At 41.9% G+C, this 60,161-nt stretch overlaps 4 protein-coding genes across 5 annotated transcripts; 2 read left to right on the forward strand and 2 right to left on the reverse strand.

Moving 5' to 3' along the window:
* Nucleotides 1-19,587: 19,587 nt before the first annotated feature.
* On the forward strand, nucleotides 19,588-24,729 carry KRR1 (KRR1 small subunit processome component homolog). 2 transcript variants are annotated; one of them, XM_053944030.1, is made up of 10 exons: nucleotides 19,588-19,718; nucleotides 20,114-20,289; nucleotides 20,763-20,897; nucleotides 21,159-21,284; nucleotides 21,379-21,462; nucleotides 22,030-22,086; nucleotides 22,580-22,750; nucleotides 22,919-22,996; nucleotides 23,128-23,221; nucleotides 23,716-24,729. In XM_053944030.1, exons 1-10 carry the CDS (start codon nucleotides 19,628-19,630, stop codon nucleotides 23,856-23,858), a joined length of 1,155 nt encoding a protein of 384 aa, XP_053800005.1. In that variant the 5' UTR covers nucleotides 19,588-19,627; the 3' UTR covers nucleotides 23,859-24,729. The 2 variants fall into 2 exon arrangements, with proteins under 2 accessions (XP_053800005.1, XP_053800004.1); XM_053944029.1 differs by having other exon boundaries at nucleotides 19,589-19,718; nucleotides 20,111-20,289.
* Nucleotides 24,730-26,167: 1,438 nt separating this feature from the next.
* Nucleotides 26,168-37,259, reverse strand: LOC128788807 (glioma pathogenesis-related protein 1-like). Its single transcript, XM_053944084.1, has 6 exons — nucleotides 36,900-37,259; nucleotides 32,209-32,454; nucleotides 30,109-30,218; nucleotides 28,295-28,377; nucleotides 27,152-27,178; nucleotides 26,168-27,068 (listed from the first exon to the last, which is right to left on the reverse strand). The coding sequence occupies exons 1-6, from the start codon at nucleotides 37,077-37,079 to the stop codon at nucleotides 26,917-26,919; spliced, it is 798 nt and encodes a 265-aa protein (XP_053800059.1). The 5' UTR covers nucleotides 37,080-37,259; the 3' UTR covers nucleotides 26,168-26,916.
* Nucleotides 37,260-39,182: 1,923 nt separating this feature from the next.
* On the reverse strand, nucleotides 39,183-44,207 carry LOC128788481 (glioma pathogenesis-related protein 1-like). The gene is made up of 6 exons (XM_053943547.1): nucleotides 44,034-44,207; nucleotides 42,592-42,837; nucleotides 42,080-42,192; nucleotides 41,277-41,359; nucleotides 39,494-39,520; nucleotides 39,183-39,409 (listed from the first exon to the last, which is right to left on the reverse strand). The coding sequence occupies exons 1-6, from the start codon at nucleotides 44,205-44,207 to the stop codon at nucleotides 39,183-39,185; spliced, it is 870 nt and encodes a 289-aa protein (XP_053799522.1).
* A 6,312-nt stretch (nucleotides 44,208-50,519) lies between these two features.
* Nucleotides 50,520-58,405, forward strand: CCDC107 (coiled-coil domain containing 107). Its single transcript, XM_053943006.1, has 6 exons — nucleotides 50,520-50,718; nucleotides 53,206-53,411; nucleotides 54,554-54,620; nucleotides 55,784-55,874; nucleotides 57,013-57,122; nucleotides 57,734-58,405. The coding sequence occupies exons 1-6, from the start codon at nucleotides 50,550-50,552 to the stop codon at nucleotides 58,015-58,017; spliced, it is 927 nt and encodes a 308-aa protein (XP_053798981.1). The 5' UTR covers nucleotides 50,520-50,549; the 3' UTR covers nucleotides 58,018-58,405.
* Nucleotides 58,406-60,161: the final 1,756 nt, after the last annotated feature.

Here is a 60,161-nt window from a genome sequence, read left to right on the forward strand (position 1 = left end):
TTTTGCTTCATTCCTTTGTTCAGAGAAACAAAGACATTTTCAATGTGTATACCTGAAATCCTGCTGCTCAGCATTACTAGCCTGGCTGGCAGAGAGATGCAGCAGCCCACAGACATGGGCATTTGCTTTGTCCCAGGCACTTCTGGTAACAGAGAATGTTTATTTTCATATGAAAAAAAAAGGGGAAAAAATGTGTTATCTTTTATATTCTGTATTAGGTTTGCCTCCTTCCCTCTGGAGGGCTTGCACCTTTATTTGGGGTGATGCTGGGACTGGTGAGCTATTTTGGTCATTCTCCATATTTCAAATGTATAGCTTTTTGATGTGATTTTTTTTTTCTAAAGCTGGGGGGAAGGGGAGAAAGACAATCACAGCCTTTCAAGGAAGGAGGGGAGACCAATGGGGATTTTTGGTGTGCTCCCAAGTCATTAATTAGTATCAGCTGATGAGTCAGAAAAATGTGGCTGTCTGCTGACTTGTAACACGTCCTAGTAACAAAAAAGGTTCCTGTAGTGGCAGTTCACCGTTACTAATCCAGAGACAAGCCCTCTGTCAGCCCCACATCCAAATAAAGGCTGCTTTTTGCTTCATGTTTCCTTGTCTGATCTCTTGGTCCCCCCTACCGACCTCTGCAGTCAGCCTGATGGAAATAGGGTTTCTACAAGAGCACCCTGTGTGTATATATACACACACACACACACACACACACACACACACACACATATATATATATATTCAAATTGAATCAATAAGGATACTAGATTGTGCAATATTTAATAAAACAGTGATCTCCATTGTTAAGACTGTTGAAAACTGCAAAGCAGTTTCAGGTCATTCACTGCCTGAGGCAGTGGCTGAAGGCCATCCTTCCCCCCATATATCATGTGCCCCAGCAGCCCAGCGCTGCTCCTCACTGCCCAGGAAAGGAAGCAGCAGCCCCAGCTGGGATCCCTGCAGAGACCTGGCTGCATCTGCTGCAAGACAATCCTCAGGGTCAGCTGTGATGGAGTAGGACTAGGGAAAGGCAAAGGCAGATGGCAAATGGGCTGCTCCTGCTCTGAGCGGGAGGCTGGGCTGCACCCACAACCTGCTGAGGTCCCTTCCTACCTGAGTCACCCTGTGATCCTCTAATCCACACCAGAGCTACTCAGGACCAGAAGCCCTTGCACTCACTTGCCTGAGTCAAATATTTTGCTCTCTGGCCTGCTCCCAGCCTTTTGGCCACACATTTGTACCTACATCATTATTTTGTGAGCTGAAAGTCTGGCCCCTGCTCTACAACTTCAGGATGTGCACAAAAAGAAAAGGACATAGAATTTTATGTTAGGGAAATTACCCAAACCTGTGTTTTCTGGTAGATTTTTATGGTTTGAGATGCAGACTTGCTATCTGCTACCAAAGCTGAGAGACAGGATTGTCGTACAAAACCTTAAGGGCCATGACAAAAGGCATTCAGGGAGGCTGAGCTGGCACCACTGGGGTTATTTGTCCTCTATGATGCTGTGTGACACACTTTGCCCACGACACAGACTGTTGTCCTTTCCTGACCAGAATAATGCTGTGGCAATGTCACAATGAGAGGTCAGACACATTGGGATCACAGCAGAGCTCCCACCTAGCCTGGGGTGCCACAGCATTGCACCCTTCCCTCTGCAGTGGCTGGGAAGCTGTGCTGCTTGTTTGTCAGGATACACCATCTGTTTGATCCAAGCTCTTCCTGCCTGCCCTGCACAGTTGTGTCACATGTCTTCATTCCTCTATAGATGCTGAAAGAAACACATGTAATCAGGCAGGCAAAACTAAGAGAGACCACATGTGCAAGTTTTTGAAGAATCACAGAACCAGAAAAGGGAAAGGGGATGATGGCCTCTTCCCTTGAAGGGCTGGGACCAGGGGAGCACCCAGCAGGAGTCAAATCCACCACTCATTCTCCTATGTTTAGTAAAAAAAGCCAATGATGTCTGCATTGGGACTACTCTCAGTGGTCAGATTTCAAAATCCCACTAGTGTCTGGTAGCAAAGAGGGACTGAGAGGGCCTTGGGAAGGTGCATACAGCCACATGGATTCCTTGAAGCTGCTGGTTCACCTTCTCTGTGCTTCCCCCATCAGAACCAGGATAGACCTTGTTGTGCAGGTCAGCTCATGCATCTTGTGAGCCATTCCCCAGCCCCAAAATTCACTAGTGTTTGAGCAGCTTGGAGGCTGAGCCCTGACTGCCCATCTTTGGACAGATGTAGTTGTTTCTGGCTCAGACATGTCCCCACCAGGGCACAGGCTGCAGGCATTTCACTTCCCATTGCCCCACATGCCCTCATGGTGCCCTCTTCCAGCTACCAGCCCACAGCAAACACGGGTTTGGGTTGGATGGGGAAGGCTTCAGCCAGCAGCTCATCTCTCTTAATCCCATGAACCCATCTTCTCATGGAACCACCTCGACCACAGTGTGACTGGGGGGGGGGAAAGAGCATTTCTGAATGTCTGCCCATGTGGTGTGACCAGCAGTCTACAACACCTGTATTTCACACTGGGATTTGAACTGGCGTGTCCCCAGTCAAACCAAGGTGCTGTGGATCCCTTCACTCTTATACAGAGTAGTGAATTATCTAAATGTGAATGTGTATTATCTAAATTAGTTAATAGCTCTGATCAAATGCAGTTATCTGCTAATATAGTAAATGATAGCTGGGCCATAGCACCATATAAGTGATTGCTTAGGAAGGGTAGCATGGTTCCAGGCACCTGCCAGTCATTGCTCATAGTGTTTTGAGACCTATGAATTAGGGTTTTAATGTGAACTTTTTTTTTCTTGTCTGACTAGTCTTACTTTCCTCCTGGTGAAGTTCTCGCTAGATGAAAACCAGGTAAGCTAAAAATCAGCTTATGAGGCTGTTCTGTATAGCTGCATGGGTTTCTATGTTGGTTTTTTCCAGGTAACTGCATATTTCTACTCACTCTTGTTTGACAAGCTCAGAGGTAAGGAGCTAACTGCCATTTATTCGTGTTCAAAATAAACTCTGGCACATCTCAGTTTAATCATGATCACTGAATCTGATTTTGAGGACAAGTGCTGCTCAGAACATGTGCAATGTTACAGTCCATGCAATGTTTACTGGAAATATAAAGCAAACTAGGAAGCAGGGTGGGAGGGACACAAATATTTTGACACAAATAGACAGAAAAAGCATTTTTTCTGAGTTGTTAATTTTCAAAATAGAAATCCTGCAGGATTTCAAAATAGAAATCACTTTTACATAATTAAGTCTTTTGAGAAGTTCGTCTTCATGCTTGTCCCTGCTGTGGGATGGCTGCTTTGCTGTCCATAATCAGGCACAGATGGTCCCCCCTGTAGCATCCAAGTGACTTTGTGGTATGGTCAGCAGGCCCCAAGGTGTTTGTGGGGCATGTGGCCTCTCCTCCAAGCAACCATGTGCCAGGAAGGGGAAGGGCTTTAGAGAGACCCAGATAAAATAATGAGAGAAATTAACACAGCCCCCAGGGGCCAGATTTTCAAAGATAAGCATACATGCACTGTTTCCAGTAGTGTTCCTCGGGTACCCAGTATTGTCCACACAGTTTCTACATTTGGAAATATGTCATCTGAATGTAAAGCAAATGAAAATGATGAGCTATTATAGACTTTTATCTCCTGTTCTGCATGAACACCGGGTGTGGAAAAAAATGTGTCTGCAAACGTTAGTAGTACTCTGCACAAAAATAACTGGGTAGTTTTTGAGCAGGCTGCTTTTGCACGTGGGTGTCTCTCTTTCTGTTTCTGTTATTAGGCTTCACAGATTTCTCTGCAGAGCAGAGAACAACAGGCTGTTATTTTTTGAGGTGCCTCTGTGTTTAAGACCTTAGCTGCAGGTATCTTGGATATAAATAATCCCAACCACATCATGACTGAGTGTGCAGAAACAATGCACTGCTGCTCAGCCAAGCAGTCAGCATCGGGCTGATGTGGGAAGGCATTTGCTCCCATGGCAAATGCTGGCAGGCAGCCCTCATTCCCCACAGTGGGGAGATGCTTGTGGAGGGGTGACAGAACCTGACAAACATGTCCTGTGGACTTGGAGATAGACTGGTGCTTGCAGGGGGCTGGGGAGGAGGGAAGCAGCCCCCCCTGCCCAGCATGCTCTCCTGAATTGCCCTCACCCCTCGGAGGAGGTGCTGTAGTGGGAATGGTTGCTTTATGCACACAAAAATACACAAAGCTCTTCCTAGTGTGCTGCACATGGGACCTTCCTGGGCAGAGAAGGAGGGCCCCGGTGCCACGGAGGCACTGATCTATGCCAGTGCTGTGGGGGAGACAAGCATCTGACAACCATGATGCTGGAAAGCTCCTGGAGGCTTTCCACCATGGGATGTCCCCAACAATCCCGATACCCCTAGGTGCCTTCCCCTGTGGTGACAAAGCGTCACCAATGCCACCACACACCGGCTTTACCTGCTGCCCTCATGGGTGGGAAAGAACTGCCCGAGCATCTCGTGTCAGGGCAGGCCTGATTTTCACTGGTGCCTTTTACATGCTCCAGGAACTCAGAGGTAACAGATGGCAGTGTTTATTGCGTTGCAGTGGTGTCCCCTGCCAGCTTTGCATTGATCCAAGTCTGGCAGCACAGGACAATCCCTCCCATTCATAAAATCCTGGGATTTTCATTGTTTCCTTTAACACTGGTTTTTTTGAATGATACTGATTTATACTCATGAATGGCCTAGCAATCTTGTAACAAATAACATGGTGGCATGGGGTCAGAGGCAGGGAGGCCAAACCATTTTTCTTTTTGCTCCAGTTCTCTCCCAGGCTGGGTGTGAATTATAGTCTGCAGTTAATGATGAAGTGCTGAGGCTGCTGGAACATTCTGCTTACCCAACAAAAGGAACAAAGCACATCTTTTAGCAAAAAGCAATATTTTTTTTTTTGTATTTGAAAGCCCAGTGGCGCTCAGAAAGCACTGAGGTTTTGAAGCTGGTGTTTAGGGGGAGGCTGAGTGAATGCAGCTGACAGTTTTAGAAGCAGGGACACCTAAAAAGCCTCCTCTAATAGAACAGTGATGCATATAAAATGACCCGGATGGGGTATAGGTCTAACTCCTGCTCATAGCTCTGGCTACAGCTGAGGGTAAATGACTGTCAGAATAATATGCTGTTATGGCACAGTGCTTTCACAATCCCATATGCTGCTACAGCACAGTTATAACCTAAAGAGCTGGTGAAAGGGAACTGTAAATGTTAGGAACAAATGGGTAATATGACAATATAATAAAATTTCTCAGTACTAAAGCTGTGAGTCTGCCCTGGATTTGATAAATATATGAACTGGTATCTTCTGGCATAGAGATTCAGAGAAACCCTGGGCCATAAGGCCTCTCAGTGGGTAGCAGTAGCCTTGGATGGAACTAGTATTCCCTGAAGTGCCCTAACCCTTGGCAGGAAGGGAGAATTGTTGCCCTGAAGCACCTCACTCCCTCTCCAGAAGTGGGACAACTGGGAAAGCTGCTGCCCCCACAATGTGATAAATACACACACCCTACTCATTCAGCACCCTTCACATGGTCCCTATCTTTACTATAACTGTGGATCCAGCTCTCTGCTAGCCAAGCCTGGTCCTCCTCCATTCCCTGAGCATGCTGGGTCACAAATTTCATTACATGGCTTCTGTCTGGTACAGTGGAGATACACAACGCTGTAATCCATACTGTAGAGGGATAAAAAATAAAATTAAATATTATTTATACAGCATATTTCTTACCAAATATTATTAAATATAAATTTAAATTCATATGGACCCACTCACATATTATTTTAAATTTAGCTTTTTTTTTTCCTTGAAGTAATTATATATTTGATATTTAATTCACAATCATGAGTGTCCATTTTAAGGTTATCATGGGTATTAAAATAGCTTGAACTGAAGAAACACTGGTAGATAATATTCAAACACTACTTGTTTGTTCTCAAAGTCCTTGAGAGCTCTAGGACAGGAGCTGATCATGTTGAACCAGAGTTTCACCAAGGAGATGCACCAGCTCTCAGAAGCAGCAGTAGCCACTTCTCCAGGTACAGAAGGAACACCCACTTTGTTTTGCTTTAGTTGTTTAAAATCCATGACTATGAATAAGCCTTTCAGTAACCAAGCATATAATTTCCAGTGCAAAATGTAGTTTGAAAAGTTACTGAAACATATGAAACCAATTTACCATAGTTTTAAATTTCAGTACTTTTACTAAATCCCACTTTCCATCCAGAAACAGCAGGATGCAAAAAAGAGATAGCTTTTTCAATTTTCATTTGCTGTTTTTTGTTACACAGAATGAAGAACCTAAACAGGATATGTTAAGTTATGTAATGGCTTAAACTTGTTCACCATGTGTCACTCTGGATAGCAGAAAAAAAATGTCAAATTCTGTGCAAAGACTGTATAAAACTCCAAATCAACACGTCTTTGTGGCTAGTAATCAGCAAGGTCTACCTCTCCCTTGCAAAAGAATCAAGGAGAAGAAATGTAACAAGATTAAAAATAATTATTTAAAGGACGGTTTCTTGCTGCTAATTTATATTGTAATTAAAGATACTGATTATAATCCCTTTGGTTGAGTTGAGTCTATTCACAGGCACTGTTCTCTGAAAATGCCTTCACTAGAAATCATTGATTTTGGTGGAGAGAGACTTTGAGGAAAAAAATAGTTACCCTTGAGCCTTCTGATGCAAGTGGAATAATATGAAGACCAAATCTGAAGCAGGACCTGGTGGCTAGGCAAGGCAGTCAAACTGAGTGCCATGAGAGGAAATGTTCTTGCTGTAAAAGTGGGCAAGAATAGTCATGCTCTCTTCTCCCAGCTTAAGGATCTGGTATGAAACGGTTCCTGAACTTGTCCTGTTGCATTGTATGCCCTGACTTTACTTCTCCAAGGGAAAGGTAACTGTTATGGTTCCTCTGGAAGGTGTGATTGAAGGGATATGTGGAATGTTCTTGCTGGTCTTTCTTGTATGCTACAGGAATTATTCATGAGGTGGTATCTGTTCTAAGGTTCCTCATTCCCCAGAGAGATGTCACAGACTGGCTGTTACCAAACACAGTATCATGAGTTACAAGAAGAGAAGTTTCCTCCTGTATGAAGAGGAATAAATGATGCACTGTGGTATTCAAGACATCAGAGGAGTCATTCTAACTATGAAGAGCATTGTCAAATGGGCAGGTGTTGCCTCGCTGTGATTTCAAAAAATCCCTTTAGCAACTTGGTGTCCCATTTCCAAATGGTGTTGCTGTATGCAAAAACCAGCCCCATCCTGCTTTTCTCACCAAAGGCCAAGAGATGCTAACGTACTCTGGAGGCTTTCAAGTGATTGCAGAATACTGCTGGCTCTCAAGAGCACAATTTCATCTGAGCTTCCAGTATTTCCCATGGTGTTTATCCCTCTTGATTTTGCAGTCTAAATGACTCCTGACTCTCTGTGCATTACCCAGGGTCTGCTCTGAAACATGATGCACAAACATGAACATAAACAGCTCAAACTCTTTCACATCTTTGTCTCATTCCCATTTATTCTTTGGTACAAGACATTTAACATGTTTTAAGTAGTTTTTATCAGTTACTGTTTAGTCTATTATCTTTTGACTATCATTCAATTATAGCGATTTTTAGATTCCTGCAGGGTAGATTTAACTAAATATGTTTGACTATTATCTTCATTGCAGTATTATCTTTCTTATTTCTTTTTTTTTTTTTTTTTTTTTTTTTTTTTGGTAATGAAGCAGTCCGTGGTGTCAATGCAAATGCTGTGACATTTACAGCAGTTCAGCTGGGAACATACCACCTGCATGTTCCTTTTATTTCTAATTTGCTGATGATTTCCAGCAGTGTGAGAACACAAGCAAGCACTCTGTTTGATAGCAGTGTCTGCTGGTGCCCTTTTTTTTTGTAACCCTTATCTAATTTTGGCAGGACCACAGTTCCTGCTCTTAGACCTGATAACAGGATCAGCACACAGCCCAAGCTTACAGTAAAACGCTTTGAGAATGATTAGGCAGGATTCTCAGTCCATGCTGAAGTGGGGCCACCTGACCCATGAGACAGGGTATCCTTTGGTTCTAGTGAGCTTGTTGGGTAACCACAACACTAATAATCCTAGCACTTATACTGCAATTGGCATGTCCTGTCTATCTTGCTGACCCCCTTTGTTCCCTCTCTCCTGATTTGTAAGTGGTCTCAAGTACTAAGGAAGAGCTGCTGCTTAACTACGGTGTTTTAGAAGTTTTTACATTTTTCTAATTTATTTGTGGTTTCCATGGTGCAAACCTTAATGTGCAGAACAATGTGGGGAGAGAACTGGGAGGGTCACCAATCTTAAGGCAAGAAAGAATAATGAAATTAAGTACAATCATATACAAGGAACAGATAATTTAATTTTGAGTGTTCATATATTGAGATCAATACCTTGTGTTAGACTAAAGCATATCACCCAGAAGGGCAAAAAATCATCAGCTGATGCCATCAAGAAGCTGAGAAACAATTTACATCTCAGCCCCCTTTTAACCGCATTGTACTTGTGTACAAATGTACTTGTGCAAAAAAATTCATTTCTTATTTCTGCTACCTAAACCTGATAATTATTATCTGTTGATAATTTAAATATTACCACTGAATCATTTATCTGAAATATTAATACCTTCTTAATACTAGGCATTTTAAGACACTATAGAAGCATTGTCTACAGATTTTGACAAACAAATGAAATTTTTTTCACAGAGCTCTTGGCAATTTTCCTGTGCTCCAATTCTTTGGAAGATTTCTTCTGCAAGTTAATTTAATTTTGTAAGAAATGTAGTCACTAACTTGACATAGGTGCTCAGGATCACCTCACCAATGCTGTATTTAAGAATTTACATCACTGTGTTCCTCACTGTTTTCTTGTCCATATATCTTTTTTATTTATTTTTTCACAGCATTGTTCTGAGCACTTCAGTTGCATTTCTTGACTTCTTTTAATTCACAAACACTACAGAGTAATTTCTTTCCAGCATCCTATTTCCCACCACACAGATCCAGCAATCCTCATCCCTAGATGTGTTGTTCTGCATTGCCTGGTGTTAAAATCCTTCTTGTTTGGGTGACTTGAGCTGAGCAAGTGCTCCAGCTCACTCTGCATAACTGCCATGTCATAAACAGATTTCCCTTGCTGCCTATGCATCTTCCACACACTGGCTTTGCAGGGTTCTTGAATTACTCTCAGGTGCTGAACAAAACCAGTGCCTTGGTCCTAGGCTGCCTGACTCAGAAACACAGCAGTCCATTTCATGACTGTTCCTCACTGTGAATCACTGAGGCTTAATCCACTGGGTCTGTCCTGTATTATGTAGTGGGGAGTTTTTGTTGATTCTGGTGGGGTTTTTCTGAGATAACACCCAACTAGCTTGTTACAACAAGTATGGATTAGCAGTCTGTCATGTCCACAATTGCCTTTTGCAGACAAACTTATAAACCAGAAAAGTAAGAGATATATTAAACAAAGTCAGCTTGTTCTTATGAAACAATGGCTTCAGTGATTAAATGTACATCTTCTTGATCCCTGAATTGCACATCAAGCTTCTCCATAATTTTATTCAGAATTAAAATCTTTCAACCAGTGACTTCCTACTTGTCATTTTTAATTAGCACATCACAATCTTGTTTAAAATGTTCTATAATGCCTCCAGTACTTAAGAAGTTACTGAAAAAATCATTCCTTTATCTTTTGGGACATTTGGGATGTGCATGACATGTTCTGGTCCTGTTACAGGAGTCAGCATCCTACATCTTCCAAAAGTTGAGAAAAAGCACTTTACTGAATGTTTCTGTCCTTTTATTGTCTCATTTGAAATGTATTTTAATCTTCTGCTATTGGAGGCCTTCAGTAATTTTATGTTCTTGTTTTGAGTAGACCTACCTTGAATAATTTTCCTCAAACAAATAGTAGATTGCCACAGTAAGAAGATGTATCTATCCAGCCTTGCTCATGAGACACATGTACTAGGGGCTACCATGATAGACTTTCTCTGAGCTTGGGAACATTCTAGCACATAACTCATGCAGCTCTGGAATGATGGGGTGAACATTGGGATGGGTGCAGCTGTGATGCTCTGTATGGGAAGCTGTGTAAGGTTCCCTCTCCCCTATAACCTTGTGGTTGTGCTAAAGGAAGGCTGGAGCCTAGCACCCGCTGCCTGCCCCACGACTGTCTGCCCATTCTACTTCCACTTTTCTTTGGAGGCTGCAGCAGCAACTTTGTGCTTTACAAGTCTGAGTTCACTTGAGAGAATTCCAAAGCACCCTGCAGCTTTCCCAACCTGCTCAGACTTGGAGTCTCCTTGTATGACAGCCTTCTGAATTGACCACAAATATGTTTTCTCGTTAGCCATTCATGTATTAAATACTCATCTCAGTGATTAAATGCTTGCCTGGGTCTCTCTTAATGAACAAGTGTCAGATGTTTAGCACCAGTAGACTTTATTGCTCAAAGGCACAGGCTTCTTAAGAGTTCCTCTCAGTCACTTCCAGCTCTGTCTGACTCAAAATAATGGAGAGGAGGAAAGGGAAAGGAAGAGGCTGTTCCTGTCAATGGGATTCCAGCTGGTTTGTATATAAAATCTTTCCAGGACACCCAAAATGCTTTATTCACCAGCTGGATGTCATATTCTAACTAAAACCAATTATTTGGTTGACATCTACAACCCTGCTGAGGTATGTGATAATGGTGCCCCTTGTCTGCTAAGATAAACACATGCATTCTCCCCGCAGCGAGCAGCCAAGCAGCCCTCGCCAGCGCTGGCAGTGGAAGAATGCACCCCTATTCCCTGCCTCTTTCTCTCTCCACCCGCCTGTCCTGGCGAGCCAAGCCCGTGAGAATACCCTGGCTTAACTTCCTGGCAAGAACCATCATTTTTATGTTGCTTTTGGGCAAACTTCAATGACTCATCTTGTATTCATGCTCATCTATGGTTGGCTTTTCTAAAATTTTTTTCTTCTAATGTTCTGATCTGCCAAGCTGCGAGTAGTTTGCTTAACAATGTGCAGTGCCTAGAGAACAGATGGGCTCTTCCACCAGGTAGCATACAAAAATGAAATTTTATCCATCAAACTTCAGTCTGTGACATTTTATTTGGAATGGCTGTTTTAACAGCTACTTTGCCACCCAGCAGCTCCATTGTATTTTCTTCTGCACTAGATATAACTTCATGACAAACTCAGCACTGAGAAGCCAGCAGTCTGCATTGTGATAGTACCTCACACAGGATTATCTTGAATTGCTCTCCTGCACAAACACATACTTAGAAAAAGTTTGTGTCCTTGAAAATTTACAGTGTAGGCAAGGAAAATGGTTTTCCAAGCATAGTAGCAGCTCTGGAAATGGATACCCAGGTTCTCAGGCACACTGTAGGGTTGACTACACTGATGGACTCCTCTTTTCCAGGACTGGTGCAAACTGTTATTCAACCTACAAATTCTGCTTTAACCCAGAAAAAACATTTTGGAGAAATTACATTATGTCTTTCCATGTGCCATTTCATGAAAAGCTAAGGAAAAAGACAAGAAGGAATGCTTCATACTCTGCTGTTCCACTTGTTCAGACTTCCTTTCCAGAGGGTTGAGTAGTATGATTTTTTTCACTGAAGCTTTGCTTGCTACTTTTAGAAGACAAATGGCACTTTCCTCAAATACACACTTCTCACTTCCATGAAATACCAAGGGGAATGGCTGAAATCAGAGCTAGCCTAGGACTAATGAGAAAGTCACATCTAGAACTGCTGCATTCCATACACTCAGTCCAAAAGTGCTCTGTCAGCCCTCACGGCCATCTGTGCAAAGAAGAAAGAGTTTGTTCTTTAGCTGGCTGACATACTTATTTCCCTGTAGGTAAAAGAAATCGGATGTAATAGATTGGACATTCCCATATGTTGCTGGTGAATCTCAGCTTCCTGAAGCTGTTGATAAGTGGTGCAATCTTGCCTAGAGCAAGAGCAGCACACAGACATGATAGGCTTTTGAGAGCTTTAAAGATGGATTAAAGCAGAATATTCACAAAGGCTAATTAAGCAACAACAGCTGCTCTTCACAGGTCAGTCTGCAGGCAGTGGGCAGAGGGAAGCTCCTCTGGAAACGACTCAGAGCACATCCCTACATTAAACTCTTGTTCTGAATCACCTTCTGGGAGAGCCTCTGCTCCCCTTGCAGATGCCCATCTCCACCATTTCACATCATTCATCTTTCCAGCTGTTTCCCCTGGGCTCCTCTGCTGTCACTGCAGACACAGACCAGGGGAAATTGCTGTGAAATCTATTGCAGGTGGAAGGATAAGCATGTTGTAAATGGCTTCACAGACTCAAACGGGGTTTGATCTTTACAGTGATGAAACACAGCTTGCTAAATTCTGTGTTTTGAAACTTACTGCTAATATTTTAAAGTGAAAAACAATAACCATATGGGATTTAGCAATTCACATGCCAGGTTATGATGATCTGCTTGGTTTGTCAGTTCCCATCTGCTCCTTTGAAAAATCACCAGGGGATTTCCTCACTGACTGGGCTGCCAGCTATCCTGGGGTGAATACAGGGAACAAGAAGTTTGTATTAGATTTTATGGGCTGGAACATTCAGCATGCCACAATATCTCTGAACCACACGAATGTGAACCAAGGACAAACTGACTCTCATTAACCCCTGCATTTATGGAGAAAGAGATCTCTATTTACACAAAACTGGTGGAGGCAATGTTCCAGCTCCATATTTCACATATGTGAAAATATATGTCAAATGGCACAGAGAGGTAGGAGGATGAAGATATGTGGGAACAGGGCTCCTCTGTGGCTCATCCTCTGCCTGCTGGTTTCCTTTGAGCCTTAGTTATGGCTGCAGCAGATAGGTGCTTTTACAGCTTCTAGGGACAGCTGTCCATCCCCTACAGCTACACATATGCACATTTACTGATACATCTAACATGGACAAGAACTGAGGTTTTATGTGCTCTGCGGCACAGAAAGTGTGAGAATGTTCAGGGTGAGCCAGTGGGTTGTTGTCATGCCCTTCACCCTTGCTGTGAAGTCAGCCTTAACAGACTTTGCCCCCTGGAGCTTCTGGCACCAACAGCAGCAGTGAACTCGCCCACACAGCCTGGCCCGACTTAGTGCAAGGAGAAACAATGTGGCTGTCTGTAGAAAATCCTGTATCTCAAAATTAATTTGTCTGTGGTTCTGCTGACACCTTCTGATTATGCTGCTCTCCCAGTAAAAGAAAGGGTGTACTGAAATCTATTTCCAACCCCCCATTCCACTGCAGATAGAAGACAAAAGATATATTGCTAATTAAAATGTTCTATTCTGCTGGAAAGCAGTTTTGTAGGATTGATTTGAATAAAACTGATGATGCAGCCCACTCAGATCACTGGGAAACGACCTCTCTATTATGAAGTCCCAGAATAACATAGCCAAGCAATCTTGATTTCCTAATATCTGTCAAAGGAAGAACTTCTTAGTTAGTTACAGCATATAATATGGATATTCCTGAAATGTCCTCTGCTTAATGAACAGCTGATATTGGCTAACCTCATAGAAATAAGAGAGAATTAGTACCAGCTGCAAAATGCATTCACTGGATAGTGAAACTGGCAGTTGGTATTATGTCTGCTATAAATATTTTTAATTAAAAATTGTTTTCTGTCTCTTCAATTGGTATAATAGCGATAATGCTTACTGAGAGTTACTGAAGATGTAACAGGATTCCCCTTCGTGTATAGCAGAGCTATTTATTCTGCTGTAATGTTGCTACAGTGGAAATCTGCATAATAATGTCCAGATTCTAGTGCAAGAGAAAAATAGACTGCTGGAGTGTTTCAGAATAAAGCACATGAGCAGGCAAATTCCTAAATAAAAACCATGCTCAGACTCTGTTTTCTCAGGTATTACTTTAAGTTTATATCAAAAAACCTTTGCAGGGGGTAATTTTCAACTTCAATCCACAGCCCTGGGGTATTGTATGCCTCTAAGGACAGGTTTGCTTTTTGCATGCTTACAGAGAGCAGTACAGCAGATCCTCTTGTGCTGCTCTGGCTGGGCCCTGGCACAGCTCTCTGTCAGGGAGGATGGGGACTTGGGGGTGCTTCTCCTGCCCTGAGTCAGAAAGGATCATCCCTTTTCCTGATTGGAAGGGCTGGGAGAGGCACTGGCAGAGAGGACACTTCAGTGCTGCAACAGACCCAAGCCTCTGGGCACCTCATCTCCACTTGGTGCTCTACTGCCATGACTATCCACAGGTGATGAGGTACACCTGCTCCTTTGGGGAATCAAGAGGCATTAAACCAGCTATGCCCTGGCAGGCACAGCCCATGTTAGGCATTACCTAAATAGGATGGGTACTGCAACAGCTGGAAAAATCTGCTAGCTGTCCCTACTGGGCCTTTGGGAACTTGAGATTGCTCTCCATACTGTGTGGGAGACTTTCTAAAGCTGATGGGACCAAATGCTTTCTCATCCCCACTTGACTCTCTTCCCCTCTGAGGCTTTGGACCAGTATAATGATTTAGGCATTTTCTTCCACTGTCCTCCTCAGGCCCCTGCCTTCGTCCTCCCGAGCTTCCAATACACCTACCCCTGACCAGCACTCACCCTCACTCTCATTTTTACTCTCCTGTGTATATCTCAGAGGTCCTGGTGCAGCTTGCCTTGGTCTGGTGTTTGCTTTCTGACAATTCCCAGAGACTCAAGTCAAGACAAAAGCCTCATTCTGTCAGTCACTGTCGGAATACATGATTAGGCACGTTCCCTGCTCCAAAGACCTTTTGATCTAAACCTGCTGGTTTGATTTCATGACACTAAATTCCTTTCCCAGTTTGGCTCTCATCCTTTTCTTGCCCCTAAACTGACAGCAATTTTATTGCAAGCAAGTAATTTCCCAGACAAAGCTACGGTCTCTTTTACCCATAGGTTCTTCCTTCTTATTCTGAGTTCTTCTTTCTGCCACAAATTATGTTTGCTTTGCTATTCCAGCCAGCCCTTTAATATGCATTTATGGTTTACAGTACTCTCATTTTCCAGCTCCTTGTTACTCTTAGAGTTCAACAGGAACTGTCCTCTCTGCTCTCTTTCAAAGGGAAAGATGAACTTTGCTTGCTGGGGCATTTCCTGAGCTTTCCACAGAGAAGGCAGAAGCCCCACCACAGTGTGTTCTTGCCTGCCCAGGTTTGCAGTGGACACCAATACCATCATCTATGAGCACCTCTGCAGATCAATGGATTCCACAGCAAAGACAAGTACAAAACAAAACCAGAGAAGTGACTCACACCAGCCCAGAGAGATAAAGGAAGAGAGAGAGGGAGACAAAGAAATGACACCACAACCTCATCTGCCTGAGGGCACGGAGGTCATGTTAGCCAGGGAATTAAATAAAATGGACTTTGCTGAGGGTGGCTGGGCAGGATGGGTTTCTGTTTGATTATTTAATTCTTCCAGGCTACATCCCAGGGTCAGGTCACCTAATTTTATTCCAATAATGAAAGTACTCTATTATGAAAAAGAGATTACATGAGATTATTTTTGTTTCCGTCCAATCCAATGAATTGGTTTTGGCGGCCAGTTTGAATGCTATTTTGACCACTTGACAGGTTTTATATAAAATACCTGATAATTTAAGAGCCTGTTACACCAGGAGAAAATCTCACTCACCCATGTGTCTCCTGCACTGTTGTAAACTAAAAGAATTAAGAACACCCTAAGCCAATTCTCTAGTTATTTGAATCTCTAGTTATTTGAAAAAAATTGTCTAGTTATTTGAATCAAAAGGCAGTATTGATTATTTAATTATATAGAAATGATCCAGATGCTTAGCATTTACTACAGATTAATGACTGTCCCAGAGCAGTTAATGGACCTTCTTGCTGCCATCAACAAAAGCTGCTTATTAATCCCTGGAAAATGGCTTGCATAACAATCATAACCTGCTGTTAAAAGTTTATAAATAGATGAAAGTGTCACAAGGATTTATGAATGCTAAGGCTGAATGGGATCTGTGTGGTGTTTCTAGCAAATGAATGCCATGTGCATGAGCTCATCTGATTGCTTGAATTATCACAAAATCCCAAGTTGCTCTTTTGGATTGGAAAATGGCACATAAGAAAGTGCCAAGTGGCTGGAGCCCTATCTACTGACTAGGAAATAATTACTTTGCTGCATAATAAAGAGGCACCTTCCTTCTAACAGCAGTGCTCTGCCCTATTTATTGTATCATATAAATGTGTGTAAGGGAGGATGTGCTGTTTCATTCCTTCACTTTATTTTTAAGAGGAAAAAACACTTGCACATAGACACACACACACAGAGCTGAACCAGGTCCTCCCACGCACAGCAATGGCTCCAGCAGGTGTAGGGGCTTTGCTAGACTAGGATCTGTACTATTCAGACAAAGGTCTTTGAGACCTTCGAGAAGGTCTCTCCCTCCCCTTCTTCAAGAAGGTCTCTCCATCTTCTACCTTCTGTGCTGGGTAGAACACTGAACATGGTATGTGCTGCCAGTGAAAGGTGATTTTGGAAAATTTGTTGCTCCTGGGAGGGCATGCAGACCCTGCGGGAAGGGGTCGTGGAGGGCAGGAATTTACAGCATGCAGCAGCACAGCATCCCCACATGTGGTAACTGTGCCCCACCACTGCGGTGGCACTCACACTGTCCCTCCTGCCTGGGAGCTCAGCTTCAAACCAGTGTGCAGAGGTGTCGGAGTCCAGGACATCCCTCTGGCTGCCCTGGCTGTCTCGAGACCCTAGCAGGGGTCTCAGAGACCCTGGCAAGAAGTCAAAAACATCTGTGGCTTCAATTTTAGCCCGTGGAAAACTGCCAACTTTGTATGAGGAATTACAAGTCACAAGGGTTTTAGTAGTGTGATATTTAAACTAACACAGGGTGGAAAAATAGAATTTTGGGGTTTTTAAGATAAGGGGTTCAGGGGACAAGATGGAGGGATTTGGGCATGTCCTGACCTTCTTCTTGTTCTTCTTGTCCTCCATGTCTTGCTGTGATAGTGACACTTTTCTATTGGTTTAAGGTAGGGACACTGTCCAACATAAATGTTAGGTATTGGTAATAATCTGTAAACATAGTATACGTAACTTTTTGATATAAAAGGTAAACACTGCCAAAGAGGGCACACAGAATGTTATGGCCTCCTTGCTAGCCAGAGCTTGGCAGGTCAGAGAGAAACTGTTACAGATAAGAAGAAATAAACAACCTTGAAAACACAATCAGAAGCATTCCAGACTCCCTCTTCGACTGCATTCGGGCTAAGGGAAGCAAAGACTCTTTTCAGATCTCTCTTGGGGTCACCCTGACCTATAGGAACCCTGAGAGAGAGAAATCCACACAGAGGACCCTGCTCCTGAGGGGTTGCAGAATCCTCGTCCCAGCCACCTGGACAGCAGGGTCAGTCCCTGTCCCCTCAGTAGCCATTGTCCCTGTAGCTAGCTGTCATCAGCTTCCTAACCCCACCGAATGAGCAGTAGCTGGTTATTGCATTTGAGCTGTGAATAGTAAAAATTATATACACGTGCCGTTGTCTGGAGAAGCAGAGCAGGTCTGTGGGAGCATCCTGATCCTATTAGGAATTTAGAGAAGTGGCTTCCTTGTATCCAGCCAGACTGCAGATACTGAGGTAAGAGGAGAGATGAGAAATTACTGTCTCCTTCAAACAATCAGAGAGGAGGTGACCTGAGGACCCTTCTCAAATCACATCTTCCATGTCTGTTAGTATTACTGCCTCTATTTTCTGTTATTTTCAGTGTATCTGTGTTAATCAGGCAAAGACACGTTTCAGGGCAGAACTGGATCACAGAGGGTTGCCCATTGTTAGAAAAGTCACAAGGCCCCAGTCCCTTGCCCCTTACCCCACACACGTTCACTTCTCCTCCAACACAGGGGCTCAGTGACTCCCCTGGAGCAGCAGCTGGGCAAGGGGCTGGGTTGCAGGAGAGGAGAGGGCACATGAGTAGGCTGTCGCTGCCACTCAGAGGTGTGGGACGCACACGTGGAGCAAGCACACTACTCAGGAGGCTGGCAGGCTGGAGGCTGCAGCCTGTAATTCCTCTTCACACTCTCAACACTCTATGCATTGCAGCCTCTCTAACTCTCTCCTCTCATTCCATCAGGAGGCTTACTCTCACTGCCCAGCGCTGAGGGCATGCCCCTTCTACAGACCACTTCCGTGATTTTTTTGGTGGGCTGCACCACAGGAGTCGTCAGACACTAAACAAGAGCAGAACTAAACTAAGTATTCTCCCTCAAACTCTCCAAATCTGCTTTGCTACGCTTTCACAACACATGGCCAGGTTTCAAGTGAGAGAGACGCGCACTGTGCGCTTCACACATTTCCTGCGCCGCCTCCCCACGACCCCCAGACCTCCCTTCGCATCGACCGGGTGCCTGTAGCCGGGCAGGACCCCGTCCTGTACTCAAAGGCTTTGCAGCGCTGAGGACAGCCAGCCCGGCAAGCAGCCCCAGAAAGCTTCCGTGTCCAAGAGGTGGGAGAGGCAAATTTGCCTCCCTGAGCTCGTCCAGGGGCAGGGAACCTTTCAATGTCAATGGCATTCGGCATCCAAAGCCCGGTGCCGGGCGGGGCGGGGCTGCGTGGGCGGAGGGGGAGCACATTCCCCACCGCCTCCATCCCTCCCTTCCGGTCCTGTCCCTCCCGCCGGAGCCACAGGGAAGGCAGCAGCTCCGTTCGGGATGCTTCGCTTAGGGCGGCGGCCAGTGCCATCTAGCGGGACCGGGGATGGATAACCAGCCTCCCCAGAGCACCGCCAGGACCTTCTGCCGAGGGCCTCGTGGGTTCCCCTTTCAGCTTCTTTCCCTTCTTTAGGAACCGCTCCCGCCCCCTGCTCGAAGGATGTTGACAGACAGAAATTAACATGAATGGCTAAAAGCGTGCATCATCTCGATGTCAAGCTTGCAGACAGAAAGGACCTGCGAAGTCCTGTTTGCTGTGGGAGATGGGGGTGCGCAAAGGGCTGGAAGATGGAGCAGGCGAGGAAAAACAGGAAGGTCCGAAGGTTTTAGGAGGATCAAAACTAATTTTTAAATTAGTATTTTACTGAGGTATAGATCAGGTGATAGAAATCTCTTTCTCATCATTTAGATAATTAAATATCGTAGAGTGCCGGTTTTTATGAACAGATGCAGTGAACACCTGCCAAAGACGCCACTGTCCTGCCTCGGAGTGTTCTTGCTTTTAAAGATCTCCTCCAGTTTTTCACCCATTGGCTTTTCATGGTCTCCATAAAAGTCAGCGGAGGAGGCACATTCTTGCTCTTTCATGGGAGCAAATGCTCAGTTACAGGTACAGGAAAGGGCATGGAGAAGGATGCAGAGCATCCCCCAAAAAACCTTAACGTACTTATTTACTATCCAGATTCATCAACTGAACAATAAGTTATTCAGCTGAAAAATCAGGTCTCACCAGGAACCCCTTTTCTTTAGTGACGAGCACCGAAGTACCCCGGGTATTCCCGTACGTGCTTTGGGGTGCAGGCCGCGCCCGCGCTGTCCCACACAAAGTGCGGGGGAAGTTCCGCGCGACCCCGCCGCAGTGCCCGGCCCCGCCCCTTCCGGCGCGCGCGGACATGGCGGCCGTGCCCGAGGAGGAGGCCGGGCCCGGGCCGGGCCCGAAGCACAGAGACAAGCAGAAGAACAAGAAGAAGAAAGCAGCGCCAGGTGAGGGCGGGATGCGGGACTGGCGGCTGGCCGGGAGGGCCGCGGGCTGAGGGGGCCTCCGTGGGGCGCTGCAGAGAGTACAGGCGGCTTGTGGGTGCTTGGGGCCGGCAGCGGTGGTGCCGTGTTGTGGTGCGCCCGCCGTCGAGGTACTCGGCTTCCTCGCCTCGGTCTGTGCCTTGTTCCTGTGTAATATACTTGAATAATCGTCTTGTATATGCCAGATCAACAGCGCATATCTCAGCTGCGGATTTCTTCTTCTTCTTTTTTTTTTTTTTTTTTAATATAAAGACTTTAGGCAGTAATTTTTCTAAGATCAGAAGAGATGCAAACCGCTCTTAACAGTATATTAAGTTAATCTTCTTATAACAATAGTTTGTTTTTTTTTTTAATAGCAGTTGATGAACCCGAACTCCTCACTGTGCCAGATGGATGGAAAGAGCCAGCCTTTACAAGAGAGGATAATCCCAAAGGGCTGCTGGAAGAAAGCAGTTTTGCAACATTGTTCCCAAAGTATAGAGAAGCATACTTGAAAGAGTGCTGGCCACTTGTCCAGAAAGCCTTGGGTGAACATGTATGAACTCTTAATCATTGTCATACTGCACTTTACCTTTTGGGAGAACAGGTTTTACTTAAGCTAATCAAAATAGTGCAAGTTGCTTTTCTCATACTGTGTTTGTGAATTTCTACTTGCTTGCATTTTGGATTAGCAGTGTCATTTTTTTGTCATCAAAATCGGTGAAGAACTGTGTAGCCAGACTTTCAGTTCTTTACAGATGCTGTCAGCAAAGTATTTGCAGCAGCAAATATCTCATCATCCAGGCACTGACAGCTTTATTGTGCTTGAAATCAGGAAGATGACAGAGGTGGTGCTTGGGGCCTTTTGACACATATTCAGTCTGGGTTTTGTCTCTGTGTGTGTGAATTTTCTTAAACTAAAAGTCACTTTAGAAATTTTGGAAAATAGATCTGCATTCTGTTAGTTAACTGCTTACTGCCAAAGCTGAATTGTGATATTGAACTGGTGTTTCTTTTCAAATATTGCAGTATGTGAACGCAGCGCTGGATCTAATTGAGGGAAGCATGACTGTCACTACCACTAAGAAGACTTTTGATCCATATGCAATCATTAGGGCTAGAGACTTAATAAGACTTCTGGCAAGAAGCGTTCCATTTGAGCAGGTCTGTAATAAATCCTGAAAGTTTTTATCCATCATGATGCTTATATTTTGTCTTAAATTCTATTATAATATACTTAAATTCTATCATAAGACTTATACTACATTTTTAAAATGTGGGAATTTCAAGTGAGTCAAGTAAAATAAAACATAGATTAAAAGTAAATATATCTGAAAGCAAAGGGAGAAGAATAAACTGAAGTATTCTCTTGACTCTTATGATTAATACATTTGAATTCAGATGACATTGCCTGCATCTCTTTAGGCAGTTCGTATCCTTCAGGATGATGTTGCATGTGACATCATTAAGATAGGCTCTCTGGTGAGGAAGAGAGAGACTTTTATAAAAAGAAGAGCACGACTTCTTGGGCCAAAAGGATCTACTCTGAAGGTATTTCCTATAGGTGTAGTAACCACACAATATTGAGACCCAAATTTGTGTCAGGTCTTCATATTATACTAATTTTTTTCTTTTTTTGGTGTAGGCCCTGGAACTGTTAACAAACTGTTATATTATGGTGCAAGGCAACACTGTTTCAGCTCTTGGACCCTTTAGTGGACTAAAAGAGGTAAGATGAGGTAGATGAGCCATTTGTGTAGCAAACAAATTTCTGTGCCCAGCTCAAGGGTGGGCTATACACAAAATCTGTCAACCTCGGCAGTATCTCACTTTTCAGCTGTGTTTTAGTAAGCTACATTTACGTGAATGTCCATAGTATTATCATCTTAGCTGCTGAATTTTGTTTCCAAGATGGAGGAAAAAGCATCTGTATGTATTTTAATTACTATGTGGGAGAAGAATGCTTGTCAAAAGCAAGTTCCTCATGACACTGTAAGATCCATGGTAACATGAAAATAATGTTTGTGGGGCCTCCTGGAGTCTATTAGAAGCATGACAATAGTATTGGCATTTTTGAACTGCTGTTCCTCCTGGTTAACCCTGTGCTTTAGCTTTTTAAAGGCTGGAATCAGTGATCTTGGAGAGCTTCTCCAACCTTAATGTTTCTGTAATTTTAAATCTTACTCCTTTGGGGAGGCAGAGGCAGGGAGAGGAAGCACAATATAGCTGATATTTTAAGTGATTAGCATATGAAATACTTGATGAGCTTTCTGTTCTTCTTTTGTATTTAATACAGGTTAGAAAAGTTGTTCTGGACACAATGAAGAATATACATCCCATATATAACATCAAGGTTAGTGTGGTCCACTGTGCATCTTTGTTTACAAGAAAATGCTATTTCTTTCCGGAGAGTTGTATGTTAAAAACTTACATGTTTCTGTGTAGTAATCTATTTTGAGGATTTCTGTAGTGTGCTGCTTTATGAAAAACAGACTTTGATATCCTTCATTTCACTAGGATACATTGCCATAACACCATTATGGCAGTATCTGCAAAATCAAAGGAAAAGTTTGTATAAACTTTCTCCTTTGATTCTTGGCTTGATACTTGCTCATTTAAACTGAAAAACTTTCTCCAGTGCATCCTGTCCCTGTTTTGAGACATCTTTCTGGTTCTGCTGTTCATAATTAAGCCCCTCTGCTCTTACTGAAGTGAGATGTGGAAGGTTTGAATGTAGCATATTCCCTCTAGGAAAGTCTAGTAAACTTTTGTTTTGGATCTCTTGACTTCTACTGTAATACTGTTTCTCTTAATAACTTCTTTGTGATGTTCTGAAACCACTGAAGACTTTGATGATCAAAAGGGAATTAGCAAAAGATCCTGAACTGAGGACACAAAGTTGGGAAAGATTTTTGCCTAAATTCAAGCGGAAGAACTTGAAAAAACGCAAGGAGCCCAAGAAGAAAAATACTAAGAAGGAGTACACACCATTCCCACCTCCACAGCCAGAAAGCCAGGTCAGTTGAAACTTGATTTGGTTATGCAGGAATACAGTACAACTGAAATTGTGTTCTTTGTAAAAAGAGATGAGGAAGTTTTTTCTGTCATGTTCTGATTCCCTGATATTACATGTCTGGCTTATAATGCATAATTAACTAAGGCTTCTTGCTACTTGTCTTCCACAGATTGATAAAGAATTGGCAAGTGGCGAGTACTTCTTGAAAGAAAGACAGAAGAAACGCAAGCAAATGGAAGAGATAAAGGTAAAGTTGTACTAATCCAGGGTCCAGTTAAAAAGCATTTGATTGCTGACTTGGAATCTGATTTTTTTTTTTTTTTTTGTACTTTTTTGCCTTGCTCTATTCCTGCTTGACCTTGTTATCGGTAACTTCAGGCAAAGCAAGCAGATGCAGTCAAGAGAAGACAAGAAGAAAGAAATAAAGCTTTTATCCCACCAAAGGAAAAGCCAGCTGGGAAAACAAAGAAAGGTAACCATTTTTTTCCTGTTGTAAAATCTTCTGTTGTCTATTTCTAAGCTGACTCATTTTGCAAATACAGCCTAGGAAAAAGAAAGGTCATTCAAAAAAAATCCTGGTGGTAAGATCCATGCCCAGAGTTTGCCAGGGACAGTAGAAAGATCATCTAGCTAACAATTCTACACCTATAAAATAGCAATTCTCCATTGAAGAGTCAATCTCAATTGGTTGTTCTAGCTTCATCAATTTTTACCTTGCAGTTTTACAGTGAAGCTGCCGTGACTTTTACATTCCAGTAAACAGAAAGCAATACTTACTTGAAAAACTTACATCACAGCTTTGGTACAAGACAGGGTAAATAGTTCTAAGCTTTTCTAATAGTTTTAACGTTTTCTAAAGGTTAAAGTAAAACCACACTATGTGTAGAGTAAAAGCTTATGTTCTCAAATGTTTTCTTTTTTTAATGCACTGGCGAAACAACAATCTTTGTATTTCTTATTGTGTAGCCTCCACTGAGAAAAAGATTGATATTGAAGTGATTAAAGAAAAGATAAAGAATGCAAAGAAGAAGAAATTAGGAGCACTCCCTGAGGAAGAAGTAAAGTTAAAAATGGCAGCAGATGAAAAGAAAAAAAAGAAAAAGAAGTAATTCACCACCCAAGATGTTTACTTGTCAACTCTGATAATGAATATTTTTACACTCTGAAGAAGGGAGATTTTTTGCTGTCAGTATAGTGTGGACAAGTAAATGCCTAAGTACAGTTTAATTAGTGGACCTGCAATAGCTCTACAGGCTTGGTGAGGCTGGTGAAGAAAATTTGTGCTACTGTATTATTTGATATAGTAAGAGAATGTATTTGGATAATATCCATCAGTCTAAAGGGAAGGTTTCACAATAGAAATATTGAAAAGTTCGATGTGGAGTGTTAAACATTTGGGCCAGATAACTCTGGGAAGGTGAATGCTCAAGGTAATTCTGTACAAGACTAGCAGACAATATGCAGCCTCAAGTTGTGGTAATAACTTTTGCTAAAAAGGCAAGATTTATTACTATATAATGCTTTTATTTTTGTAAAAGCTGATTTTTTTTGTGTGTCTTGTGTCAATGTTAATAAACTATTTTAATACAATGTTCTTAAATCCTTAGTTAATTTACTGCACAACCTCCATTGTATTGTCCAGGAAACAAATTCATAGTTTCATCTGAAAATCAGACAAACCATAATCTTCATTGCATACCATTGATAAACTGTCACTTATTAGCATTATCCTGATGGGTTTTTACACAGAATATGGTACAAAGTAAGTGTCTTTGCACAGGGATTGTGCTGCAGGAAAAGCAGAAGTTGTATTATTTACCTTTAAATATATTCTTAGGTTAGTTCCTTCTTGCAAGAATGTCTTAAAAAATTGTGTTCCTGTTTTTTTTTTCTTGGTACTTGCCCTATTTTAAAGGAAGTTTAGAGGTTTTTCAATTTCCTGAAACTGTGAAATGTGATGAAATAAAGTGCACCAGCAGAGCAGCTGTTGCTTATTTCATACATCTGAGATTAAAAAAGCAAATGTATTGAGCAGGAGATAGAGCCACACTAAAGTCATGATTCTGAGTGCTTTTGCTGGGGTTTCAAATTTTGCACATGCAGTGAAAATGATTCTCCTAAAAGGATGCAGCTCAATGCCTTTTAAGTTAGTGACCTTTTATTTGACTAGTAGATGGAAACACATCCTTTTTTTTTTTTTTTGTTTGAAAGATGCCACATTGTAAAGTTTGGGTATTTAATCCCCCTATGCCCATGGGTTTTTAAGGGGAGGTCTTACGATTTCCTAAGAGCTGCTGAAGTATATAGTTAGATTAAACTGTCAACATTTTGAACTTTAAGGTCTCTGCATTGCTTCTGTTTCTTCTCCTGGAGACCATGCATTAATTAAAGTGAGCAGGAGAGCTCCTGCTGAGCTCGTTTTAAGCTCCCGGGACACAGCAGTGTATCTGGCTCCCTTCCCTGCGTTCCTTTCCAGTAGGCTACTACCCCCATGGGGGCAGAGACCGTGCTGGACGGTCTGCTGTAGAGCCCGCTGCAGGAGAGTGCCCACACATTAAGTGGTGCTCCCCACGTGCCACTTGCCAGCTGATTTTTAGATGGGACTTTGCAGTACATGGAACTTGAGGCTTAGGTTTCAGACAAGAGTGTCTGTGAGTGTGCTGTCTTGGCTATGGAGGCTCCAGCAGTCACCAAACTAAAATGCATATATATAAAGATATATCAAGCATGAAATTTGTGATTTTGTCCCCAGACATATTTGCATTTTGAAAAATTACTTATTCAAGGAATGCTACAATATTGAAACTATTCTAGTATAAGCAGTACTAGCAGATAACTATCTGGAAGTGCAATGTGAGAAATGTTGGGCCCCAGTTCCAGTGTTTTAAGTTAAAATCCATGCCAGTAGTAAGATCAGGAGTCAGGGTCAGGAGTGGGCATGCAGAAATACTGACAGGCATTGTGGTGATTGTGGTGACAAAACTGCAGAAATTAAGGGGTGAGGGGAACTTCCCAGCTTCCTCTACAGCAGTGTGTGCAGAGGTATAGGGTGCAGAAGCTTCTCAAAGTATAGACTGGGATTGCTGTGGTCCAGCTGCGAGTTTGTGCAGCTCTGCTGCTTCCAGACTCTGCTTGAGCTGAGTGACTGTGATTGGTAGAGGACATACTGAGCTGAACATGGCAGCTGTCCCCACAGCTTTCTGCCTGCTCCAGATGTGCAGGTTCCAGGAGATTTGTTCTTTAGCAGCTGTTGAACCAAACTTGTAACTGTGGGCACAGTGTAATTTTATTTGGAGTTCTATCTTTCCCAGTATTGTTTCTAGTGTTGTGCAAGTTGGAGCTGAGTCTGGGGTTATTTTGTGCACCAGCAGTTAAGCTTTAGGTTATGTTACAAATTAATGATCACCATACACAGGAAGCAGGAAATAATGATTTATTCTTTGAAACAGCACTAAAACCCCTATGCTCAAAAAAATAAAAAAACACAACAGGAAAGATTGCAGTGATATATAACCATGTAAACACAAGGGAAACTGTTTAGGCACAGGTGCCATGAGTTTAAAAGCAAATTCTAAGCAAAGTACCAATGACAAGTGCTCTGTGAGACTGGGAAGTGTGCTGCCTGCCCCAGGATGCGAATGCCAGAGCTCACAGGGATCCAAAAATTCCTTTAAAAATTTAAATTATACAGGCCACTCTGCGTCTTGCTGTAGGAGTGCCCAAGGTAAGAGTGTTGTAGGAATGAGACAGGCATGCTCTGCCTGTGCCTTGGCTGTGGGCTGGGGCCTGGCTCCTGGGCTGGACATTCCAGCCCTTCCTAAAGTGTGTTGGGCAGCTGCCTGCCACCTTAGTGTGCTGCCTGCACAATGTGCTCCTCTACTCACCAGATCAAATGCACACTGCTCCACTTTAAAAATATTTTAACTTTTTAACTTTTAAAGCAATTTTAACATCAAAATTCATTTTAACTTTTAACTGGTTCTGAGCAATGAGAAAGCTGCTTATCAGTGCTTGTAACTATGACCTGCAATAAGGATGTTATTTCTGTACTTCTAAATCACCTGTGGATGCAAACAATGTCTCTACCAATGTTTGTGCTGCCTGTAACTTATGTGAATGGAACAGATGAGTTGAGCCAAGTGCTCTTAATGGTCTTCTACATGTGTGTTACCCACTGGCAGGTACTAGAGACCAGTATTTTGATAAGAGCCAGGAGGCCACAAATGTCAGTATAAGGAGTAGCGACCTTAAAGCAATAACGGAGATGCAGAACTCATCACATGCAGGCCTGTCCCACTCTGGATGCCACCTGGAATCCTCTGTAAACAAAATAATTCACTTGTTTTCAAGTATAACTGCAACAAGGGCAACAAAAAGAAGCAGTAATTCCAGTGGTACTTACCAATGACTTTGTCACGCTCTGCATTTTCTGGAGAGAGAAAAGAAGTAAACATAAGCACACTTATAATTTAGAAACAATTTGACTCTAACCAAAAAGGAATGAAATGTGAGTATCACAATGGGCTTATAAGTACAGCTGATGTGTTTCTTCTCAGGAAAAAGCCAAGACCTGCTGACTCTGGGAGAGCCCTGCAGTGACTCTCATTATTCTGCTGAGGAGTGGTTTATCATACTTTTTTGACTTCTACTGCCAGTGGCTGGTGTAGAGAGGACTCCCCCCTGGGTGGGCTTCCCAAGATTCTAGGCTTCCAGGTTTTTGCCCTGTGCCCTGTGTTTTGAAAACCTGCAACTAACAGTACACAGCTCTGTGAATCCAGGATCCCTTAAATTCCTTAGGCACTGGTGTTTTAACAGCATCTTCCCACTCCTTTTAGTTCACCAATAGTCAAGTGCTGGGGAAAAGTGTGACCATACCCTCAGCTCCCTGCAGGCCAATGGCCACAGCACAGTGCCTTGTCTTTATGGAAATTTCAGGTCTCCTTCCCTCCTGACTCCATGCAGCCATTACAAAGCCAAGTACAAGCATATAAGGAAGGCTGTCAGACTTGAGGTGAGCACTGCATCTCCATGAATGCTCTTGCATGTCAGCCTTGTTCTCTCCCAGTGCTTAGGGGAAACCAGATGGCTTCGCTGATTGTCATTGGAGTGAGCAGCCTTGGCGGTGCCATGGCTGCTCTCCCCACCTGTAGTGGCATGGTAGGGGCAAAGCTTGCTTGGACCTACACCAGCTCAAGCCACAGCTCACACATCAGGTGTGGATAACATGGAGTCTCCAGGATAGTATCCCATTCTCTGCTTTCTGTTTCTGCAAGCAGTAACTTCTGGCAGGGGTAATAACACCTTACACAGCCTCCAGCACCTGAAGAGCAGACCCCATTCCATCACTCCCCAGGGTAGAAAACAGGCTCCTTCTGCCCTCATCCCCTCTTTTTGTGCATCACTACCCACTTGGCTTCTGACTGCAGTTTTTCAGCCTATATTTAGGAACAGGAGAGTGATGTGCCTGCCTCCTGCCACTATCTTTTGTGTGCTCTTTCCCTTTCTACATGTGCCTGGGGAGGATGTCTGGTTGTCTTCTACTTACGACACAGCTGCATGGTACACTGCTCACCACCGCACTCACTGCATGCTCCTCCGGTCTTGTATGGGCGCACTGGATAATTCCCACTGCAAAGGAAAATACCACTGCTCTCAAACAGCCCTTGGGAAGATGTTAATACCTACTACTAGTTAGGTTTTAACCTGAGTTCTGCTTCACTTGTGTTGATAGAATGATGGTTTTTTTTTCAAGAGTCCTGTCTGAGTGCCCTGTGCTCAAGACATGCAGAGAAACAGAAGAGATTAGGTGTAATGGGACACCCTGTTTAGGAGCTTGGAGACAGCAGTATTGCAAACCTGGGAATTAAAGCAGTCTCAGAGTTGGGTAATTTGTGTGCATGGAGACTCTGGAATCTCATAGCTGGCTCTGGAAGCAAGAGCAGGTTCAGTTACTGTGTATGTATGTGTGTATTCAGCCTTGAAGAGGAATGCTGTGGTGTTGGAGAATCATAGGTGGTGATTTCATCCATTTGTTGTTTAATATTTTAGGAGTGATGCAGGTCTCTCTCCTGCCAGTGGTGTGAGTGGGACCGACTACCTCTGCCCAGGCTGATACTGCCCCAAACACATCCTCAGTGCTTTGCTCAAAGCATGGCCAAAGCAAGACTTACGGCATGCCTCAAACTGCCCATGAACCTGTGAGGGATTTTGTAAGCATGAAATCTCAGCAGTGAGATGAAACTTCATGGTAAAACCTCATTACTTTCAGCAAGGCAAGGCTTTCATTATTTGGTCTAAGCTGAAGAGTACATTCACTTGAGGAACCTGTGTATGCATCTTGCCTGGGCCCTTGGCAGAGCTGAAACAAAGCAATGAAGCTGCTGCTTTGCAAAATCAACAGCTGGATGTGACATTACTTCACTTGTTAGCTTGCAACTGACCATTTGTGGTGTCCTCACCCAGCAGGGAAGGGCCCAGCTTCAAAGCCCTCTCTAGAGCTCCTTGCCTCTCCAGAGAGCCCCCTGCCTGCTTTGCTGGGTGCTGGTGAAGGGACCACTCCTCTTCCCTATGCCAACACAGGGCAAGAAATCCAGTGGGATTTTGGGCCTCTGCACATTTGGGTGTGGGGCTTCTGGGGAGAGCAGCAGCTGTGTCATTTCAAGGTATCTAGTCAGGGGTACATATCCTTCCAAGGATGAGGCACAGGCAAAAGGAATGCCAAACTTGATTGAGTTCAAGGGCTGCCTGGCTTTGGCCCAACATGGTATGCATGTAAAGCTTTTAAAGCTGCATTTATACCGAGGTGGTATTAATTAGCTGGAGAATAATACATCCATCCTAGTTGGATATCCTACTGACTATGCACATGAAGGATCTCTGGATCAAATTTTGTCTTGAGCAGCCCCAGCCTCCTAAACAGCCCTCAGCTGCTAAGACTGCAGGCTGCCAGCACTGCACACTTCACTGTTTATCTAAGCCATTTATGTAGGGGCTTAATTCCTCGGGCACGTGTGGGAATATCTTCAGACTTTGGGTTTGCACCTTGGCAACTGTCTGGGGCCATCTTGGCATTTAGGAGCAAGGGATTAACTTTCAGATGATGTCTTCAGTATTTTCATGTCAACATCTTATATTTAATCCTTTCTTCCAGTCCCACTGATTTTTATCTCCAATATATAGCCCTCATCTAGCAAATTTAAAAAAACTGTTTGGACAAAGGTGTACCTCTTCTTTATTTTGGAGACTATTTCCTCCCACAAAAAAACAGGACTAAATGGACTGATCTAATAAATTTGCATGTTGTGGAAGGGAAGGGGTAGGACCCAAACCCTGTGAAATATCCATAACAAAAAACCTTACGGTGGCCCATAGTTGCAGACGAAGTGTGCTGCGTTGCGTATGGAGATGTATTTCACTGTGGGACAGAAGTGGACAGCACACCCAACCTTGTAGCTTGTAGCCCAAACTACCTGCAAAGACAGATGGATACACTGGTGACAAAGGCTTTGATTCAGCACCTGAAGAGTTAGCAGAAGATCTGCTCTCCCCTGTTTTATCACATACAAATGGGATGAGGAGGACTCCTTTGGCAGGCTTCACAGGGAAAAGCAGCAATAACGGATCTCAAAATCATCATTTGTTCTGACAAAAGACTGATTATTTTACCCAGTTCACCAATTATTTGTTAAAACTATGCAGAAATAAGACACAACTGGCTGTAACAGATTGTTTTCCTTTCTTGCAAAGGAGAAAGATGAAGTTCATCTCCTTTGTTTCAACCTAATCCATTAGGGTTCTGTCTTTCCTGCTATGGGAGCTGAGTTCACACCTGTGCAGAAAAGGCTGCATGATCTGCTACAGCTCTTATGAAAGCTGGCTGCCTCTTTACTAAATCCTGTGAGGACATACAGCAAATTGCCAGAAGGCTGGCAACTGGTGCCTTGGGAGGAGGATTGTGTCTGGGCTGCAGTCCTGCCTTTTAACATCATGGCCACGACTAAGATAATCTAGGGACAAGGCCATTACTTCACTTACTGATCCTCTCTCTACCAGAAGCTTTTCTGTGGGACCCAGCATCCTATCAGAGTGCAGCCAAATGCTGCAGTCCTGAAAAAGTAAGTCCCATGACAACAACAGAGGGGAGACAAGGGCAAAGCAGTACTTGAGGGTGATAAAACAGCAGCAGTGACTGACTACATGAGCAATATGGAAGTATCCTGGAACATAAATACATTTGTGCTTCCACTGACTTAAAGGGGAAATCTGGCCCTTTCTGTTTATTGACTGTTTGGTACCAGCTCTGGGAAGATGGGACAATCCCCAGACTCCTGAGGGTCTTCTCAATGCAGTGGCAGAGGTTGCTCCTGGCACCAGCTGTAGATAACTTCATTCCTGAGGACTGTGAAGGACTGAATAAAAGGACCTTCCCTATCCCAGGAGGCCCTGACTAAGCAGTGATTTGTGGTAACTGCAGTATTGTGCCCAGGGAAAATTCTCTTCTCCACAGTTGAGGAGAAGAGGAATGACTAGTTCCCGGACAGTAAAGACCCAAGGATAGCTCTTGAGGCTGTCATATATACATCTTCTAGTTACAATCACTATCACTGCTAACTCCAAGTGAGAATAATCTTATTTTGTTATTCTACCCCCATGAAACTGCATGGGCCACTTCTCTGCAAAAAACTATGGTCAACAGCACTGTGCTTTAGTGCCAGGTAAGTTGTGGTTTGTGCAATTTCCAGGTGCAATGTTCTTGAGAGCAAGCTCAAAGAGTAGCAGAGTCACCTCTCACAGCTCCTGCATCCAAGTATCTTGTCTGCACACAAGTTCAGAAAGCCCACCAGCTTTACCTCATCTACTCAAGTCCTAAATGCACATGTGTATCTCTGCAAAAAATACTAAATAGCCTCAGGTCAAAATTTAACCCTAGAGTTGCTGTTGCAAGCTGTTCTGCTTTCCTATAGCTGTGGGTAGTAACTGCAGGGTTGCATGGCAGCTGCAGTCCTTTTCTTCCCTTTGCCTGCATCCTTTGGGAATAGCAGTTGGACAAAGTGTCTATGTGATGTTTGCAGAACTGCAGATATCTCTTTTCATGATGGTACTTCTCCAGCCCTTGGCCTTTGAAGTCTACCTGACAGAGCTGGGACCTCATTCCACTCATGCACTACAGCCCACAGCCACTGCTGTTGCCTGGTTTTTGGCCATTGCTTGGCTAATCTGACTGCTTGATAGCTGCACTGTTTTCTTCCCAAAAAACCCACAAATTGCCACATTTAAAGAAATAACACAGTGACTCTTTTCCTCCCATAATTTGGAACAGAAGAACATCTTGTGCACACAGACATATAGTAAGACTACAGACCCTGGAAAGATTCACTGAATCTTCAACAGAAATGTAGAGGTTTTGTATCAAAATGGCAAAGTTGGTTCATGGTTTAGATGGAGAAATGCAATGCCTACCTGCGTATAGTGGCCACATACTTTACTGCACCTATTGGTGTCGTAATCATAGGATTCGACCTCGTGGTACCAAGAGGCAAGGGCTGCTTTCACGGTAAAGACAGAAAGTGAGCCAGTCCAGATGTTTTCTCCAGCGGAAGCAAATCTGGGGTGAACTTTCCCTCGCTCTTTGAGGTATATATTATGTTTAAATAAGCATTTACTTGCCCAAGCTTTTGCAGTCTTTGCCAAATCTGGATCCCAACTCTGCAAAATAAAGACAATTAAAAATCACTTTGTTATATTGGCAGTGCAGTAATTCAGAGCAGCTCTCAGGAAAAGCTGTATCTCAATAGTGTAGATGCTTTTGGTTCATTCATTTTTTACTTCTGTGAAGACTTACAGAGCTACATGGTAGATCAGTTTGCAGGTTTGTTTCTGATCTGAACTTAAATTGCTGATTAAGCTTGAGGAAATTTTTTGGGGTGGTATATGATCTGGACTGACTGGCTTGTTGGACACCAAGAGCTACCTATCAGTCAAATACAGTGTTTGTAGCACAATTAGCATTTCAAGGCTGTGCTGGCCATGACAGAACATTAATGTAAATTAAACAGAATTTACATGGAATCTGGAAAATGAGGGTTATGCTTACCACATCAATAAAGCAAAAGTCTTGTGTAACCTCATATTTGCTTAAGGTCATGGCTTGCAGGTCAGTTCACAAGCACACTGGGATTTTGGGGACAGTGTGGACAGTTTAAATTCAACCCTTTGGTGACCATCATTGTGTTTGGTGGCTTGAAACCTGAGTGCTGAATTCGTATTTGTGGAATGACTCATTCACCTGCTATTCAATTTTAGAGAATGTGGTTATTTAAGCACCTGAATCATGTAAATGTCTTTTGTTTGCACTGGAGGTGGTGTCTGCTCTTGCTGGGTTTCCTTGTGCACACACCTTGATTGAGCGATTACAGCATTGTACGTCCTGGTAGATACAGTACCACAAATGTATGCTTGTAGTCCTAGTTATACTTTGTGTTATGTAAATGAAGTTGTCCAGTACTGAACTATTTTGTGCTGAAGTTTTTTTTTTTTAAATAAACTTTTTATTTGTCCTCTTCTGAATTAATTAAAATAGCTTACTTGCTTCTGCAAATGATGGAAACGCTAAGGAAATTGTTTTGAATGGATCAGAAACGATGAAGGAAAAGGTGTATTTTACAATCTACCTTTTCGTAGATTTTTGGTAGAATCTAACAGAGGTAGGTTGTTAGATTTTATGTATATATTTTACCTAAGTAACTTTTTTTGTACCATAGCTAAGTCTGAAACAATATGTAATGTTTACGCTACCAATTAGTAATTAAAAATCACAAGATCACACCAAAATGCATCTACAGAGATTTCAAAATATTTTTTAACCTATGTTGTCCATTTCTTCCTTTGCCTAATGTTTGTGGAGAGTGTATTTTCCCAATGTGGTGGGGTGGACACTGGCCAGGTGCCCACAAAAGCCACTCTATCACTGCCCTCCTCAGCTGGGGAGGGGACAGAAAATGCAACCAAAAGCTCCTGGATTGAGATAAGACAGGGAGAGATCATTCATCAGTTACTGTCATGGGCAAAACAGATTCAGCTTGGGGAAATTAACTGTATTTATTACAATTTTAAACACCTTCCTCCCACCTCCTTTCTTCCAGGACATAACTTCAGTCCTGATTTTCCACCTCCTCTTTCCCCCAGCAGCACAAGGGGACATGAATTGGGGGTTATGCTCTGTTCATCAAACACTCTCCTGCTCCCTCCTCCTCATGGGAAGGACTCCTCACACTCTTCTCCTGCTCCAGTGTGGGGGTCCCTCCAACAGGAGACAGTCCTCCACAAACTTCTCTTCCTTCTCATGGGGTATAGCTCTTCCCAAACTGCTCCAGCATGGTCCCTTGCACAGGGTGCAGTCCTTTAAGAACACACTGCTCCAGAGTGGGTCCTCCCTGGAGTCACCAGTCCTGCCAGCAAACCTGCTCAGTGCGGGCTTCTCTCTCCATGGGGCCACAGCCCCTGCCAGGACCCTGCTCCAGCAAAGGTTTCCCACAGGGTCCTCCACAGGCTGCAGGTGGATCTCTGTCCCTCCACAGACCTCCATGGACTGGAGGGTCACATCCTGCCTTACCATGGGCTGCACCATGGGCTGCAGGGAAATCTCTGCTCCAGTGCCTGGAGCACTTCCTCCTGCTCTTTCTGCCCTGACCTTGGTGTCTGCAGAGTTGTTCCTTTCATATCTTCTCTGGCTGCAATTGCCTGTGCACAACCTTTCCCCTTCTTCAATGAATTATCTAAGAGGCACTACCACTGTGGCTGAAGGACTTGGCCAGCAGTGGGGAAATGGTTCTGTGGGACATGCAGGAAGCTTCTGGCAGCTTCTCAGAGAAGCTACCCCTGTAGCTCCACTTCCAAAACCTGTTCATGCAAACCAAATACACACATAAAACATGGACATAAATAATTTAGATAGGAATTCAAGAATTCATATTCAGTATTATATTCATATTATTAATTATATTAATATTGAGTGTTATTATATTCTGTATTATATCAAGTATTAAATTTGGGGCAGGGAGTCTTATTTCAAGTAAGCAGTTGGTATTTCCTTGGATACATTTAAGGACAATGGATAAAATCTGGCATTATACAGAACTTATCTTCCAGTCCTGGAAGATAACTCTGCCAGTTAAGACAGAAGCTTCATTTTCTATCTTGCCAAGGCTCTGAGATGATCATCATAAAAGGAGTACAACAGTAGGGGATGCACCTTAGTGTTTCATGGTCTCTTTTTTTTCACATTCTGCTTTTTAAGAGTCCATGCACCTTCTCTCCTTCATTCTACAGTAGTAATAGGTTTAAAGTTTGATAAAGGTATGAATAATACTAAGTTTAAAGTTGCATAGTAAGTTTAAATATACTTTCCATTTTGTGTGAATGCTTAATCTGGCTGACAGATGAAAAGCAGTTTACAGAAATGTTCACAATGATTTTTAGTTTAACTGCAGTTACATTCCACATTTGCTTAAAATACTGCACTTAAACAGAAAGATTGGACTAAATGGCTTGCAAAGAAAATGCACAGGACAGGGAGATTTCCATATAGATATCACTGCCGTTTAAGGAAACAATACTTTTTTTTTCCCCCCTCATGAACTGCTTCTCAGTTTTCCTTTTTTTAACAAGTTGCTGCTGACTTAAGGAGGAAAAATTTAATGCATAATATGTGAAAAGTGATGGAAGGCAGCACTAATTCAAAGGAGACAGTTGTAAAGCCCTCATGAAACTGGTGAGACTGCTGTTTTTGAGGAGCCTTAGAACAGAACGAGTGCTTTTGGTGGATGAAAAAGGGCTCACATTTGTCAGGTATAAAATTTTAGATCAACGTTCTCATTTTATAATACATGTATTACAAATATCAGTGGTTGAACTTTGTTACTTGCAATTAAAGGAGTTTCCATTTTGCATGTTCTTTTAAAAACTACTTTTCCAAAATATAGGAATGGCCTGAATTCAATCTTAGTTTTTACATATCTAGGGGGACAGTTACCTCCAGCAAAAAAGAAGTTCCCTGTGAAATAAAAGCACCATCTTCTTTTCTGACTTTTTTGACGTGCCAAGGGCCACTCAAAATACTGTTTTCAATTCCATTGCTTTTTCTTTTGTAATAGATTTTATCACGTATTGCACTGCTATCTCAACATTAAATAGCTCCTGGGAGAGGTCATATTTAAGACTAGAGATTTTGCAGTGTTTTGAAAGAAACCTACCATGATTCAGTTTCTGTTTTTGATGCAATTTGTCTCTTTCTTATGCTGCCCTTAGTTTTTTTCAGATTTCAGTTCTTTACTTTTTCAAAATAAAAAAATTAAGCACAATTTAAAAACACAAATACTGCACTTTTAAAACATCCTAGCAGTATTTTGTTTGTTTAGGGTTAGTAAAGCAATGTAGAAAATAAAGAGTCCAAACAACATGTTCTGAAGGCCAGGATGCAGAGCTGAGGAGAGCTGATCTAAAAGATTCATCTAGAAGAGAAACTAAATAAGTTTCCTGTCATGTTTGCAATTCAAGTTTTATTACTGTGCAGTTACCCCTCCCAAGTGGGGCACTTATCTTTTAGTGTCTGACAACCAGAAATGGAAAATGAACTTGGTGCTTTTTGGCTTCCCCTGCAGGCCCAGCCCCTCGGAACTGCTGCCCTGCTGGCTCAGTTGGTGAGAGCCTTGCAGAGGACGCTCAGAGAAAGCTCTCCAGAGCTGTTTGGCAACAGGATCTGCCCTCGCCGACTGGAGCATGAAAGTTGTGCTTAGATGTGCACAAAGCCCACACCTCCGGCTGCCGAGCTGCGTGCGGTGCCTCGCAACCAGGAGGCTTCTCGCACGACACGACACAACACCACACGACAACAACACTCAGCTGAGGGCTGGCATCTTCAGCTTCGAATGAGCAATTTTAGTCAGAGCTAAACTGCACATATCTGATTGCATTAAGCCAGCTGATAATTAGAGCCTTCTTCTCTGCTTTGAAAAGTGGTCAGTCTTATGACCCCAGGTTTTTGTGGGGTTGTTTTCTGATTTTTTGCATTTGATCACAAAAGCAATCTTTGACAAACATAAACAGCATCGCAATGCCACAGATTTGTATATAAGTCATGGAGATTGCCTTACCATGTAGAGCATGTTGCTGGCTGGTGGATCCACTCTGGACCGCAATGTGTTGTGGGTTTGCACACATTCCTGAATAAACTTTGGATCCCGAGGATCAGGCAACGCCGATGGATCATAAGAATTAGAGGAATAACAAAAGAGTACTAAAGCCAGCACACAAGTAGAAAATCTGCTTGTCATTGAGAAAGGGAGAAGAAGAAAGATAGTGCAAGCAGAAAGTCACCACAGTGGATATAGGGGCACCCCTAGATGTCCCGAGCTGGTGGTGCTGAAATCCGCCAGGCTCCGTGCCTGGCTTGCCTTTATAGAGCCCCTCGTTAGCTGAGGACAGCTGGGCGTGGCCTGGCCCTCGCCGCGGGCGCTGCGGGGGCGGGCGCGGTGCCGGCGCCGCGCACGCCCGCGGGTAGCGGCGTGCGGGCCGCGGCTGCTCCGGGGTCGGACGGGCCGAGCCCCCCTAAGTCGAGTGTCCTGTTGGAGACCCCGCTGCCTGTTCTTGTGCTGCTACTCACTCGCTGTACAACACACCGCAATGGAACGCCGCCGGGAAAAGCATCAGTGTCGGTCCTGCCCCCGCAGGGCCGGCGCTGAAAGTCGGTTCATTTCTGCGGTTTGTGCATAGGCACCAGGGAAGTTTGCTTCAACCAGTTCCGTCTCCGAGCAGTTGCTCAAGGCGTACACTGCAAATGTCATTAGCTCTTTCCTTACAGTCATGCTTCTCAACATCTGGTCTTACAGCTTTAAAAACAGTGTTTCAGCTGTACAAAGTGGTTTTAGCTCTACCAGCAGCATTTTACTTGAGAGATTTGTGGGCTGGACTTACCTTAGCCATGGTAATTGAATACAAAGCTAGTCACAGGAAACGAGTCATATTTCAAGAGCACTGCTATGAGAATAAGGAAATTGAGCTACAAGTTCACATTAGAGCTGTAGCAGCCTTGTCTCTTCCTTTTTTTCTTCTTTCTTTAATTGTGGTGGGCAAATGTCTCTCCTGTCCTTTAGGCTTCTTTGTTACTATTTGTTTGACCCCTGTAATCCTATTCATAGCAACCCCTATGTATTACAAAAAAGTTTTGGATACATTTTCTTATTTTGATGAAACTACATGGTGTTAAGGCTATTGCTTTTTCTCTTTCTTTTCCTTATATATTTTCTTCCTTTCCACTACAACCAAATTGTTATAAAATAAAGCTGCCTTATTTATTTATTTATTTATTTATATACTGGTAATTCAGTGTCATTTCACTCTAATCCATCCCAATGGATCTATTAACAAGAACTATGCTTGGGGCCCATTTTTATTCTGTGGGATGACATGTTGCAAAGTGGCTCAGAATTTGAGTCACTGTGTTCTTAAAACATTAGAACAAAGACAAAAGAGGAAAAAAACAGCTTTAAATATTGATAGTACAGCTATGCATTGGTAATATCAGTCAGTATCTCCTGGCTTGAAAGAGTCCCCTCACTAACAAACATATATTGGAAAAATGGGGGTCAGGTTGACGGCTAAATGTCTCTTAAAACAAACGGAATCCATCAAAGGTTTGGGCTCTTTAAATGAGGCTGAGATACTCCATTTCTAAATCAGAATCTGTCCTTGGCCCATTTCATTTTCCATCTCTGTTTCCTCCTACTGATAACTTATGATGGTTGCCATTTACTCTGCATATTTTCACCATCTCACATCCTAAAATTAAGCTTTCCCCATTGACACCCCACGTTAATCCTTACTCTGTCAACTTTCCCTGGTATTCTACTTACAGAGAACAAGGATTAATTCTGAGGAGAAGAACTGAATAGTACAACTGACACACATAGGCTAAATATAGCAAAGGGCAAGATTTACTCCTGTTCATAAAAAGTAATATATACAGTTAAATCTCCGTTATCTGGGGGAAATTGTATCTGGGATAACTGAAGGTTAATGAAGATGAATTATTGATTCTTTTGGATACAGCGTGCCACTTCAGACATGTCTTTGTGATGCCCCAGGCATACAGGAGGATTGTTAGCACATGGAGTCTAGTCTCTGTGGTCCCTCTAGCAACCTACCCCTAGAGCTAAGAGGCTCATACAGACATAGGAGCATGTTGCAGCTACTGCCAATAAATTATACTAGCCACTTATATCTTGCCTTGAGAGAAGAAGCAGCCTTTCCCATGCTGGATAAACATTGCAGGGATAATGAAAGATAACCAAATGTTTGTTTGGTTTTTTTTTTTAATGTGTGCCAATTGTGTGAGAGTAATACAACAGTAGGATCACAATCAGTATCTTAATTGACCATTACTCATAAAAAAAAGTGTGTGGAAATTGCTGTTGTACTAGAAGTACAGCACCAGCACTCAATACAATAAACAGTGGCCTTAAAATTAAAACACTAAGACAGTATTGGTCACAAGAGGTTCGCGGATGCTCAGCAGGTGGGACGTGTGATGGCATGGGAGGCCTGGGGGGACGCGGCTGCGGTGGCTGGGGCTGTGTATCCCAGTCCGGATACCAGTTGGCATAACCTAAAAGTCAGTGAAGAAACAGGTGTTAAGACCTAGTCTTAGCCATACTTACAGGAAAGCCATTAAGAACAATTTGATACGTACTTACCAGCTTCTCACATTTTGTATTTTCTGCAAAGAGATCAGAAGAGGAAAGCAATGTGAGTACCATTCAATGGTGGTTCTTATTGTAAAGAGGTAAGCCTTTGCACTGATGATGCCAGTTAATGCCTAGAACATCCTGCAAGGGGGAAGCAGGCCAGTAAGAGCAGGGTCCCAACTGGTGTGGAGTTCATATTTTTTATTGAATTGAAAGAGAAACAGAAAAAAACCAGCTGTATCAGGAAGAATTTGTGTCATGGAGATGAGGGAATAAAAAATAACAACAAAACATGGAATTAATTTAAAATTGTTACATATACCAAATTTAAGTAGTTACAGACAGACAAATATAACTACTAATTTATCACAGAAGTACACCTTTACTAAAAGTTTTGATGCATTTGCAGGATTACCTATGTGCATCCTATTGAAATTCCTCTTTTGCCCTATAGGAGAAAATGGTAAAAGCAGGTGGTAGGATCTAGCACTTAACTTTAAAATTCCCTGTTCCTCCTGTCCCTCCCCCTAGTCATTGAGATATTTCTAGTTTTCCTGTGATGCATCAGTCTGTGGCTTTCAGATAAGTCAGTCAGGATATTACAGAAGGAAATAAGAGCACCAAATGCTCAATTATTTCTACAGCTGAAGCTCTCTAGAGCCTGGCTAGTAAAGACCATCCCCATTAAACCTCTGTATAAAATTCATATTTGATTTAAGACATTGCTGCATCTCCTTTAATTAATAAGTCCCAAACTGGGCAATGTTTGTTAAAAACATTGCCCAGTCTGGAACTAGGTAAATTGACATAAAGGTTCACTGCTGTTTGGAGCAGACTCAGTGATGGGGTGTGGGCTGTGCGTTTCCCTGCTGTGCCCACACCCTGAAACCAAAGAGACAGACCCAGCACAGAGTCACTCTGGCTCATTAGAGGGGAGGCAAGGAGGAGGGAGCAGGCTGAGCCCCTCGCCATCACTCACTTCTCTCCCAGACCCAGGCAGCATGTTTGCAAGGAACACCTCCAACCCTGAAAGGTTTTTACTCCAACCACACTCCTTTCATTGTTACATCTTTTGCAGGGTTTGGGAGTGAGCTGTGCCAGCTCAGCCCCGCATCAGCTTCCAGCACCTGCCAAATGTCCCACAGCTGCCACAGGCCTGCTCCAAAGGGGTTACCAGTCCTTTATTAATTGCTCCTCGAGATTTGATTAAAGTCCCCTCATGCCCTGAGCCTTCTGAGCTCTGTTACAACTCTTCATTTAATTATTTACCACCAGCACTGATAACACTGAACATAGTAGGGAAAAAGATTACAAACAAGCTCTCACTGCTGTTTTTCAGAAAACTGTGGAAGTTAAACTGTGCTTTTTGATACAGTCTTATTATTAGTTCAGAAATACAGTTGTCTGGAAAATGTGTTAGGACATGCTAAATAAGCAGAAAAGCAGAAGATACATTTCCTATTTCTGCTGAGAGAGAAGAACTAGACAGTGAATATTTGTTGGGGCTAAAATTTTGGATTTGACTTCCTGACCAGATAAAAGGGAGAAAATAGTCTGAGTCTTCTCTACATCAGAAACTCTGGCTTCTTCTTCTGAAAGCCTTCAACTACAAAGTTTTCAATTATTTCCTCATTACAGTATTCCTCCCAGAGTTTGGTACTGCTGTTTTGAGGTGTGCTACAGACCTACTATGCACTTAGTGCAAATTGACTCGTTGTTGTCTTTCCACTGCTAATTATGCTACTTTTGTTTCTGTGCAATTTTCTTACATGATCCCTTTGGTCTTACCACAGAGCTTGTCTACACACTTCTCATTACTGCATCTACTGCATGGCTGTCCTTCTTTATATGGTTTTCTTGGGTAATTCCCCCTGCAAAACAGGAACAGTATTTTGTTAGCTGTCATTGAAAAGCTGTCAAGGGGAGGGAATACCCTAATCAAAAAAATGGCCATTGCAATTTTTTGAAACTCTTTTTACATCAGATTAAAGCTCTCATTGGCATGAGAAGCAGTTGACTCCTGCCACTGAAAATTAATGAGACTTCTTAGGCAATACTGTATTATTGTAAGCATACACAAATTTGCCTCTAGCCCATCATTACGCACCTGGATTCTAAAAAGCAAACATGTAAAAAGTAAGTAGAAATACTGCAAGGTACCAGATAAACTAGAGGACTGTCTTCCTTTTATTTCTTAAATTGCAATGTCTTATTTGAAATTCGTGTAGGGCCAGAGAAAGATGTAATCTTTCTGAAGCAGGAAGATTACACCTTCCCCACATTTCCTGGAAAGACTGAAATCAAAACATATTTTCTTCCACCATCTGCATTATGGTGAGTGGTGTCAGCTATGATCTGCTCTCCTGCTTTTTTTTAAATGGGATTTTCTGCAGTTCCAGCTATGTCCAGTAGCTTCTGTTCCCAATGGCCAGGGGAAGTTTCCCTTGGACAAGTGACATGAGGATGTAGCTTATTCTGAAATTTGTTACAACTGCACCCATCATATCAGTTGGCACCTGATACCAGATCAGTTGGGTTATTTAAAAAACAAAACAAAACAAAAAAAACCTCAAATGCCACAATTAACTTACGCTGGCCCATAGTCACAAACAAAATGTGCTGCTTTGAATAGTCCTGGAAAATTTTCAACTGTATTGCAGAAGTGAACTGCACAGCCAACTTTGTAACTCTCTGCCCAGACGACCTGCAGGACAAAGGGAAGTATTTAATGCACTGTTCAAATACTATCAAAGCGACAGCATCAAGAAAAGAAGGAGAAGGGAAGTAGCTCAGGGAAATTTAAATCAGCTGACACAGGAGCAACTTCACCCAAAGGGCAGCTGGGACAAATGACAGATTGATAGCCATTTTTGCACTAATTATCTGGCTACCCTTTAAATGTGAAATTGTCAGGGGAAAATCCCTTTCCACCATTCCTGGAAGTAGAACTTGACATACCTGGGGCTCATAATATTTATTTCCAATCTCATGCAACAATAAACTGGGGGGTGCAAAGCCCTGCTGTAATTCCTGTTCCAAAGCAATCTGTTCCAAGCGACTATCCATATGTTAGACTATAAAGCACTGGGCACGTAAGACTTACCTGAGTGTAGTGACCACACTTGTCAGTACACGTATTGGTGCTGAAATCATAGCTGCTGACTTCATTAAACCAGGACCTGAGAGCTGCATCCACAGAGAAGATGTGGGCTGTGCCAGTCCAGATGTTTTCTCCAACAAAGCGAAAGGTGGGGTGCATTTTTCCTGGCATTTCAAGGTAGGTATTGTGGTTAAACTTACACTTCTTTGCCCATGCTTTGGCAGTCTTAGCTAAAGCAGCATCCCAGGACTGCAGAAAAGGAAGAAAGCATACTATAACCTGCACTGCAGTGACTTCACCGAATTCAGACATTTTTAAATAGAAACTTTTCTGCTTCCCATCCCTGCTTTCAGTTTTTTTCTCTCACTTGACATTTCTACTCCCATAACAAATTTTTGTCTTCTTTCTCCCTTAGCTATTGCAGGATATGCAGGATCTATCCACTGTTCAGTTGTATCTGACTTGTTAATATATTTACAGCTGGAGTGCAATCTTTAAGCTGCTACACCTGGAAGGGGTAACTGTGTGAAATTTCCAGCAGAGGGGCTTGGGGGACTTTGTGCCTAGGAGATGTTGGCTGTCCAGGGATTTGCACTTGGCAATTATTACCAGACCAGATAGGAATTCTGTTCTGCTGGCCAGGACAGAAGGAAGAGTTACAGCTGCTCCCTTCCTTAGCTCCTTCTGCCTCTTTTCTCTTTTCTCTTTTCTCTTTTCTTTTTTTCTCTTTTCCCTCCTCAGCAGATGGATAAAGCAAATAAAAGACTCCCTCATCTCTGCTGGGCTGAGAAGGAAACACTCCCATCCAAAGAGGCAAAAGTGATAATTTAACAAACCAGTCTGGCAGACTTGAAGATTTTATGCTGACAAGTAAAGTTCAGTACAGGGAAATTCAAGTTAAGGGATGTGAGAAAAAATTGAGTTTGTGTTCCTAATAACAGGTTTGGAGATGGCTATTACTACTTGAAAGTAGTAGACTAAAAAGCAAACAAAGTATTAGAAACTCTTTGCAAAGGAATGGAGAATAAAACCACATATATAATCACACTTCTGCAGAAGTCCTTTTAAATGCTGTGTGCAGCACAGCACCCTACCTCAGGAAAGGTACACTAGAACTAGAAAGGCCAGAGAGAACTTCGAGTAGGATGATCATCTTCAAGTTCAGAGAATTTTCATATAGCAACAGAAAGTGCTCTGCAGCTTCAATGTGAGACATCTGGACATCTTGTGTGAAATAGGTAAATAAGCAGCATTAACTAATAATAGCAGTATTGAACAATACTGTGAAAATGAATGTGTATTCTATTTCATACAAAGAATCAACATATATGTTACAGAAATCATTAACTGAAATGGAAAGAATAGCAGTACAAATGAAGAATAAGATGGGCTAAATGAGAAGCCCAAATATAATAATTTCAAAAAGATCACAAACACCACCTTACCATGCGAAACATATTGCTGGCTGGTGGACTCACTTTGGATCGAAATGTGTTGTGAGCTCTCACACAATCCTCAATGAACTTTGCATCTTCTATGTCAGGCAAGGGATAAGCATGAAAGCAAGAGAAAAAATCCAGTAAGAACAATGCAGCAAAGAAAAATGTGGTTTTCGTCATTCTCCAGTGTTTTTTCATAAGTTTTAAAATGAAAAATCTCACAGGTGGAGATGAAACTGGCAAGCAGTTTTGCAGAGGTTGTCCCCTGGGTGTGGAAGAATTTGAAAGTGTCAAACAGGAAGTGAAGAGCAATTGCTTAATCAGGTACAATTCTATCTGACATCATAGCTGGCAGTCAAAGGGTAAAGCATGAAACAGGCACCTGCCATGCATATCAACAAGGAGCAACACTCCAAGTATACTTCTGTCTTTTCTTTGAGTGTGCTCCATCCTGGTTGAATGCCAAACCATTCTGTGATTTTAGGTCTTATCTGAAGAGATGCTGCTGAACAGCTTTCTTAAAACCTGCATGAATCACAAAAAAATGCAGCTTTGACAAAACAGAAATCTGCTATTCAGCTGATTTTCCAATAGTATTGCTTAGTCATACCATCTTAGTTACAATTATGTGGCAGGACATTACTTCCATATCAGAATTACTCAAGAAATAAACAGAATTAGGAAACCTGTGCTTCAGAAGGAAGAAAAAGAAGGTTCCTGAACAGCACCCTGCTGCAGAACAGACATTCTGGCCTGGTTTGGTGTGTGTAACAAAAAATAAAATTTGGAAATCCCAGGCTTGAGTATGTGTTGGTTCTCTCTTCCTTAATTACTTGCTATTACGTGCTAGCCTGAAATCACTGGAGCAGCTTCCTGTGCTCCTGGAGAGCAGCTACAAGATTAGCACTCCTGGTATAACATTCCAAGTCTGATCACTTCTCAGGGCAGTAGGATGGTATGTGTTGGCATTTGTATTGTCTCCCCAACTGTTCTACAAGCTGGTTGAATATTTCTTTTTTCAAACCTAAGCCAAATTGTACAAATATGCAAGAGCATAAGAAGAACCATATGTTTTAAGAGCTAAGGTCTTGTAACCCAGTTTTAGGTAGGTTTACAGGGAAAACCTGTTGCAAATAGATTGCAAAATATGTTAATGGGTCTCATTCCTTGCTCAGTTTTGGTGGCCAGACTTAATGTAAAACCATGATTATATTACAATTACATGCAGTTTGAACAAAAACACCCATCACACTAAAACTGCACCATTAAACAGCACAGTTTATATGCACTTATATATGCATGCAGTAGAAATTCTGTTTGGAAAATGAGTGGTGATTTTATGCAGTAGGAAATTTTGATGGGTCCAGGATAGTCCAGGTTATAAAATGCTTTCTTGCATTTCTGGCTCCATCTAGTGTCTCTGTCTATAATTAAAGCAGAAGTTCAGCCAGCCCTCGAGCATCTATGATATTTTTCCAATAAGAGAGTTTCAGATTTTTGCCAGCATTAAGCAGTGGATCTCAACAATTAAGTTTTGGGATTTGGATAGCACATTACAGCATTATAGCACATTTGGATAGCACAGTCTGAACAATACAAGCCATTGCCTATCCACAGATCTCAAGTGAAATTTGGCACCATGAGCTGAGTACATGCAAGAAGATTTACAGCCTCATGATTTTGAAAAATTCTCCGTGTTTACATTCCACTTTTGCACTTCTGACCTGCTTTTAGTTCAAAATGGCTGGAAAAAGAAAACCTCAGATTTTAAATTTTTCCCCAATGTTCTATTTAGTCAGAGGACTAAAACCTGGTGAATTACAGCCTATTACAGATATCCATGATGCCTGGGAGTCTGTGAAATCACATTTAATTTTGTTCTCAAATCATCAAGTTCCCCACAGTATTGTTCCTTTTGTTGGGGAGAGAAGGTCTGACCTTGACTTACTAGGTTGAGTTGAACAAATGGGGTAGATCTTCTGGGTTTTCTTATTCTATCCACAGGAATAGGCAGCTGCAAGATCACTTGGCCTTCCAGACCTGTGAATAAACTAATATTCTGACATGCATTGCTTCTGCTATTACACACTGGCACCTCAGGGCAGAAAACAGATTACAGGACAGGACAGTGGTGATATTGAATTTCCACAAGAATTATTCTGTAAGAAATCATTTTGTATTCATTAAAAGCTAAAAAATGCTGAAATTATTTTGTAAAAATGAGGCTGTAAATAAACACTTTCACAATTAACAGAGAAGGCCATTAGTATGTGGCTGGACTGCAGATAGTTTCACTGTAATTTTGAAGTGATCTGGATATTACTCCTGTAAACTTAAGTGCAAAAGTTTTGGCACTGCATATTTATAGACTAAAGAGTTTTACCTGCCAAACTTAAGAGAAGACAGGCATTACAGTTTAGGCATCTGCTTTGTCTTAGGAGATTCTTCTAATACCTTCTGTGCATGATTAACCAAACTGTATTGAATTCAGGTAAAAATGTTTCATTCTATAGCTAGAACATCTGGATGATCATAAATTCCATTTCTGGAAGACATGAAGACATGGTAGCTTAGTCAGTATTGAAGGATCTCTCCAGTAGGAAGGGTACAGGCCTCAGGTGGACAAACTGACTTGACCATTCCCAAAAGTTCCATCTCTTCAATTATAAATGAAAGAAGCAGCTGTGTTCATGAAACATAACCATTTTTTTTTAATGGATCTTAATATTTAAAGTGGTGTTACCTGAATACTGAGTTAAGGACTAAGCATTTCAGAGACCTTTATGTAACAGCCTCACATATATTTTTGAGATTTCTACCATTTTCTACCATTTTGGGATTCCAGTGATGTGGCTCTCTTATAGGTCTACGCAGCCCATCCATTTATGGGTCATAAATTTTACCCATTTTCAATTTTGTGTCTGAGCCTTCAAGAACACAACTGCTCCTGGATCGTGCATGGTCTTTGATTATCAGTTATGATGTTCATAGTGTTTAACCCATGTACACTGCTTGTTTTTTCTGGTGGTTAGTTTTCTTTGTAATGTTGCCTGAAATGCATGAACATTTTGATATGACTTAACTGTGTATACCAGGAAAGTAGCAACCAAGGGAAAGAAAGTTCAGATGTGAACATCACTCTAAGAGAAATGTGCAAAACCCTCCAGAATTCTATGCAGACTAGGTTGAATTGCAGTAATTTAAATGTGAAAACTACCTTGATAAGTGACTTTTCATAATTTATTGTGCCACAGAAAAAATGAAAAATACTTTCCTATGATACTGTCTACTTCTAGCCTTCTAAAAAATCTACTATTGCATCCTGGGATTGGGGTTTTTTTTTAAGGGGTTCTTATTTGTGTTAGCTAGCCGAGTCTTGTGTACCCCTGTGCTTCCCCCGTGTCTTCTTCCCCCCGCGGTTTCTGGCCCTATGCTGCCTGCTGTTGGGCTTTCCCCTCTGCCGCTCCTGTGACCACTCCCCCGTCCGGCCCTGGGAACCTCATGTCCGCTGCCCCATCCCCACGATCCCACTCAGCCCGAGGCTCAGTGTCCGCCCCTGCGGTTCTCTGGTTGGTCGCTGTCTTACGTCATCACCGCGGCACCCGCACCGATTGGGTGGGGGGACGTCTGCCCTCCCTATCACATCCCCTATATCATCCCGCTCCCTCCCGGGTCCCACCGCCATTTCCCCCACATGGAGTGGGAAGCGGGGGTCGCTTACACCCCCCACCGCAGCTCTCCGTGACAATAAAGCCTTCCACTTTCCTTCGTGGGTGATTTGGACATTCCTTCCCTCTTTGCCTCGTACCCTTGCGTGGGCAACAGAACCCGTCAGACCCCGACCGGCGTGCCAGCAGCAGCGGCACGCGGGAGAGAAGCTGCGGACCCGGGTGTCCGGGGGGAGACAGCGCCGGATCTGCTCCGGACCTGGGAGAAAGAGCGCGACGCCGCAATCTACTGCCAAATAAACAGCAAAACTGAAATCCTCCAGCCTTGCTTTTGGTTTTGTTATAGGCAGAATCAGGGGCAGAAAACAAGAATTAACACTTGAAGAGAAATAAGCGAGAAATGACAAAAAGAACTTAAAGGAAAATGCTCCATAAATTATTCTGGTAACTTTTGGTGTTTTCATTTCACAATCCAAAGCTTACTAAAGAAGAATCTCACAGATACCATTGTGTCTGGTAACACAATGGTAGCACAGTATTTTCATCTGTAATTTACATGGAGAGCAGTCTAAGCATCTTTGAACACTGAGATAAGAAATTTAAGAGCTGCTTTTACTAGATAAGATCCACTTGACATTAAAATTATCATCTGTTTTAGATCAGTAAAATATAATGTATTTGCTTATAGATGAAACTGATTCTACTGCAAAGCTTATTTTTTCAAGATGGGAATGAATAATTAAGCTTAAAATATTAAGTGTTCAAAAGAAAACTTTACTTTCTCAGCAGCATTATGTTTCTCTGAATTACCACTGAGAAATCAGAATATAATGAATTTTGTCGTTATTTTTTTTCTTTTCTTTTTATGGGAATTGTAAGGAAAAAAAATTACTTTGGTTGGATTTTATCCTTCTATCAACATTTTTACTAAGTAATACCCACAGACGTTCTGCAATTACTGTGATTACTTTGAACAGCATCTCCAGACTTATAGAATACTGAACTCTGTGGCTTGGTAACTAGAGAACTGGAAATTATTATTTTATAAAGTTCATGTAGTAATCATGCAGTGAAATGAGAAGTGAGGCTTTCAGTGAGGTCAATGTTGTGGACAAGAAGAGAGAATTATTATATAAGGTACTGAGGTGAGCCAGTGCAGGGGTAATGCAGTACAGTCATTGCTTGATGTTCAAAAAGACAGTGAGCTGCCACTTGCTACCATATGTACACCTCTGTGTTATTTTACAGATGGTACTGATTTACATGGCAGGCACTAACCAGGACATTTTACCACAGACAACTCTTACTTGAATGCAACAACCACAAACCCTAGTACAGTTCTGCACTGCACAGATTAAAAATCTGATCTCACCATACCAATTTAATGACATCAGCAACATCAAAAACTTCATGACCTCCAATCCAAATATTCTCTCCAAGAGATGTGAAATTAGGATGGTACAGATGTTTCTTACTTAAATATAAACGCATTCATTTGTCTATGCCCTTGCAGTCTGTGCCAAAGCTGCATCCCAAGTCTACAAGGCATGAAAGTTGAAATAGTTGTGCAATGTTGAGTTACAACAAAATCTTAATCAGATAAAGCTAGTCAGCAATAAGCAGATAAATATCAAACACTGGGGTTTCATAAAGAAATACTTTTCCTTATTTAGGCAAGTACCTGTGGTTTATTTTAATTGACTTTTCCTATTGCAGCACAGAAATAAAAACCAATTTAATGAGACAAGTTTTTCCTCCCTTCACTGTTGAAAATTAACTTTGCAAGAACACTTGCTAGCAACTGAAAAGATAGTTGAAATGCAGTTTTATCTTCAGGCAAGGAATAGCTGGCATGCTAATTAAATACAAAATTTTTTGGGGTTTATTGTTGAACAGGTCATTAAGGGTTTTGATTTGATACATAAAAATTAATTCAAGGTAAAATGCACAGATATTGTAGATTCAACAGTACAAATATTTTAAGTATTTTTAAGAGAGCCTCTGGAAACAAATATTTACTCTTTTATGGTATGGCTTTAAATACATATCAGGGCAATTTACAAAGACAGCTTCATGAGGTAAATGTGCCAATTCCTGGCCAGTAATTCGTTCTACTACCTCTTCTTTGCAGCTCATTCCTGAATATGAATGATCTTCTGTATTTGTCTTCCAGTCATGACTGTTTCAGAAAGTTTACCATTAAAGTACTCAGTTTTATATCTTAACAGAAGATGCTGTGATTTATTGCTTAGGCTTACTGGTGCTCATATGTTTCACTCCACTCTTAAGTTTCTTTTTGAACTTTACAATTAACTCCACTGACTGCTGATACTCTTTTCTCCCTAAGGCCTTTGGTTTTTTTCAAGCCATACTTTCAGTCATAACTTTCCCTGGGTTTCCTATTCTTGAGCATTTAAAACGGTGTGTGGTGTCTTTTGCAAACTTCATCACTTCCCAAATCACCACCCCTCCCCTTATCTGCCAATCCAGCTTAAAACCGACCCAAGCAAAGGACATTCTGTGCTGAATAAAAGAGTGCTCCAAGTGTGTTCAGGATGCTCATCATTTAGCTGCCCATTGCTAACATGTTCCTCTTGGGGCACTAGGCGGACTAAACATCAAACATCGGCTTTTCCTGCATCTTCTTCACCTTTGTTTGACCCTTTCCAGCAAAAATTTTCATTTGCCAGCGGAAATGCCCTTCAGCGCTAGGAGTACAGCTCACACGTGTGCTCCTGAAGGAGAGCCCGGCTGCCGTGGGCGGAGCTGTGGTGCCGTGCCGTGCCGCGGGGCGCCGCCGGGGGCGCTGTGGTGCGGGGCGCGGCCGCGGGAAGGCGGCGGGAAGGCGGCGGCCATGGCGCTCTCGGCCCTGCAGCAGGTGCTGGTCTCGGCCGTGCTCGTGCTCTGCGTCTTCATCGTCACGCCCAGGATGTTCGGGGGAGGAGGCGGCGGGCGGCCTGGCCGGTCCCCGCGGGGCGGCAAGGCTGGCCCCGGCCATTACGATCTCCGTCAGCACGGCAGAGGTAGGAGCCGGGGCGATGCCGCGGCCGGGGTTCTGTGCGGGAGCCGCCGCGGGCTCGGGCGGGCTCAAAGGGAACCCCAGGATCTGAGAGGGATGTATTCATTACATCCCGTCCGGCGGGGAGCTCCCGGTGTACACGGGCTGTGGACGGAGAGGCCTGGTCAGACTGCTTCGACCTGGCCCGTGAGCGCCTGAAACACCCTCCCCTTCTGCGGTGTTTTGCTGTTCTGGTTCGCCAGTACTTTGGGTTCTGTCTGTGTTGTCTTACCAAAATTGCTCTTAAATGCAGGAAACACCCAGTAATTGGAAGTGCGGAGCGGTGTGACGAGCAGTGCCCGCAGGGGCACAATTGAACAGATGAGCCGAGAGGTGTCACAAGGAAAAATCAATTTCAGTAATGAAGCCGAGCGTTGCTCTTAGTAAAAATACGCACAGTCATACAAAATCTGTCCGGCAGTATATTAAAAAGGAGTCCAAGGTGCTTGTTTAGAAAAGGTATCAATGAATGGGTTATAGAGTTTACTACTTGTAGGAGCTACAGTGGTATCCACGTATGTTAAGCCATGTCGCTGCATGTCACGATTCATCTCAAGGTCGAAAGGTACACTTTTGTTTTTGACAATCACTAGAAGCCTGCTTTTATGAAGTAGCTCTGTGATTCATTGATGATGCTTTCCAAGGTGTTTCAAACCAAGAGAGACAGCTAGTTGCTGTAATCCTCCAAATGTCTGTGCTTTTCCCTGTTGGCAGAAAGTGGAGGCTTCAGCTGCTACCATGTTCTTCCCACCTGATGTCAAACTTACTGTGCTTCATAAGCTCCTGCCTGGCCTGTTTCGCCTGATTATTTTTTTATTTATAAGGTAGTTGTATATTCCCTATAGATCAAATTATTTTAAAACCAAATCCCCCCAAAAAAGAAACACTTCATATGCCTGTGATTCTACTGAACTACTGGCCCAGCACTGAGTAAAATTAATTTCAGAAAAATCGCCTATTCTCATCTCTCTGGGTTGGCTAGTAACTCACTGGTTGGCTAGTAACTCACTTTGCTGTTTCTTCTGTGGGATAAACTTGGTGGACACTTGTGGACTAGGATTCAACATTCCTCCACCCTGAAGGTGTTTTCCCTTGCCACATTCGTATTTGTATGGTCTGTAGAAATCTTGTTCATCTGTGATAGTAACTATTTTAGTAAATCTACTAATTTACTTTAAAAACAAATAGAACTTAAAATAGGGTAAAAGGTGAGTGTAAATGTAAAACTAAGAATCAATATGAAACATTCTGAAAGGTGGAAAAAAATATAATATAAAATGTGATTTCCAGATTAGTTAACGCAGTTTTAGCAAGTCTGAACCTACTTGTCCTGAAGGGACAATGCCTGCCTGAATTTCCACTGAATGATGAAGGTAGCTTGAATTCTGATTGTATCAGCTAGAGCATTTAGGTCTTGTGTAACATTCATTTCTTCTCTATCTGATCATGACTGTACTTTGCGCACTTGAGTTATGTAACTCTGAGTTCCTGAAATGCCACTGTTACAGTAGTAATTGATAAGTAGTCATAATGGTATTTTGTTTGGGAGATTTTATAGAAGGTGAACCTTGCCATACTCATACTCAGTCCTGATACATTAAGTTTTAAGTCTAGGCACTCTGTTTAGACATCAGTGTAAAACTTCACAATCCCCCAGTCATCTGCTGTCTGTCTCTGCAAGCATCTGCATTCTTTAGCTGATGGTAGTGTTCCATATGTGCATGTCTCATGAACCCTTGATTTAACTACCAAATAATCTGTTTCCTAAGTTGAACAATTACATTGGTTGTTTTCTCATCTGCTCCCTATTCTGGTAGGCAAATTACATGCAAAAATACTTCTGACTTCCAAGGTTGCATGTCTTTCTTGGGTGTTGTATAATCTTCTGCTAAATATTTGATTTGCAGAGGTACAGTACTTCTAAGCCTGTGGGAATATCCATGTAAAACTGAATTTACTGTCAGATAATGAAAGCAGCATCACAGCATATTTCAAAAAAACTTTTTTTTTTCTGGGACCAGACAATTCAATTTCTAATTAACTTGGTTCCTTTGGTGCAAAGGAAAAAAAATTAATGTTTTCAGCATTATCAATAGTTTCTCTGAGTATGCTTTAATTTCAAGATTTAAATAGTTTCTTGTTACATCTATCTTTCTGTGGTTTGCTGAGGGTTTGCCAATGTTGCTGTGAAGAAGCTTAAAAATTGTACATTAAAGAAACCAAGCTTGGCTTGAGAGATTGTGCTGCCTAGATTTAACTGTGCATCCTGTTAATGTAAGAATAATTTTTATTTTTTTAAGAGGCTACAAGGCTGTCCACATCGTCTTAGAAGAGTGATGAACAATAATTACAGAAGAAGAAAACAATTTCATTTCATTTATTCATTCATTCAGTTGTGGACTCCTGATTTTATTTCTTACTTTGTTGTCTTTCTCTCAATTTCATTTTTAAGGTAGTCCTCAGACAGTTTATCAAGTTCACCGGAAACCAGGAAATTCTGACAGTAATACTTTCCAGAGTATTCAACAGATGAGAAATGCAATGGAAAAAGAGATAAAAAGCGAGAGAACAAGAGGAAATGGTCGAGAGTTAGCGTTCACCCTCATGCCATTGTATGCTCTTGGAGTGGGAATGTTTGCAGCCTACAAACTTCTTAAGGTAAGCCATAGGAAAAGCATTAAAGTAGTTAGGAGAAAGTGTAAATGCTTGGCTTGTTTTTTTTGTTTTTCTAATTCTGAGTCTTGCTCTGACTTTAAATGTGAAGTCCAAAGTTAAAATTTTAGCGTATCTAATTCTTCCATATGAAGGCTTCTGGCTTAGGTATTTTTAAGTGCTTGAAGAAGTGAGAATCTTACTCACCCTGCAGCCTCAAATGAGAATCTGAGAACCTAAACAGTGCTGCTACCTGAGACTGTAACCTAAGTCTCATCAGTGTTTCACTTCCTTTTCATTCTTCAGAATGAGATTGAGTATGGGAAGGAGGCGGACAATTCCTGCAGAGTAGCAGAGCAGTGGTCTTAGATTAGCAGTTAGGTAGAACAGCGAGTAGACATGACCTTTTGTTTGGACTTTCCTGTGATCATGCGGTTGTAACATGCAGGTTTATTTGCATTATGGGATACCTTTTCTACCATTTGTAAATTCAAAAAGGAGAACGCATGATTGGTTGTTTTTTAAAAGGAATCAGTCTTGAAATGTATTATTTATAGTAAGAGATACACAAAGCGGAAAGTGCACCTGGAATATTGTTGCTTGCCCTCAGGGAAAATAAAAATGGACAGGAGTAAGACTGGGGACAACATGCTCATTTCTAGAGTCACTTCACGTTAATCTTGTGTATGAGAAAAATACCAAAGCTTAGCAAAATGAGTATAGAGGCTGCCCACTTAAGTACAAGGTTTGAAAAGCATGAAAACCTTATTTTGGGTGTTACAATTCTATACACTTGGGCTTGTGGGATTAAAATGTAAGTATTTTTATGATAGTATCTTTATTAGTTTAAGAAATAAATTCTATATCCTAATTAATGATAGGAGACTGGATCCAGTGACCTAGAAGGTTTCTTCCGCTTGTTTTTGAAATAGCAATTGCTTTCTTTTACAGCTTTTGCCAGTCATGTTGTGTTTACTTAAAATCAGAAGTGTTACTTTAAGACAGGATGAGGCATCACAGAAGAAAATTTTCATTAAAGTAGCACATTTTCATGGTTGCTGTTTACTTTCACTAAAGTTCTAAATGCAGTTTTGTTTTTAGTACACAAGTAGTGATGAAGTTGTTTAACTCAACTGTATTTTTTAAAGATGAAGTCTCATGAAGAAAGTCACTCCAAAAAGGAAAAAAGTACAGAAGACAAGGCGAAGGAAACAGGTAAGATACTCATTCAGAATGCATATGTTCGACAAAAATGCTTATTTCCTACTGGAAAAAAACATGTTTTTATTGATGCAATCTAACTAAATGAAGGCAATCTCTCAAGTTACTGAGAGCAGTTAGGAATCTGCAAAAGCCCACTTTGTTATTCTGTATGTTTTAAATGCTTGTTTGAGGTTTGTTTTAATTTTCCAGATGTAATGCTCTTTAAAACAGCTGTTGTAATGCTGTATGATTCTCTGCCTCTAAAATGTCTGATGTTTTTCTCACTTAAGATCTGTTCAGTTTTCTTCATTTTAAGAATTATAATATAACCCAGTTTAAATGGGATATATATCCCAGTTTAATGGGATATAATTAAATAGAGTATTTAAAAATAATAAAATTATCTGGTTTAGAACTGAACTGTATTGATAGTGGAACGGTGTGGCTAAACAATTATAGAGACCATTTATGATTTCTAGGCCAAATGAGAAACTGTCACAAACATTCAAGGTTGATGCTGTTTTCATACCTTTTTCCCCTTTGTATAGACACATTTTTAGTGAATTAAACAACTACCAGCATTGTCTGGTGTCTGTGTACACCATGTCTGTAATGAGGTTCAGCAGTGATGTGCTATACTGCCTACTCATCATCCTTGTGTGTTGCATTCTTCTTTCTTCAAAGTTTAATTGTATTTTAGGAGGAGTGACTCCTCTTGATTCTAGTGCATTAAGCATTAAATATATTTGTAAGGTGTGAATAGAGAAACACATGAAAGCATATTAAATATAAATACAGACCTCTCAGGAAGTCTTGCAGCTGCACAGTTTTTGAGACTGGGAAGGTGAGCTCCACATTCTTGCTCAGTTTCTACAAAGGTGTCTTCTGTTTGGGCACTATTGGAGATAGGTTACTGGGTGGAAAGGACTACTGTTCACACATAATAAGGCTTCTGTTCTTACCCCCGCCACTTCCTTTTCATATTGTCAAATTTTTTAGGTGAAAGAAGCTTTCTGTCTAGGTTTTGAATCTGTCCAATGAAAAATATAAATTAATATCCTAATGATATTGTAAAGACATTTTTTACAAAGTTCTTTCTTTCCTCATCCCCCTCTCCCTCCCCCCCACCTTCGTCTTTTTTTGTTGTATTGTTTTTGTTTGTTTGTTTTTGTTAGAGCATCAGCTTTTAGAACTGGAGCAACATCTAGCACAGACAGAGAAAATGTTAAATTCTTTATTGACTCAGTTGGATCCACTTTCAAACTGGTGAGTGTTTCTAAAAAATCTCAGTGTTGTTTCCTGTATATTGAAATTCGCCAAAATGTTAACAACTAGTTCTTAAAATGATCCTTATATATAGGTAAGGAACAGTTTTAGGAACCTTCTTTATTTATTGTTTCTGTAGCCTTTTGCAGGTGGTACCAATTATGCCATTTGTGAACTTTTTCACAGACACCTCCCATCTCTTGTTCACCAAACATAATGCAGAAGTGATTATCATGTTACTGTGGCTTAACAAGATGAGCTTTAATATTGACCAAGGAAACCAATAGTGAAAATATACTTAAACTCAGTAGCATTTGAAAGCCTGTGTAGGAAATAGATTTTGGTAGCAGATTGAGTTTCTTCTTTTAGATGTAATTATAAGAAAGAAATAGTTCTCAAGGTATAGCTGCTTTTTAGTGTCTTTTGAAATGAATCTGTGAAGTCTGTGTATTTCAGTGAAATAGAACTTGTCTGTTTTAATATGACAAGGGAATCAGTAATATAAAAGCTTCTTGTAGTTTTTTTAGAGAACTTCTTTTAGAGAAGTTCTTTTAGAGAACTTCTCTTCTTAAGAAGCTTAGAGTCTTACTTATCTACTAGAAATAAAAGTATCCATGCAGTTAATTTTCTAGACTGACATCCTTCATGAAGTGCAGGTTAAAACATGTGGAATTTCCTGATTGTTTCTGCAGTGTACTTCTGAATTGGGTATGTGCTGAAACTATTAAGCAGTAAATTCACTGGCCAGTTTGCCTAACAAATTTCTAGTAGTGGTGGGGAGGAAAGTTAAAAAACCTTGAATGAGAAAAGCCTTCAAACTCTAAAGTTCTGTCTTAGGCATTGTTGTACTACTAATAACAGTACTTTGGATAATTACTGGAGTAATTAATTTGGAGTCATTACTTGACCTTGGCCATTGGGACTCCAAAGTTAGAGTTCAATGACAATGAGTGGTTGTATGATGTAATGGCCTTCCAACTTCTCAAGAGACAGTTCTCAAAGGAAAGCTTGACCTAAACATTTCACAAACTTCACTATGATATTTATGCACAAAACTAAATATGGCAGTAAGTGTATTATTGTCAAGCACTCCCTCCCAAGATAATCTTTCAGCTGTTAACATCTTTTTTTTTTCTAGTGTCAATGCTTTAGCTTGTGAGCAGAAAGATGAAATAATGACACAGCTCCAATCAATTAGACGACTGATGAAAGAAAGTGGATTAGATAAATCAGAAAACAAGATGAAAGGTAATTTAATTTTCAGACAGATAGATAATTAAGTAGTTTATATTTTAAAAGAATAAATAGATCTTGCTATAATGATGTTCAGCTTCTAAGTCTTAGGTAATTTATGTGGAATTAGTTTTATTCTGGAGGAATACCATTCTTCTTATTTGAGATGTATCCAATTTCAAATTTTTGATAGATCATGATTTATTTAAGAATAGGTGCTCAAGACATTGAACTGGGATGGACCACACAGTCACATTCTGTTTTGAGAAAGGAACAGACTACTAACAGACTACTTAGGAACTCCTAAGTAGTCTGTTAGTACTGGACTAACTTTAGGCAAAGGATTTTCAAATGGGGACCTCAGAGGCTGTGAGTAATGCTTACATAAAACACTATACAGCAAATTGTATGTTAGTTTCCACTGGAGACTCCCAAGAGCTGCATAGTAGCCCAAGAGAAATCTTAAATGTTAAGAATAGTCCATTAGAAATTTGGTGATTTTTTGCATTATTCGAGTCTTAATAAAAGAGAAAAAAAAATTAACAATACTCTACTTCTAAACTCACCCTGTAATTCAGAGCCTTACCAGTAAACTTTAATTTTGATTATTTTTTGGGAATTTTAAGATCTTGGACACATTTGTGATGAGAAGCTTGAAGATCTCATTCAGTCATTTGCTGAACATTCTCAAGAGAAAGAAATGGACAACAGAGAAGATGACTGTAATGAAGATTTGCTTGAGGATATTGATTACAAAATAGAAGAGCATGAATTACACGGTGAATGTGAAATACATCAGTTGGAGCCAGATGTTGTAGAAGACGAAGAAATGATAAGCAAAGATGCCATTGAATCAGAAGAGATGGGACTGAGGAGACGCAATAGATATGAGTGGAATCTGCATATGTAAAACTTCCAAAAGCTTATGACATCTTTTTATAATGTTGTATGCACTTTAAACAGAAATGAAGTTATGTGCACTGCTATATGCTTTAAAAAGAGGGGTGAAATACTGCCTCTGCTCATATCTGTGACAATTCTGTAACTGACTTCAGTGGCAGCAGAATCTTACTCAGGATGTTTACATATTTTTTCTATTTATTTTTCCCTATAAAAATATTTCTGTACCCTGTATATAATGCACTGTAATTATATCTGATGCTTCACTAAAATATTACAGTATCTTCTTGAGACTATAAAGAATAGATGTTTCCTAAATGTTTTGTAACTAAAAAGCATTATGTTACTTGAACTGTGACTTTCTTGAGTTCATTAAAGAGCATGCACTGATGAATTCAGCTCTTTGTGGAAAAACTTTTTCTGGGAGTGTGAAAAGCAGTGTGCATTAAGTCTTTGATACTCATTCATAGTTAAGTTTCTTTATTTGGAGAGAGAAATTTAGCCATGGGCACTATATGAAAATAATGATGGCTGAATTTTCAGTCTTTTGAGTAATGATGTTTAGTTTTGTATGTCAATGTAATCCCAAATGTATTACACTGGATCACTTAATTTCTTCCCCACTTGTCACTGGTTAAACTCAGCAGCTGTCTAATAACTGATTGATACCCATTAGTATTGTATCTCTGTTTCACATTTATTTTAATACCATAGAATCTGATCTTTTGATACCTTTTTTTTTTTTTTTTTTTTTACATCAGAATTAACAGATGTGTTGCTATGTACCATTCAAGAACTGTGGGGTGAAGGATCTTTTTTCAATACATTATGCCAACTTGATAGCTGCCTTTTTAGGTCAGTATTAGGAAAAGCATTTATTTTCCTTTGCCAGAATAATTTTTGTCCACCGTTTCAGTATTTACTAATTTTTTTGTTCACTTAATGCTTCTTTTATTCACACCTATGGTACTGCCAGCCTTTAATGACAGGAGTTGCCTTAGAGGTAGGTCTGACAGTACAGCACTGTTACATTTTCTGTTTTATAATTGCATAGCTTTTAACTAGGCCAGTTATGATGCCTGAAATCTGGCATCCTTATTCTTACAGGAAAATAGCATGTGAATTTGTTTTTATGGAGGAAATGTACTGTACTTAAAGGGACTAAATTTATTATTGTGTCAATCACTGAAATTGAATGAATTGTTCATTCTGGTGTAGACACATGGTATGTGTTTTGTTCTAAAACTGGATCACACAGGCTTGGAAGTAGCAGCATCCAGAAATACATCCTTAGCATGAGTGTGTTAGTAGTTTTGCACTGAGATTTTGCCTAACTTTGGAAAACTGATTTACTACAGAGCCAGAGTTTCTCAAGAGGTGGCAGATTTTTCCCCCAAGGCAGAAGGAGTGAATCAGAACTGGTACTTGGATACAATTTGATTTTAGAAAGTAACTGATGTTATTCTGGGCATTCAGGACAAATGAAACTGAAGAAAAATCGGTTTCAATGAGGCTTTTCTTTGAAATATCTAATGTATTAAAGTGAACTAATGTCAAAGCCATTGATCTGCGGGAACCATGGAGTGGGAGCCAGGTGTGCTGCGCTGCCGAGATGTGTGCGGGGTGCAGGTCAGTCCTGCTCCTTCCAGGCCCTGGTGCCGGTGTCCTTTGCCGCGGTGTTTCCCCGGCTGGGGCAGTGTTTGAATCATCCCTGCTGTGCCTTTCACCTCCGCGAGTCTTCGGAGGCTGCTGACACTTGAAGCCCTTGTCCGAAAGGCTCTGAGCTGCCTCGGGCTCATCGCTGTATTTCTGACCCAGGCCACAACCACGCAGCTGCGCTCTCGCCACAGCGGAGGTCTCCGATTCCAGCTGCCGGGGTTTGTCGGGGCAGAACCCGTGTGATGTGTAAGCGCTCGCCTGTCCTGGCGGGGCTGCAGGGGTCGCAGGGCGGGCAGACGCACCCGTGGGCGCGGGGAGGAGGGCCGGCTGGGCCCCGGGCAGGGTATTTCCGCAGGAGTAATCGGGAATTGCGCTTCCCCGCTCCGCCGAGGCGCACCTTGCGCAGCTCTGGTGCGAGGCCTGGCTCGGATTGGCCCCTCCGCGCTGCTGTAGCGGCAACCCCGCGGCGCGGCCGGGCGGGAGGGCAGGGGCGGC

This window comes from Vidua chalybeata, chromosome 5, assembly GCF_026979565.1.
Source record: "Vidua chalybeata isolate OUT-0048 chromosome 5, bVidCha1 merged haplotype, whole genome shotgun sequence".
NCBI lineage: Eukaryota > Metazoa > Chordata > Aves > Passeriformes > Viduidae > Vidua > Vidua chalybeata.

Excerpts from the sequence above, each read along its gene's own strand:
- KRR1 (XM_053944029.1), top strand. The coding sequence starts at position 19,628 with ATGGCGGCCGTGCCCGAGGAGGAGGCCGGGCCCGGGCCGGGCCCGAAG. Across the intron at positions 21,285-21,378 it reads CAAAAGGATCTACTCTGAAG|GCCCTGGAACTGTTAACAAA; the intron begins GTATTTCCTATA and ends TTTTTGGTGTAG. Across the intron at positions 22,751-22,918 it reads CTCCACAGCCAGAAAGCCAG|ATTGATAAAGAATTGGCAAG; the intron begins GTCAGTTGAAAC and ends TGTCTTCCACAG.
- LOC128788807 (XM_053944084.1), bottom strand. The coding sequence starts at position 37,079 with ATGACAAGCAGATTTTCTACTTGTGTGCTGGCTTTAGTACTCTTTTGT. Across the intron at positions 30,219-32,208 it reads TATGTGGCCACTATACGCAG|GTAGTTTGGGCTACAAGCTA; the intron begins GTAGGCATTGCA and ends CTGTCTTTGCAG. Across the intron at positions 28,378-30,108 it reads GTCTGCAACTATGGGCCACC|TGGGAATTATCCAGTGCGCC; the intron begins GTAAGGTTTTTT and ends TTTCCTTTGCAG.
- LOC128788481 (XM_053943547.1), bottom strand. The coding sequence starts at position 44,207 with ATGACGAAAACCACATTTTTCTTTGCTGCATTGTTCTTACTGGATTTT. Across the intron at positions 41,360-42,079 it reads GTTTGTGACTATGGGCCAGC|GGGGAATTACCCAAGAAAAC; the intron begins GTAAGTTAATTG and ends CCTGTTTTGCAG. Across the intron at positions 39,521-41,276 it reads GTGTGTAGACAAGCTCTGTG|AAAATACAAAATGTGAGAAG; the intron begins GTAAGACCAAAG and ends ATCTCTTTGCAG.
- CCDC107 (XM_053943006.1), top strand. The coding sequence starts at position 50,550 with ATGGCGCTCTCGGCCCTGCAGCAGGTGCTGGTCTCGGCCGTGCTCGTG. Across the intron at positions 50,719-53,205 it reads TCTCCGTCAGCACGGCAGAG|GTAGTCCTCAGACAGTTTAT; the intron begins GTAGGAGCCGGG and ends TTCATTTTTAAG. Across the intron at positions 57,123-57,733 it reads ATCAGAAAACAAGATGAAAG|ATCTTGGACACATTTGTGAT; the intron begins GTAATTTAATTT and ends GGGAATTTTAAG.